This window comes from Carassius auratus, chromosome 50 (genome assembly GCF_003368295.1).
Source record: "Carassius auratus strain Wakin chromosome 50, ASM336829v1, whole genome shotgun sequence".
In the NCBI taxonomy this organism is placed as follows: Eukaryota; Metazoa; Chordata; class Actinopteri; order Cypriniformes; family Cyprinidae; genus Carassius; species Carassius auratus.
Window position 1 is genome coordinate 6,225,772 of NC_039292.1, and position 60,948 is coordinate 6,286,719.

General features: G+C 36.5%; 4 protein-coding genes and 1 long non-coding RNA gene across 8 annotated transcripts in view; 2 read left to right on the forward strand and 3 right to left on the reverse strand.

Moving 5' to 3' along the window:
• Positions 1-1,634, forward strand: part of LOC113066784 (uncharacterized) — a 3,755-nt gene extending 2,121 nt beyond the window's left edge. Inside the window, exon 4 of the long non-coding RNA XR_003279222.1 lies at positions 999-1,634. This is a non-coding gene — a long non-coding RNA (uncharacterized LOC113066784). The remainder of the gene's footprint in view (positions 1-998) is intronic.
• Positions 1,635-2,642: 1,008 nt separating this feature from the next.
• On the reverse strand, positions 2,643-3,764 carry LOC113066785 (C-C motif chemokine 2-like). The gene is made up of 3 exons (XM_026238806.1): positions 3,560-3,764; positions 3,325-3,439; positions 2,643-3,164 (listed from the first exon to the last, which is right to left on the reverse strand). Exons 1-3 carry the CDS (start codon positions 3,627-3,629, stop codon positions 3,053-3,055), a joined length of 297 nt encoding a protein of 98 aa, XP_026094591.1. The 5' UTR covers positions 3,630-3,764; the 3' UTR covers positions 2,643-3,052.
• A 4,859-nt stretch (positions 3,765-8,623) lies between these two features.
• Positions 8,624-46,317, reverse strand: LOC113066787 (sphingomyelin phosphodiesterase 3-like). 3 transcript variants are annotated; one of them, XM_026238808.1, is made up of 9 exons: positions 46,109-46,317; positions 32,060-32,164; positions 28,722-30,443; positions 23,492-23,567; positions 18,200-18,361; positions 17,371-17,460; positions 13,955-14,018; positions 13,701-13,863; positions 8,624-10,652 (listed from the first exon to the last, which is right to left on the reverse strand). In XM_026238808.1, the coding sequence occupies exons 3-9, from the start codon at positions 30,129-30,131 to the stop codon at positions 10,551-10,553; spliced, it is 2,067 nt and encodes a 688-aa protein (XP_026094593.1). In that variant the 5' UTR covers positions 30,132-30,443; positions 32,060-32,164; positions 46,109-46,317; the 3' UTR covers positions 8,624-10,550. The 3 variants fall into 3 exon arrangements, with proteins under 3 accessions (XP_026094593.1, XP_026094592.1, XP_026094594.1); XM_026238807.1 differs by lacking the exon at positions 32,060-32,164; XM_026238809.1 differs by lacking the exon at positions 46,109-46,317 and having other exon boundaries at positions 32,060-32,494.
• A 7,862-nt stretch (positions 46,318-54,179) lies between these two features.
• Positions 54,180-56,144, reverse strand: LOC113066788 (olfactomedin-4). Its single transcript, XM_026238810.1, has 5 exons — positions 56,036-56,144; positions 55,756-55,914; positions 55,456-55,668; positions 55,185-55,317; positions 54,180-55,043 (listed from the first exon to the last, which is right to left on the reverse strand). The coding sequence occupies exons 1-5, from the start codon at positions 56,066-56,068 to the stop codon at positions 54,232-54,234; spliced, it is 1,350 nt and encodes a 449-aa protein (XP_026094595.1). The 5' UTR covers positions 56,069-56,144; the 3' UTR covers positions 54,180-54,231.
• Positions 56,145-57,669: 1,525 nt separating this feature from the next.
• On the forward strand, positions 57,670-60,733 carry LOC113066789 (olfactomedin-4-like). Of its 2 annotated transcripts, none has more exons than XM_026238813.1 (5): positions 57,670-57,855; positions 57,972-58,106; positions 58,239-58,457; positions 59,509-59,662; positions 59,751-60,733. In XM_026238813.1, the coding sequence occupies exons 1-5, from the start codon at positions 57,802-57,804 to the stop codon at positions 60,575-60,577; spliced, it is 1,389 nt and encodes a 462-aa protein (XP_026094598.1). In that variant the 5' UTR covers positions 57,670-57,801; the 3' UTR covers positions 60,578-60,733. The 2 variants fall into 2 exon arrangements, with proteins under 2 accessions (XP_026094598.1, XP_026094599.1); XM_026238814.1 differs by having other exon boundaries at positions 57,720-57,855; positions 57,978-58,106; positions 59,751-60,577.
• The last annotated feature ends 215 nt before the right edge of the window (positions 60,734-60,948 follow it).

Here is a 60,948-nt window from a genome sequence, read left to right on the forward strand (position 1 = left end):
CAAATGCATCTTCACACTCGCACACTCACGTCCACATTTGCACACATGCATCCTCACACACACACACACACACACACACACACTCACTCTCTCAAATGCATCCTCACACTTACATACTCTCAGATACACACACTCTCAGAAACGTTTCCTCACTCATACACACACTCTCACACGCATCATCACACACACAGTTACACAGTTTCACATACTCTAACAAATGCATCCTTACACTCACACACTCTCACACACGCATCCTCACACACACTCTCACACACATTCTAATACAAACATCCACACACTCTAACATAGACAGTTACACATGCAACCTCACACACATTCTCTCTCTCACACACACACACTCTCACACGCATCTTCACACACAGTTATACACTTTCACATATTCTTACAAATGCATCCTTACACTCACACACTCTCACACACGCATCCTCTCACACACACTTCCTTATACAAACATCCAAACATTCTCACATAGACAGTCACACACACTCTCACACACACTAACATACTCTCACACGCATCCCCACACAACCTTCTAGGGCTGCATAATTAATCACATGCGTTTTTCAGGCGTGTCTCGTCATTAAAGTCGGTCCTGTGATTAGTAGTAAATATCCATCACCTGTTTTCAAATTAAGCAACATTTAATAAACAGAGCTGTAGTTCACTGACAAGCTATGCAGTATCCTGTTCATAATCTAATGCGATTCATCTGCAAATGCATCTGACAACTGCATGTGGTTAATTGTGCAGCCCTACATGCATCCTCACACTCTCATCCTCACACAACACACTCTCTTACATTGTCACAACCTTCTTAGTCTGCCTCACACACAACTACCTCTCACATACTTCTTCACAACATCCACCACAAGCATGCCCTTTACAAGTTCTTATTGTTCTGCTTTTATTTTAAATATATTCACAGCATATGGTACAGTCCATGTTTTATTACTAAATATGTTTTTTTTACTCAACAGATTCCTTTTTAAGATGAACCCCGAGAAGGGATCGAAAGTGGAGAAGACCACATCGAGAAAGAAATCAGCAGTCAGTCCAAAGGTTCTTTCACTGATTAACAAGATTGCGGACTTTGAAAGGATGGAGTAAAACTTGGAGTGTCAGATCTTCCTACATTGCCTAGCAGAAATTCTTGACAGTGTCAAAGACTTAAAATACTTGCTGATTATTTGCTTTCATGGTTGATTTTTTTTTTTTTTAATGCATCATCTGTTGTCAAGATGAATTAATCTGTTCACAGGTGGTTCAGTTTTAAGGACAAATTAATTCTTATTTTTTATTTGTTTACCAATTTGCTATATTGTTGCAGTTTTGAACAATTCTTTTGTGTGTTGTTGCAGTTATTAAATATATATATATATATATATATTATATACTGTTGCAGTTATGAAAAAAAACTGAATTGTATGTGGTTGCAGTTGTGATCTAATTTAAACTTTTGGGCTTATTTTTTTATTGGAATATTGTTGCAGTTTAGCTATAATCTCTATACTGGTATATTGTTGCAGTTTTGTACAAAGAATATTAGTAAATTGCAGTCCTGAACAAACTATTTGTATATTCTTGCAGATTGGTCAATAAATTATTAAAACACATTTTTGCACTTACGGCTGATTATTTGAATTAAAGCAGTGTTCAAACTTTATGATAATTTAATGGTTTTTTTCTTATTAACTTTCCACAATATTTATGTAAAACATCTTATCAAACATTAAAAGCTGAAGAAAATACAGAAAATATGTAAAATTACAGCAAAAAACTGTATTTTTGAATTACGGAAAATTACTGTTACTTAATGTGCACGTTATTTAACGGTAATTTTCCGGCACCCCAGCTGCCGGAATTTTACCGTTTTTTTACGGGATTTTTTTTTACAGTGTAAAGACTTTTTGGAGTTATGAAGGATGCAGTACTACTCTATAGGTAGCTACTCAAGATTAACAGGATATTGAGTGAAAACAAGCATTTCAACCCCCCTTTAAGAAAACTGATTCGGGCGTCTGTCTAATCATGATGTGGAGGAGACCATGTTTAGTGCACAGGATGCAAATAAGCCGAACAGAACGATGACAGAAAGATAGAGATGGCAGAAAAAAAACAAAAAAGGAAAACGTCTGCTGAACAAAAGACGGCTTAAGGCAATAAGTCAAGAAGTAGGACCCGTATACTGTAAATATCGGATCAGCTTTACAGCGAGAACTCAAGGAGCAGATGGCCTGCTATCGGACTTCGAGGTTGCTTTATTTCTTTGATAGGTGAGTAACACCTTGACTGCGCTGCAACAGCTAAAGTCTTTCTAGTACAGTGGACACGACAAAGTGACCATTGAAAATAAGTTGAAATTTGTGTCAATACGTCATGAATAAATGAAAAAATATCTTACACCACCTGTAGGATGCCAAAGCGGATATATGTGGCAACATTTCCACGGACAAAGGTTCAGCAGGTTGCATGTTAACAGGCTCTTGCATGCAAATACGAATGTTTTCAAATGTACAGAAATCTCGAAACTGTACGATCTCTGTAAGTGTGAACAGTGTGAATCATGGCAAAAGATAACACAGGATAACCTTTGTACAAATGAACAAGCATGAAAAGCCAAATAGAGACTCAGAAAGTCTTTATTGTGAGGAGGTATACATTAGCACAAACCTACATAAACAGATCTTGATCATAATATGTTGTCTCTAATGACACATTACAAAAATATTTCATGTTCTTCTTTAAAGTAGTTTATACTTTAGGCTATCTGCAATACTCTATTTTTCAGTACAAAACACTATCCTTAGAAATGCAATAGTAAGATAAATGACAGACGAGTTAAAAAACGAAACAATTCAAACATCATACATTCTGGATTTTTTTTAACCCCATAGCTTCAGTATGCTGATTAGTAAGTGACAATGCATTTGTCAGGTTTTTTCTTTCTTTTTCTTTTCAGTTTTGCGCAGATTCCACACTTGTCCAGTGCCTCAACAATGGTTCAGAAGTTGACGGACGCAGGTCGGTCTGATCACAAGGTCCCCTGTCTTCCAATGTTCCTGCTGTCAATGATCTTGATGTGCCCCTTTACCCATGAGTCAGTGGGTCTGGCACACACGTAATGACCCTTCACAGTCTTGAACCTGCATTCAGAGAAAATCAATACCATCAAACACAAAGTAACTTGCTCTTGTAGGTTTAAAAATACTTAAAAATATGCTCAGTTTAATAATGCGAATAATAATACTATTGTGCTTTTTATCCCACATACACAAAAACAGAGTATATTGTTGTTACACTTACAGAACGGCTTCGTTGGGGCACTGCTGGCTCGTCATGCTGTATTCAGCCACTCTTTTGACTGGCATGGGACGGTCCGAAAAGGAGAAACAACATCTTTGTGGTCCAATACGTAAACCTAGATTAAAGAATACACAACCAAGTTTTTGTTAAAATAGTATACAATTAGACTGTATGTTGCACAGATTATAATTTAATCTTTTTCAATATGTTAATTTATCTTTCTCCTCCATCTTACCTTCACTGAGGCTAACTGCGCACAGAAGCACGACCACTGCGGAGAAAACGATGAAGCGAGAGGCGGTCATTCTGGCCGTTCTGTTATATTAGACTGGCTGGATGTACAGAAGGTCTGTTTGAGGTGAAGCACTCAAGCTGGATTGCTGCTGTGTGGCTCATTGTCCAAACTATCAGCCTTTATAGAGACTCTTCTGTGAGGGGGCTATCCCTTTATGCGTGGAATTTGACGAGGGATTTTTTTTATTGTATTCACCCACACGAAAAGAAAGTCCGGCAGTATCTGCCGTCATCACACGTGCTTCTGACCTTCACAAGTCATCTTTTGCTTTCACTTCCTCTTTCACTAGAGTGGCTTAAAAAAAAACACGCACAGCCACACTGTGTGCATTATACAAGAAGGAAATTAGATGCATTTACGCCCATGCCGTTCCAAACACAAAAGGCATCATCGAGAACGTCATGAAGTTCGATGAATGCATTTGGTATTTCCGAGTGGACACACATTTGGCCAAATATTGTGGATTTTAAACAGAGAATAACACATGAGAAAGATAACATACTTTGGTCAAATATAATTTAGCTGAAGGGTCCGATTGTTCATTTTTGGGTGAACTGTTACGTGTTTGCCTTGTTTTCTGTTCTCTCTGTTGTGACCAAGTTTTCCTGATTTGCCTGATTATGTCATTCAGTTCGCCTGTTGTCTGTTAATCATCTCATTTGTTCACTTCGTTTGGTTCATTCCTATAAGGCCTCAGTTTTCCCTTAGTTTTTGTCCATTCTCCATCTATGTTGAGCTGGGTTTTGTGCATGTTCTCCTGGATTTATCTGATTAAAGGACTTTTCATTGATCTCCTTCATCTTCCTGCAGTTTACATCACCAACACGTGACAACTATACTGTCCCAGTCAATTTTTAAACTATGCACCATTACCGTTTTTTCTGTTATTTTGCAATAATAATAATAATAATAATAATAATCATATATTAATATATTTATAATATATATAATATATTATATATATGTTATTATATATATATATATATATATATATATATATATATATATATATATATATATATATATATATATATATATATATATATATATATATATATATATTAATAATAAAAATAATTATTATTAACTTTATTTTAATGTTATTCTATCTATCTACAGTATCTATCTATCTATCTATCTATCTATCTATCTATCAATCTATCTATCTATCTATCTATCTATCTATCTATCTATCTATCTATATCTATCTATCTGTCTGTCTGTCTCTCTGTCTGTCTGTCTATCAATGGCAGCTTACTACTACTAATAATAATAAATGACCATATATATTGTAAATGTATATTATTATATTTTGTTATTGACAGAATGTGTGTGTGTGTGTGTGTATAAATCAGTTTATCCTGTAGGGTAATCAGGAGATTACGTAGTCTATAACAACAACAACAATAATGATAATAATATATTTTGTTATTGGTAGAAAGAAAATTTGATTTAATGTATATAACTTAAGGTATAGGCTCAAGCCTAATTGTTAAAGATTATTCTTCAGTGTGAATTGTTAAAAGTTATTGTTAAATGTTTTGAACACATTTAACAGACATGCTGGCACCAACTTTAAAAGGTACAAATTCCCTTTCCAGTATCACATCCTCTTTTGAAAATGGTTGCAAATGCATGACAAAATGTCATCAGCTACTTTAATAGTTTGAACTTCTGACATTTCGTGTTTAGACACACAGTTTCACCAAAGATTTAAAACACCCCCTCATCAGCTAGAACAGACCAAGCAATCTTAAAAGGAATTTATAAAAAGATTTTTGCTGACAAATAAAATAAATTAATTAAACTGTAAAATCTAACTGAAAAAAAAAAATACAACAACCAAAGAGCTAATTATTTTGAATCCACCAAATTTCTCATACACCTGTTTTACATTACAGATGTTGATGAGTCATAATGTCTCTTCATTCTCTGACTCACTGTATTTTCATACAAATTTGCATTGTATCTTAATGAAACTGCAGACACAGTTTAGTAAACTTGTGTGTCATGAGGCTTGTTTTAAAGCGGCATATAGAGCAGGAAACTCATATGTATTTAAATATACCAGTGTTGGTTAAGTTAAATTTAACTTAACCAACACTGGTATATTTGAATATACTAAATAAGTATATTGCTAATGATTCACAGATCATTGTTTTCTTCAGCTAATGACCATTTGATTACATAGACTGCCTCACGAAATAGAAAGAACTTAACGAGTTTAGCATCTATTACTCATTTCATCCAAACAATTCCCAGTGGAGTTTTTTTAAGGTCACTGAATGTAACAAAGCTGTCCTGTAGTTTTATTTCAGGTTTCAAAGGAAGCCTGTTAATAGCCTATTGGTCATTTGTGTTGAAAAATGTGGGGAAATTATTTTAGGGGCTTTTTTAAAAAAAAAAAAAAAAAGCTTCTTTATCTGAGGCAGCGTTAAAATAGGCTAAATAATAAAAGATACAGAAACTGATCATTTGGGTGGAATGTTACAATAACTTTCCTAGTAAGATTATCTTATGTTGCAATGCATTATTGTGCAACATTATTTTTATATGACCTGTTGTATACAAAAATCAATATCAGCATATTAACACTTTAATTCACAGCTTTAATTTACAAGGGAAAAAACTGACTGAAGCATACAGTACACGTAAGATATTAGATAAAAATCACAGCTTTAACTGTTCTATATTGTGGACAAAGTCCTCTCTCAGTGGAAAGAACCTCTCAAGTCAGGAAGTTTCAGATCACAGAGCTGAACTGTATTACTGAAGAAGCCGGTGTGTAAATCTAAATGATAACACTCTCTGTTAGACCATGCTGCAGTCCATCTCCACTTCAACGGCAGTTACCCATGAATATTAGTCTTAGTTCCTTTAACCATTTGTATTCTTGGAATCCTATTTTTATTTTTTAATACAGTGTGTGCAGTTGAGACCAGAAACCGGAAAATATTACAACAGCGAAACAGGAAAACAGGCCAAAGAAGTTCACAAAGAGAGGAAATGTACTTCTCTGACTCCTCACGTGGCACTACACGCAGTGTTAAAAGGAACATTGTGTGGCTTAAGTGTAAAATCGGCTATATTTGTAGCCTTACTTGCTTGGGATGGAGGAGTTTATTAGATGTGACTTGTTCCAAGTTGCTGCATTATCTGTTGCTAAATATCTTGCTAGCGTTAAGGTTGATTCAAGTGAAACAATGTGCTCCTATCGCGTACTTTAGTAGTACTTTAGTATTGAAAGTTTTATCAGGTAAACAGTCCTGTCAGAGAAACTCATCCATTAAGATCCATTAGGTGCAAAGTAATTAGCTGTACATTAGTTGGCATTCAGATTCCCGTTCAGTAAGTGAGTCATGTTGATTCAACGGCTGTTCTGATGAGCCAGTTAGTTTATTTAGTGGATCATGGATGGAGCGTATAAGAAAGTAAATGTCACAGCTAGTATCATATCCCCTTCGGTCTACAGTTCAGGTTGGGCCAAATTTCATAACTCATAATAAAAGTTGTTACTCTGATCGAACAGCAATCATTTTTGCCAAAGTTCTACAAGCCATCTGTTCTGCTGCTGTATGTTTAAACACGAAAACCTGAGCTGGATACATGCAATTACTGAACACACACACGCACACGCACACACACACACACACACACACACACACTGTGTATGTGTGTAACTATATATATATATTCAAACTGCTTCCTGTGGAATTTTTGCAGATATTCAGTATGAGTACAGTGAAAGTTTTGGACAGCACACAATTGTGCGGGATCTTTAATGGAAAACTTTAATGGAAAAAAACTTAATTATTTATTTTCATGTAGGTGTAAAATTCAAGCTTTCTTGGTGTTATATCTATGTTTGATGTGCTTTTACTGGCACTTATAGTTATTTGATTGAATTTTTTTTTAATTTGTGTATGACAAAATTTCAATAGCAATAATATTTTAGATTACTTGTTTTTTTTTTTTTTAAGTGAGTGTTAAAGGATGTATACAGGTCTACAACCATTCCTCAGTAAGATATGTTTATATTAATACTTTTATTCAGAAAGGATGCATTAAACTTATAAAAACGTATAAAAGTGACAGTAAAATTATTTATAATGTTACAAAAGGTTTCTATTTCAGAGAAATTATATCTTTTAAACTTTCTATTCATCAAAGGAACACAGAATTTTTTTTTTTTACATATTTTTAATGAATAATCAAAACACACACACACACACACACACACTTTGAATCAAAGAGGAAATTTATTATTTTTTTTAAATAAAAAGCAGAACCAAAATGCAGTTATAAAGAGCTGACACTGAGAAAGCCTTTCCCTTTCCATTTCCCCCTTGAAAGCCCAACCAGCTGAAAGCTTGAAGCAAGCCGCATTCCTCAAAATAAAAAATAAAATAAAGGGAAACAACAACAAAAAAGTACAGTGTCAAAAACAATATATAGAGAACAGTAAGATCTTATTGGACAGCGAAGAGAGTGAGAAATTTTGAAGCTTCATTTTTTTTTTCACTGCATGCATTTCTACTACAGCTCTCCCTGTCCGACCCTTCAACACTGACCTTGAAAAATGACATAATTTTAGATACAATAGGAAGAGTTTAACTTCAGATTAAATTAACACAGGTTCTTCTAATAACAGATAATCTGAATCATACCCCATGCTCCCTTATAAGCATTAGTACTGGAGGATCTGGATACGGTTAATTATTATGGCACACTGACCTGATTGGAGAATGATACGCAAGATTAAAATTAATGTCAGGAAAGTGCATAATGATCAATGCTGCATTCCATCCTAAGTTTCATATTAGATGCTTCTTTCACTGGCTTCCAACCACAGCTCTGTTTTTATTAATTAAACAATTAAAATAATTTGTAGGTTTACAATAAAAATAATTGTTTAACAAAAAAAAAAGTCTTTACATATACTTTTTAATGACTTTCACAGTTGTTTTTTGTCTTTTTCTATTAAATAAAAATATTTTTTTTTGTAATCATTTAAAAATATTATTTCATACCATTTACAATTTATTATTCATTAACATTTATAAAATACTGACAAAACTCATGTAGCATGTATTTTTAACTCTACATTGCCATATAAATAATCATCATAACTATGCTTTTATAAATCCCACAGTTAGTTGCAATTATCTGCATGTGTTTGATTCAGCAAAAAATTATTTACTCAAAAATGGTTGTTCATTCAGGATTTCCCTGGTCGCACTGTCAAAAGAGTCAATCATCAGAAATCGGACTTCAGTACTTGCGCTGTATATTTTTGATTAATCTAAAACAGATTTGACTCAAAAGCATCACTCATATACATTGCTGATATACTAAAAAGAACCAACACTTTAGAGTTACTCTCCATGCTCAGACCCTTTCAACCCAATGATGAAGACATGCGTTCCTTTATTATTTTTGTATTTTAGTATGTATTTTCACAACTATGGAGAAGGCGCATAAAAAAAAGAACATTAACACAACCGAACACCTTTTAGTTCTTGTGTTTTAGTAGCATTCTCTTGCACAACTGAATGGAATACAGCATTTGATATGGTTATTCTAAAGTTGTTTATAGGGATACTAATTGGCCAATTAGTCTGTCAGTCAAAACATTACATTGTAAACCTCTAACACAGCAAAAAAGCAGATAAATGAATCATGGGGAATGTAGTCATTTGTAAAAAGCACATAATGTCAATTCTACGAACCATAGTATTCATAAGAATAATTATAATAATAACAATAACAACAACTTAACAAGAGAATTTTAGAGAGTATAAAAGTAATCGTGTTAACACATGAAGAGCGAGCTTCAGTGGGTCTACCTGGGGTAGGTCTTGGGGTACCGTTGCCTGATAAGTGTGTAAACATTTGCAAGGGATGACAATCTTGGCTCAAATATGTAAACGGTGAACACTGCGATGCCTTGTATGACACCATTCTCCTGTGATGGAGCCACAGCAATACTGAAAGAAGGAAAAGTGTTAGGGGATGGGGCTTGAGTGTGAAAAATAGTCTGTGTTAATTGAGTCTCGGGGTTCATGTCAAGCATGCAGGCCATGACAGACATGGCAGTGCACTGGCAAACATGCATTTAGCAACAGTTGGGGGTTAAATTCCCACCAATTGCTCAGTTTTTCCATGGTTTGCAGTGATGGCGCCACTGCCATACTTCAGGACTTGATTAATGCATCCCAGCAGACGAAGAAACATGTTGTTTATCTTAGTGTTACGCGAGGCCATACAATGCAACCTTGATCAGTATTGCATATCAGTCTATAAACTCCCTAAAAAGATGGCACGAGGCCATAGAAACCTTAGAAAGACGTTAGAAAAGAAAGACACTTGCTGAGGTCTTTTGAAGAACGCTGAGGGATAGATCTTGCGGTGGATTAACTTTAAACACACAGCTGTATATGTCCTTTTCCATACTGTGTGACAGGATGACCGGTACAGTCAATGTACGCATTCTTTCTTCTTACAATGTATAGCCTTCATTTAAATATCCGGGTCATGGCACCAGAAAATGGCCTCCGCCCCATGAAGTGCCCCAGAGAAGCTTCAGACGTGCAAAGGTGAGTAAATCTTTAATTTTGTTCTTCAGATCAGATGTAAACACTGAGAGTCAAGGGGTGGATGGAGAACCAACGTCCACAAAATCTTCAACCTTCAAGCTGCTTTCAGCTGATTGGTAGTTTCTCTATTCCTTTACCCCCCTCTCTTGTCTGTGTTCTCACTTCTCTGTCATCCATCGTTTTTTATGACTTACTCAATCACCCTGCCCTCATCTGTCGGGAAGCTTGACAAATGCATCCTCTTGCTGCTTTTCCTTTCACTCAGTTCTCCCACTCTCTCTTTGCCTCTCCCCTTCTCTCTCCTTGGCATTGATTTTTTTAAATTATGGACGGTCCTAAGTCTCCTCTTCTCCAGTTGACACAACCAATCTTGCAGCCACCGAGAGGTGGTCAGTCAATCCAGCAAGTTGAGTGATGAAGCTGAACTCCTCTATATCCTTTAAGGGGTGATAAATCAAGTCTTTAATGACTTTTAAAATGACAGCAAAAATATATTATATAGAAATGAATACCTCTGTGGCTATTTGAATTTGAACAGATGTGACATATAATCTTTTTCTTTAATCCTTATGCTATTCGAACACTGCTCCATGGGATGGCACCAAAGATTTAAGGGTAACACTTTATAATAACTGCATGCTATTAATCATTAGTTAAGCATTAGGAAACATTTAATTCATCATTTATAAAGCATTAATAGACATTTATAAGCAGTTTATAAATACAGATATAAATGATTTATACCTGATTTATATTTAAAAGCATATCTATAATGTATTTAATAATTGTTTTTTCATACTTTATTAATGATTAATTTATCATTTCTAAATTAAATATAGCATTATTTACACACCAGTTATTAAGGAGTTGTCAATGGTTCATAAGATTACTTAGAAATTGTAAGTAAATGATTAATAAACTATTTAACCCTTAGGGGACTAAGCCCTTTTTGGTCCGTTTTCTCTATTTTTACATTTCGGCTTATAAACCATATGTAATAAGGATGGACCACCATGTATTTGGTATCAATGGATTCAGAAGACCCTAAGCTACCATAAGCATGCATGCAATATGTCTATAAAGGAAGTATGACTGAAAAATTGTACAATAAACTAGAGAATTTCAAAGACGAAAATGAGATTTTTGTCAGTTATTACTGAAAATCCTACCTCACACAACAATAGTTAAAAGTTTTTGACCCAAAAATATATTTTTCAAACTCTTTGCTTGACATAAATGGGTTAATGTTCAATCAAATGTGTAAAGATCAATTAAATAATTAACTTTATTTACAAACAGTCCTAGGCGTTCTTTTTATTTTTGGGACTAAGCCCTTTTTGGTCTGTTTTCTCTATTTTTATATTTGGGCTTATAAATCATATGTAAAGGAGATGAAACACCCTGTGTTTGGTATCTATGGATTCAGAAGACCCTAAGCTACCATAAGCATGCATGCAATATGTTTATATAAAGGAAGTATGAGTGAAAAATTTTACAATAAACTAGAGAATTTCAAAAACGAAAATTAGATTTTTGTCATTTATTACTGAAAAACACACAATATAGAACAGTTTTTGAACAAAGAAAATATATTTTTTCAAACTTTTTGCTTGACAGAAATGTGTTATTGTTTAATCAAATGTGTAAAGAACAATTAAATAATTAACTTTTAAAAAAAACAGTCCTAGGCATGCCAGTGAGCAAAGAAACGCCTCTCCAGGCCTTTCCAGTAATTGTTCCAGAGCTTGTTCTGCCGTAAATCTTTTACTGCTTGCCATTTTGATAAAACAATTCTGTAATAATGCTGTATCTCTCTCGAATTTATCTCTTTGTGCTCGCCAACACTCCGATCACTTTCTGCTATCTCCACGTGATGCTGATTCTCTGATCGCTCGAATTTAGCTCTTTGTGCTCGCTAATACTCCGATCGCTTTCTGCTTTCTCCACCCTGATGCTGATTCTCTGAACGCTTATTGATTACATGTCTTTTACTTAAGTCCAGCCAGCTTTTACAAGGCTACAGCAGAGCTACAGAGTCCTCTGAATCGCTAGAAGACATAACCTTCCTCTGATTGGGTTAGAAAAAGACTCCTCCCAGCGGCAATTTTTCCATTGGCTGTTGCGTGTTGAATCTGCCTAGCACAATCGTTTTCATTGGCCTGTTTACGCAGTGGTATTGCGCAATAAGGGAAGTGTTTATATACAAACTGGACACCGCTGTTTTCAGCGGAATCTGAGGAAGACGGCAAAAAAACCCGCATCTCTCTAGCATTAATAGTTTTTGAGATAACTACACATTTGTAAAAGTATGCCATTTTGGGCGGTACCGCCTAATCCGTCCCCAGAGGGTTAAATGTGCATTCATACATCTTTTTATTCAGACATATAGTAATAGTTACTTATAGTGTTAATAAATGGTTTATATACATGTATTTCTACTGTAATTCAGGGTTAATTCAGGTAGTTATAAAACATGTAGTCGTTAGTTAACTATTTTTGTGAGCTCATCTAAAGTGAGGACTATTTATGCCTTGTAAAGCTTTTACAAATGAGATTTAAAGGCTGTTAATATTTCTATGTTCTGTATCACTGTGTGGTGTTTGTTTCCGTTTTTTTGTTTAGAAGATAACTGAGCCTTTAAATATCCTTTATAAATGCTTTAAAAGGCATAACTAGACTCACTTTAGATGAGCTCACTTAAATAGTTAACTGACCACTACTAAATGCTTTATAACTACCTGAATTTACTACATTTCTTGTGATCTTATGAATCACTGGCAACTCCTAAATAACTGGTTTGTAAATAATGCTATACTTCATTGAGAAATGATAAATTGATCATGAATAAAGTATGGAAATACAATTATTAAACACATTATAGATGCTTTTAAATCAAGAATAAAGCATTTATATCTGTATTTATAAACTGCTTATTACTGTCTATTAATGCTTTATAAATTATGAATAATCTGTTTACTAATGCTTAATTAATGATTAATAGTGTGCAGTTATTATAAAGTGTTACCGATTTAAGTAAGCATAAGTAAACATAATAGGTTACTATGACAAGAATACTGTATAGTTATGAACTGTATAATTTCCCTTCGGTGGAAATTGTTGACTGAAAGGGCACTTTAGCGTCAAGGCCCAACCTTATGTGCATGCCACTTGCACCAATGAAGTAACACTTACTATTTCTGCACAATATAGTGCATATACAGACCCAAATCATGGCTGTTATTATTTTTTTCACACTAGAAATGTAAATCAAACCAACCTGCACTGCATTTTGGGATATGCTACCCAGTGCAATATGTTCTGTTGTAAAGTCTATAAACTCAACAGGAGGTGATTTTGTTTATTGACCTCCCATGTGCAGCCCCATGTTTTTGCATTCACTTGTGAGTTTTAGTCACAGTTAGGATTTAGTCATTATTTGCATAATGAACTTGAAAAGGGAAGTATGTTTTTTAATCAGAACTCACCACTTTCCAGTCTTGCTGCAGGCAGTCCTCTTTATAAAGGATGTAATCGATTCTCCTGCCGTTACCTTTTAGGGGGATTTTGCGCCCCTTCTGGCTGGGACAATGGTTCTTGCTGGCAGGGAACACCAAGTACTCTTTTCTCCCCTCTTCATTCTCCATAACTCTGTCAGAAAAATAAAATATAACAGAGTGTTGTGAATGTTTTTGAATGCATAATCTATAGATATCTATATTTGTACTTGTGTTCAGCTTACTTTTGTAGGCTCTCTGGTGAGCTGACTTCCTCATCATACAGACCACTTGTGTCCAGATATGTACCTGTATAATATACACATGCAAACACACACATAGAGTTTATATATGAACTGGAGATATGGATTTTTAACTTGTTTATACCCTGAGAGTATGTTCACTTAAAAGATCATTAAATCATTCAAGGAGCAGATATTTGACATCTCAAAGCAATCAAGGTCTCTTGAGAGCAACTAGAGGGACAAAACCCACTGGGACCGCTGAGCGTAACACCAGCACTAAAATGAGCTCAAGGGAAATCTGTATGAGTCACGACTCTGCTTCTGATATATATAAATACATGTTTCTATTTGTCCATCTCCACCAATCCCTTTTCTGTATTCTGTTTTTGGCTCTTAATACTTTACTGATTCTAGCATAGCCAGAAAGTTACAGTACTTTCCATCAAGGTGCTCTTTGTGACAACTGTTCTTTATTTAAGGATTTCAGTGGGTCTCCTAAAATTTCTTTAAACGTTTTGAAAATTAATCATGGGAGTATACCAGATTCGTGAGGCCTATTGAAATGAAAAAATGGCCTACATTTCTAATAATTTTTTTTTTTAAAAATCGCAAAATGTCAAACATCTAAACAGCCAAATATGAATTAGTTCCTACCTACAAAAAATCAGAATGATAAATGTTTGTAAGACTATATCTACAGGTGTATTCAGACATAACAGAAGTTTTTCATGTTGAGAAACTCAGATAAATCCTTGTTTTGCAAATGTACTTTGTTCTTTTATTGTAATCTAACACATCCAGTTTTTTAAGCAGTAAAGTGATAGTATAAAAAAGGTAAAATAGATTTAGAAAAAACAAACAAACATATAAGCAAAGCATATAAGCATATTATATTAGCCTAATTCACACAAGCTGTCTCTCTCTCTCTCTCTCTCTGTGTGTGTGTCTCTGTCTCTTTTGCTCTCTTTCTAATAACTTCCTAAATAACTGCATTAGAATGCCATCAACGGCTCAAGCTTCCATTACCAGCTTCAAAATTACATTTTGGAACTAGCAAAGCAGGCACTTGATGATTTGCTGAAGCTATAATCCTACTCACAATAACGATTTAAGTACAAAAACCGGACGAATCCCTTTAACTATATCATCTGATTGATGTCTTGAAGTGTTTAATAGACAGTATACGTGTGTGTGTGTGTGTGTGTGTGTGTGTAAGGAATAATTGACAGTTGAATTCAACAGTTGAATTATTAAAAAAATAATGCACACACGTGGTGTAACGACTCACCACCTCAGGTGTGCATTATTTTTCTAATAATTCAATGGCCTGTCATCAGTTATTCCTTAGTACATACACTGTGGTAAACTGTGGTTTATCACACCCTTTGTTCAATTTCTCTAACCACACCCAGGCCTGATTACTGCCACAACTGTTCGTAATCAAGAAATCTCTTAAATAGGACCAGCCTGACAAAGTAAAGACCAAAAGATCCTCAAAAACTGGCCATCATGCCGAGATCTAAAGAAATTCAGAAACCAATGAGAAAGAAAGTAATTGAGATCTTTCAGTCTAGAAAAGGTTGTAAAGCCATTTCTAAAAATTTTGGGACTCTAGTGAACAACAGTGAGAGCTATTATTCACAAATGGCAAAGACATGGAACAGTGTAGAACCTTCCCAGGAGTGACCAGCCAACCAAAATTACCCAAAAAGCACAGCGAAGACTCATCCAAGAGGTCACAAAAGACCCCACAACAACATCCAAAGAACTGCAGGCCTCACTTGCCCCAGTTAAGGTCAGTGTTCAAGACTCCATAAGAAAGAAACGATTTGCATGGCAGGGTTCCAAGACGAAAACCGCTGCTGAGCAAAAAGAGCATAAAGGCTCGTCTCAGTTTTGCCAGAAAACAAGATGATGATCCAAAGACTTTTGGGAAAATATGCTGTAGATCGAAAATTTTGGAAGGTGTGTCCCCCATTATGTCTGGTGTAAAAGTAACACGGCATTTCAGAAAAAGAACATCATACCAACAGTAAAATATGGTGGTGGTAGTGTGATGGTCTGGGACTGTTTTGCTGCTTCAGGACCTGGAAGACTTGCTATGATAAATGGAACCATGAATTCTGCTGTTTAGCAAAAAAACCTGAAGGAACATGTCCAGCCATCTGTTTGTGATCTCAAACTGAAGCGAACTTGGGTTCTGCTGCAGGACAATGATCCAAACGCCCCAGCAAGTCCACCTATCCAGTTTTTGCTGCTAAGGGTGACCCAACCAGTTATTAGGGTTAGGGGGCAAACACTTCTTCACACAGGGCCATGTAGTTTTGGATTTAGTTTTCCCTTAATAATAAAAACCTTCATTTAAAACGGCATGTTGTTTTCTTTGACTATTTTTTTTTTATCTGAAACATTCAAGTGTGACAAACATGAAAAAACACGTTTTACACCACTGTGTGTGTATATATATATAAACGCATAAAATTTAAAGCAACAGATCTATGTTTCAAATAGTAAAATATAAAGTAAGATATTTATTTAATAATATTATTAATATTTTAACCAAAGTCATAAAAAGAACATTATGTTATAGTTGAAATCTGACTTGAGTAGTGTGGGATCCAAGAATTCTGGAATCAAAAAAGATGCGTCATGGACTAAATAAGGTTGAGTACTAGAGGTTATTAACTAAATATTTGTCATTCCTCTATACAGAGTTTCAATTGTCATACCCTCACGAGGCCATGAACCTCAGAAGAGAAGAAAAAACAGGGTGTGCTATGAAAGAGAAGTGAAACACACCCACATCTGGTGCCCACTGAAATCAGAAGTGTCATTAAAGGCCTTCACTCTGTTAGATCTATTTCAGATGTGGGGCTGGGCAAGAACTTCTCTCCTGTGGTCTCCTGCCAGCTCATCTAGTGCACCGTACACCATCTGTGTGTGGCCATGGAGAGCACTGCTGTGAGACATCTAATTTAGCTCTGACATGGAAGCAACTTTACAATTGCAGAGAAACTTTAAGAAAAAAAGGTTATAAGAGACTATTTTTGTATGTGTCTGGAAAAGGTTCAGATGAAATGAATATGCTTATAATTGCATTTATATACACAATTTTGTATTACACATACCTTCCATTAAACATTAAAACCTTGATGTTGATATTACATGCACATTAACCATTTGTGTCTCAACTACCCATCTATAAAATGGATGTTATACATTAAATGGATATGTATCTTTGCATTATTACATCTATTATCAGAACCCTCTGTAAGATTTGCACCTGCTTTCTAGATATTTGCATCAGTTCTTGAAAAACCCACATTGGTAAACCACAAGTACAGATCTCTATCCACTAACCCACAACACCCCAGCTTTAATGGCATTGTCTGTAGAACTTCTTTTACTAAACTCACCCAAAGCCCACGGTTTGTCTTCTCCAGGACCAAGACGACAGGGGTCTTTATAATGAGTGAAGAGGGCATGCTGCTGTTCCAGCTTGTCCTCTGAATAACAGAAACCATGTGAGAAAGAGTCGTTCAGAAAAGGTTACATTGCCTCCTTCTGGTCATACACAACAAGCTGATTAATATTAGCAGTATTATAGAATGATAGTTCAGGCTATAAAATATACATTAAATAATAATAATAATAATTGTGAAAGATTAAACTCTTGTTATTATTAAAAGTAATTAAAAATTGTAATCATTAAATGCAATTAATATTTATTATTATTATTATTATTATTATTATTATTATTATTATTATTATTATTTATTATTATTATTATTATTATTATTATTATTAATAATAATAATAATAATAATAATAATAATAATAATAATAATATATTAATTAAATATTAATACAATTAATTATAAATATTAATACAGTTTCTGGCACCCCCCCCCCACAACATTTTTATTTAAAATACTAACAATAATAATAGCAATAACAATAATAACAACAACAATATTTATAATAATTTTTTTTTTCATTAGTATCAATGATTTTGCCGTGATTTTATAAAAGAAATGGACCAAGTAAAATTGGAATTGTTGTTAGTCACATTTTAAGACAAGATAATTTTGTGGGGGAAATGTCATGGAATGGGTTTAAAGATGCTAACATATGTTTAACACAGCTGTTATATATGCTTATTATTAGTACATAAATGTATAATCAATTTAGATGTTTATTGTTTTAGAATACAATTTCCAGCTGTTTGTGAGATAATGTTTGCACCTGAAGAGCAGTTGTCAAAGTTAAGATCTCCTAGGACGACGTCGAAGGCCACCTGATCTTCCAGAACCTTCTCCCCGTCCATGGGTCCCGAGGTGGCCCTCTTGAACTCTGCACCCCACTCCAGCAGCATATCCAACTGCTCGCAGCGCACCGATGAATCACCTGAGAGAGGAATACAGATTTACACAAACAATACCTAAGATCTGAAATGTTAGAAAACCCTGGAATTTCATTTTATGGAGGGTTTTATTCAATAAAGTCCATATTGAGCGCATTGTGCAAAACAAATCTTTCGATTTCGGTGAAATGTTATGAAATAGCATCGCACTAAGGCGCCTCCAGTTTATTACATTTTTACGACTCGATCTGAGGTGGTTATGGCAGATGTAGCGATTTAATGAGGCCAGGGTGGGAAAACAGAGACAGGAAGGGTGCGAAAGAGCAGTGAAGAAAAGGAAACGAGGAGATCATCTGTAACATCTCCCCTCTGCTTTAGTGGAGCTGGCAGGGGCAGGTGTAGAAGAGAGAGAAAGAGAGAGAGAGAGAGAGAGAAGAGGAAAAGAACAGCATTTCAACTGTATCCCTCATACATTTAATTAAGTTAGAAGTCTGTATGTGTTGCTGGTGGTAAAAGAAAAAATCTCTTAAAGGTCTTGTATAATTTCTGCTTCACTAGTGTTACCAAATTGAACTGCAAAACAATTGCTGTTTACTTGATTAATTGTTTCTGATTGATCTTGGAATTCTGCAGTCATTTATTTGATATATTGCAAAATATATTGCAAAAGTCTTTTATGCTCCCCAAGACTGCATTTATTTGAAAAAATAAAACATAAAAAATACATTAATATTGTGAGATATTATTATTAAAGTTTTTTTGAGATTCTTTAATGAATACAAAGTTCATAAAAAGTATTTATTTGAAATAGAAATCTTTTGTAAAAATTTACTGTCAAAAAAAGACTTGCTTCACAGAGGATACATAATTGACATTACAATCCATAACCACTATTGCAAACAATACAGTCGAGATCCATGACAGAACACAGGCCTGCTGAATGACACTTTCATTTAAGCAGAATACCTCAAATGGAGATCGCTGAACTCCAGCTTCCTTGTACACCACTATATTTCGATGTTTTCAGATCATGGCGCCTACGCTGAGAGAGGTCGTGTGAATGTTTGCCAGATTGCATAAAGCCAAAAATCTGACAGAGTATGTATTCGTTTAACAGAAAAACTCTAATTGGGGGGATTTGAGGTCTTGATATCTGGCAAACATGAACACTCACATAATAGAGTCTTGTACAGCAGTCTGAAATTATGTGGCTCCAGTTTTTCAACAAAAATAAAACGATTTTGGTAAAGTTCTTTTAACTACATTTTAGTCTCGTCTTTTTTCATCAAAGATATTGTATGTTCATTTACTCTCAGTTAGTGTTTAATGACATTATTATTGTCTTGTCATCGTCTCGTTTTCGTCAGGGAAAAAAATTTTCATTAAATTGGAATTTTACTAATTGGAAGATGTATTTTCAAACTTTGAATCATTGATAAGAAATTTACATGTAGTGACAATATTGATGTACTGGGTTCCATTCTATTCCTTAAAATTTATTAAAAAATATCTTTAAAGATATTTATAAACAGTGTTGGGTATAGTTACTTTGGAAAGTAGTTAGTTAGGTTACAACGTTACCATCAATTAAAAGTAATCAGTTATGATACAGCGTTACCTATTCATAAAAGTAACGCGTTAGAGTACTCATGCGTTACCAAAAATTAAAAGCAGTTCGCAGCGGCTCACACATGACAGACACAGCCCCCGGCCCCTTTAAATGCACCTAGAAGTCGTGACTCCCGACAATGAATAACGTCAGTCATCCGACTAAATTAACACAGCAGGATAACAATAACAGGAAAGACAGTCAGCAATCGGCTATTCCACATGGCGTTTTATTTATTTATTATCACAGAACATATTATTAATCAAAATTCGCACCTAACGTTACCCAGCCCGGGTAGCCTAGGCTACTGTATATTATGAGCACCACAAGATAACTCCTGATTTTTCTTTAACTTTAAATAATGCAGTTATCAAAGTACAAGTATGCTTACTTGTAAACACAACCTTAAACAGGCTTGCAGATTTAAATCCATTTAGAAATGATGAACAACCAGCCAGCCAATGATCTAACAGAAATTAACAGCTGCCTGTCAGACAAAAATGATAACAAACCGAATTAAATCCTTCACTGCCACACAGGCAAATGACAAATCGCTTAATAGCCGAACTAATTATTATTAAAGTGTCACTCACAGTCAAAAGCCTAAATTCGCTTTAACACAGTCCTCTTACATTTACTCTTCAAAGTAGTGATTAAAACGTAGCGTTAAATTTGAGGTAGAATTTTTGGCGGTCGACAGAAGCTTTTTACCAAAGCAGAGTGTGCATTTTACCGTTATGTTCTTTTCTTTTTCGTTGACAAATTGGAAATAATGTGCGTACTTCCATAAACCAAACGCTGTCCTCTCTGCTATCTTGCCGGGAGTTCGAAAAAAAAAAAAAACCCCACACACACACAGGGTCAGGCGCAGGGCACAGACGTATCACAGCCATTGACTTTACGATTACAGAGCTTCGGCTCCGCTGATACATCCGCAGGTGGCACACCTAGGCCTACTGTCTGACAAAAAGCAGGCTGCAGTCGGGATTTTCCTTTCCTTAAAATAACGGATTACTTTTTTAAAAAAATAACGAAGTTACTGATTACTTACGCACGAAACTAACGCGTTAAGTTACACATTTCAGGAAAAAAGTAATTAGAGTACTCTAACGCGTTACTTTGTAACGCGTTACCCACAACACTGTTTATAAAGTCTTCAATTTGTCTTCATAAAACCAGCAGAAATCCTGCATTAGACTATATATCTATAACTGGAAAATTCCCTACCTTTTCTAGACCTGAAAATTAGAAATCTGAGAAAAGGCGATACTTAAAAGAATCAATTTAGAATTCTATTAGCCATAAAATAGCAAAAACTGAGCTGGTTTTTCCTTCTAGGTGAAATCTCTACACTGCATAAGAAACCACAAGTCCAAGGCAAATGAACGACCCCACAGGAAAATAACTTCAATCTGCCTCTGCACTGTCAAAGTCACACACACACACACACACACACACACACACACACACACACACACACACACACACACACACACACAATGTGACAGGGGGAAAAAGCAATTGACAATATCCAGAGACAAAGCTGCCTCCTCTATTAACTGAACCACACTTGTCCCTGAAAGTCCCTGTCCAGCATCATCTCCAACATAATCAGGTTTCTCTTGCCTTCTTTCTGTTTCTTGCCTTATTCCCTCGTTTCATTTATCCTCCTGAAATAGCCCCTGCTCTAAATTTAGAATGGGTGGCAGACACACAGGGGCGTAGGTGGATCCTGGAATAGCAGGAGTGTCTTCTTAAAAAATGAGCGCTAGAGGCCACAAGCTTTAAATAGGGCTGACGCCAGGATCGGCGAGAGCCCGTCGTCATGGGAACCGGGACCCTGTGGGCGAGTGGGACGCGTTGATTAATCAGAGCAGAAAACAAGGGTCAACATGCAGTGATGTCACAGGCCCCGCATGTAGAGTGGTGATTCGTGTGTGCGTGCATGACACAAGATACAAGACACAAGCACAGAAGAGTGGGTTTTCACAGGTTGCACACAAACACTCGCATCCACACAACTGTTTCCCCGCTCTGTGTGGAAATCTACTCAGATGTACGGAAAACGAGCAGTAGGATCGGGACAAACCTGTCAGGATCACTCAGCATCACCGCGCCAGTCAGACTACTGCAACACCACTGGGGGATAAAACCTGAAAAACCCACGCAACCTTGTGGTCCTGACTAGAAAAATAGCTTTATAATTACACTACTTTTTCATATAAAAAAATTACTACAGATAATAATTAAGGTTTGTTTATTGAAACATATATTTATAATATGACATTTATAAAAATAAAAAAAAAAATTATTATTAGATTAAGGTTTGTTTATAAGCTTAATTTAGTTTCATTTGTTAGTGTACAACAACAACCAGATCATCAACAAGAAGAAACAATAATAATAATAATGAATATTATTTATTCTACTACTATGAAAGATTTAATTATATAAAAGATTAATTATTTTGATAAATGATCTGATATGTTTCTTCTTCTTATGTAAAAATGGCAATAAATAGTATTCAAAGGTCTGCACAGTAACTTGCTGCTGTCTGCTAAATGTCTGCTAAATGCATAATTGCAATTCATGTGATAATTAACAATTACAATAAGACGGAAGGGGAATCCCTCAATAAATAAAAAAAATAAATGCTCAATAACGCAGCTGTAGTCCTGCTTCACAATTAAGAGTCTCATTTTTTTTTTTAGTAGAGATACCCATAAAACAACCTTCAAGGATCATGAAACACTAAACTACATTTTCTGAGATCTTAACAGAGGTGTCTCTGTAAGAGAAAACTGCAACCACTGCACCATTTTCGTCTCCCGTATTTAGTTGTGACTTGCAACTGAATAATTATTGATGAGACTGTGAGTCTGTCCTATGAGAAGATGCCTCGCTTAATTATTCACAACAGCACATGTTGATTTCCTATGACAGACGCTTCAGACTGCGAGATCGCGCACATTCAGAGACACGTTCAGAGACTGAGAGCGAGTGTTTGTTTTTGCTTTGTAAAATCTCTTCTGTAGACCTTGAGTCTCCAACACGAACTTGATTCTTCCAGACTGTGAATGTAACTGGTCTTTACAGCTCCTTGATGTAACTGATCAAACAGCTTATATAAACACAGTAAAATAAGCCTAGAAAGTTATTAAAAATTCAACAGTGCGGTCTTACATATTTCTCATGCAGAGTGTAAATTCAAACATCTGTGCATTAATTTAGAGCTCTCACAGGATGTGTGTATTCATGTAATATACAGTGAGCTTACAACACCATGTATAATATATATTAATTGTTTTGTGTGTAATAGTGTATTGCAGCTTGCATCTGAGGGAAGCTTTGATGATTTTATCACAGTAAGAGCAAAATATGCAAACACACACTGACCTCTAATTTATATGTAAAAAAAAAATAATAATAATTTCAAAATCAACACAGAACTTTTATTTTTGGACATTTAATCCTTTATGTCTCTTTGATATCCTGGTTTCAGGTATGACTAGATATGAGATATCCAACTGTCTGCTCTATTTGTATGTTTATATGTGATACCTACCTTCAATAGCGTGCAGATGAGTACAAGTGATGTATCCAACTACCCGCTGATCCTGAGCAGAGCTTCCCACCTGCACCTGAGAGAATAGAGCAGGAGGACAAAAGAGATTGAAGAGTGAGATCTTTGCCACATCAAATGTGTTCCAGAAATGCAAAATCAGGTTATGAAGTGCCGTCAACACCCCTGAGCGCTGTTGCACTTTTTCCTCTGTCAGCTTCTTCTGTCACAACACTCCAGATTCCTTTCATCTGTCTGTGGCTTGTCTGGGGACCGTGTTAAAAGGTAATAGTCGGAGCATGCACACTTCAAAACACCTGCTCATATGATCATTTTATCCAGCCACACCAAATTCCCCCATTTCTTGATGTTTTTCTTTTCTGGCTCATGCATTATATCGGCCCATAGTGAGCAGATGGACTGAATATTTCAAAAAGACAAACTGATTAGTAAGTGGAGAGCTAATTTATCATGCCTAAAATGCTGCAACATCAGCACTAGTGTTTTTTTTTTTTTTTTTTGCTTTCTCTCACACACACACACACACATTTGTTTTAGTGAAAAGTGGAGACATCATTTTTATACTGTACAAACTGTATATTCTATGGCCCTACACCAACCCTAAACCTAACCCTAACCCTCACAGGAAACTGTGCAATTTTTATTTCTCAAAAAAAATCTCATTCTGTATGATTTATAAGCGTTTTGAAAAATGGGGACATGGGTTATGTCCTCATAAGTAACCCTCTCCTTGTAATACCTGTCATACCCATGTCATTATACAGAGTTGTGTCCTGATATGTCAGAAAAACATGCCCACACATCATAAAATGATCAAAGAAAGTAAAGATTTGACTGAAAAATATGTTTTTGCTGCAGTCTTTGTGTATCATGTTAGTTCCAGCACTGGCATCTCTCTGTCCTCTTTTCATCCAGACGGCTCATTCAGTGTAAATCAAATGACTTACTTTGGCTCATTCCCAGCAAGGACATTCAAAGTGCTGAGAGCTACAGTACGGCTGGACATAGTTTCTCAACCTCCTTCAAAATACTGAAGTCTTCCACAAAATGCAAGTTCTACATTTCAGCAGCATGCGATAATACATTTTCATTGTTTTTCCAGAGGAGATTTGTAGATTGAATTACACTAATGAGAGTCTCTCCATGTGTTCTGTACCATGAGCTCAGTGCATTGGATCAAACAGGGCTACTCTTTCATTTCATCACTAGCTTTTTCCTCACTTGGCTTCATTGACTTTCTCTGTTTCACAGCTTTACAGCCTCTCTTTCTCTTTCTGTGTCCTTGTGTATGAATATTTCAAACATTTATCCATGCTTGGCTGAGTGTGTGTGTTTGTACTGTGTTTGTACTGACAAACTAGAGGAAGAAACTCAGATGGGTGGAAATGTTTATATATTTCTACAGTATCAGTAACGCCAAGTACCAACAATTAGATGACAGCTAACTGTTTTTCAGAGCTCATGGTTTAATCGTTTCTATAATAAAAAAAAATATATTTCAATAATTTATATAAAATAATATGTTAGATATCATATTAGTTTTGCTGTGGTATTGAAATGTGTATAGAAAAATATAAAGTTTCATTGATAGGTGTTGACTGCTGTATTAAGTGCAAGGGTTTTGTCTGACCTTGGACAGTGTTTTATCTGAGATAAAGTGCATGCGATGTATGATTATGTGTGCACACATGCAAATAAGTGTTAATGAGCAGTGTGCTAATTGGAATGTGCTGCTTGTGAGATCTCTTAAAAGGTTAAACAATTATTTGCCCAAAGGAGAAACAGTCAGCTGGCTCAGTCAGTCCATCACACACACACACAAACACACACACACAAACACACACACACACACACACACACACACACACACACACAGAGAGAGAGGCTTGGCTGTCTAATAAACTTACTCCGGTTCTTCTCATCCACTCCTACTGGCAGCTTGAATGCTGAGCTGATAACACACACAGCAAAGACATCACTTTAACTGAAGATGGCTAGTACTTTACACTAACAAAGCTTTGCAAATAGAGCTGACCACAGCAGGAGCAAAGTGTCTTTTACCGCTGAAAGACAACACTGATTACTATACAATCTCCAAGATTTAGAGGGACATTTTGCAATTTTGCAGTATTTTAATTTCCCTACTAAAGACTATGCGTAATTACAGTAACATTTTCTTGCATTAAAAATAGTAGTTTTATGCAACCGTTTTCCTCTTTCATGATCCACAAGCAGAACAAATTTATGAGTATGCCTCTCATAAATCCATTTGTATATAATTGTCCTATTGAATTGAATGTGACAACTTACATAAGAATGGATTTATGCAATATTAATGCAGATTCACATCTCGGTTTTTTTTCATGAATGGTCATCTGACCTTTAAACAAGCTGCATTTGCTACTGTACCTTTAACACTTTGACCTTTAAAAACCTCTGCTATGATTTATTTTATTACGAATGATCTGGGTGAATAAGTTAGTTCTGCATTTTGAATGCTGACACATGAACTATTCGTTTTTTTTGGGGAGCAATGAAAGTAATAAAAGCAATGTCTGACCAACAAGATAGGCTCTTTTTAGTTTTTGAAAGAAGATGCTCACCAAGGCAGAATTTATTTGATAAAAATTATCCCTCCTTATATGGAGAGTTCTTAAATAATAATAAGAGACCTGAACATACATGCTAAAAGGCCTTAATTAAAGGACCGCTCAGTCCTACGGGAAGCATTTTTAATTAATATTTCCTCTCCACACACATCCCTCCCTCCCTCACCTGTTCATTTTACACCTCTTCCTCCACCACAAATTATTTGATGAAGCTTTGAATGTTTATTTATCAGTAGCTGAACTTTTATTACCCATAATGGCCCAGGGATGAAAAGCAGTGTTGCAATATTACTAACCTTTGCTTTCAGTAGTGGGAGAGTAGTTCTGCTGTTTGCATTTTCCACTGTTTTTCGACTTTTCAGAATTATGCATTTTGTGTAAATGAATCAGTTTAATTTAATAGTTTAATTGAATTTCTTTGTTTTGTACAAGATAAACACTGCTCTGTTTGTAAAAACAATGATCATCTGATAACTATTTTTAAAAGATACTGACCCTGGTAATCTACTTTGTAGCTGGTAGTGAAGCTAACGGCATTGTAACTGCAATGTAACTACTTTGAAATTGTAATTTTTAAAGCCACAAACGACTTTTGTTTAAAGTAGCTTCTCCAGTACAGAAAGGTGTCCTTATGGTGATTGGTGAATAACATGACAGGTAGTGTGAGAAAAGAACAAGACAGAAAGGGAGACACTGACCTTCCACATCCCCATTCCATCTGAGTGTGTTAATTAAACTTTTTTTTTCTTTGCCAAAGAACTGAAGTGTGAAATTTCTACTAACTAATTATTTTAGGTTTTGCTCCACTTGTCAGGCTCTTGTGGGATTTTCCCAGCAGTTATTTTCCGTAATTATCTGTGCCTTTCAACTGTACGGTCTTAAACTAACAGTTCAAACTATTTCTAGTCCTACACTGTGTACTAGCTACATAATGTAGCAGCTTGGGTAGCCCCGCCCATTGTTGAATCTCATTGGCTAAAAAAAAATTCACTGAATGACATATTCTGTGGTTCAACAGATAAGCAAGAAGGAGGCCAAGACCTTGGAGGAGTATCCAAAGAGCATCAATAACTTCTAGAATCAGTTGGTTAAACTTATACCCCAGTAAAAGATTGAACGTCAGTTCAAGTAAGAATCTTTTTAGTAAGTACATGTACAGGGCAAAGGCACTGACCTTCTGTTTCTCTGTGTACATTACTCAATATTTTACAGGCTGGTCTCTCTCTAGCACACATACATTCAGAGTTAGTATTTGGCAGCTTTGTCTGACACACAATGGCGGCTGGCCTCTTGCCCTTTTGGAGGGAAAAAGAGATCAGGTCTGGAATGCGGCCAGAATTGGATACATTGCTGAGAGAGTAATGATATCTCAACCCTAAAAGCCTGTGCTCACTCTAAATGAGGGCTACACAAACAAAAACACAAGCTAATATCAAGCACAAATATAGACACTAGTTAACATGTGCTTAGCATGCAACATCATGTTACTAATGTGAGCAAATAGCAACATTATTGCAATTAACGTGTAACGTGTCAGAGGACTAAAATGTTTTAACAACAGTGCAAAGCACAACAACTTTCCTTTTTGTTCATACGCTGTCCATAGCTAGCATAAACAAAACGACTTATTGTAATTTAAACTGAAAACTAGCATGGCGCTACTAGCATTCAACTGGTCAATTCATTGTACATTCATGAAGAATTCAGAACAATCTCTTGATCACATTTGGCGAAACCCAATGCTTGTTATGTTCTATGCTCTTAAATTAGGTAAAGTTTCAAATGAAACCTATGTCACATAATGCAAAACATTTACCAGAAGAAAATGTACCAGAGCACATAAAGATCTATGGAAACACTTTCATAACTGTAATTAAATACCACCTTAGTTCATAATCCATCAGCTACTAGCACATTCACCACTTCTTATATGAATCTTATGTAGAACGCTAGCAACAGAAGCTGTAGGACTAATGAGCCTTTCTTTACAATATCCAGACTAAAATGAGAATACAATATTGTTTAAGAGAGAAACTATTTTTTTAACATTAATATCTACTCAGCATACGTGCACAGCCTCATTAAGACAATACATAATGCAATAGGTCTGTACGTCCAGCCATGCTTAAACAAAGAGCGGAAGCCTGTGTTTCTGAAGGCATGACAGATGAGTTTTTCAAAAAGGCCCTCTAGGCTACAAAGGGCTAGTTGTAAATTATTCAGACTGTTTGTGAAAACTCAAACAAGAAGTCCAACTTTAAGTCCAGACACGTGCAACAGAAAATTCAAGAACTGGAACATGCATCAAATGTTGTACAGCAGGTATAAACAATGATAATCAGAATGAACTTGTTGAATATAAATAATAACTCTTAAATATCCCTTTAGATTGGAGGTCTGGGTGTTCAGTTAATCATGCTAAAAGCTGCACTGGATCAAATGCAATTTACATCAAGGGTGTAGCATAAACTAGCAGAAGGTAAACATAAGGAATCCAATATCTTAGATTTAACAAATGTAAGGATTTCAATCAAGAAAAATTGCTTAAAATTTGACATGCTGAGTCTAAATAAAGCCATAAGAAAGGAGTATAACAAGCTCACCTTGGCGAAAAGAACTCCTTTAGCAGCCAGAGCATCCTCGCTGCGCCCATTAGGGAAGCACTCATAATGGGCATCCAGAATAGGGTAACGACTGGCCAACAGAAGCCCACTGTTCAAGAACTTGAACTGGGAGCAACAGCCTTTCCAGCCATAGCGTCCCACATCGCTCAGCACAAAGGGAAAGTAGCGGTGCAGCTGCCTTCTGAGCCTGTCTGCAGCTCGCCTTTCGAAGACTTCCTGTAGACAAAGGAAGTCCAGGTTGGCTGGAAAAAAGGCAGAGATCTCATGGTCAAAACCGTCATCCCCATGACGCCGTTTGCGCCCAATTGGCCTTTTAAAGACTGAGGTGCGGTGTTGTGAAAGGGTGTTGTTGGGGGAGATGCCTCCATCAGCTGCGTGGAAGCGAACTAGGGATTCCCGGGAGGCTGTACGGCTTTCTAGGCTACCCATATCCCCATCCCAGGTCTGATGGTTTCCTTTGTCAGCCTCAGTCGGCTCAGAATCAGGAGAGGTGATGCTAATTTGCACTCCAGCGGGATGGAGAGGACAGTCTTCTGAGTTCTGGATGATGTTGCTATGTACTGGACAATCAACAGAGGAGTGCGGGTCTGCAAACTGGTGGACGGCACAATCAGGAGCATGCTCTTCTCCATTGGGGTGGAGGGGACACTCTGAGGAATTCTGGGCCCCAGTGCTGTGGACAGGGCAATCCGAGCCTGTACCTCCTGAGGGGTGAACAGGACATTCAGTTAAGGCCTCAGTCTCAGTTTCAGTGGTGACCACAGGCTCAGGGCGATGGTCCAAAGATGAGGTGCGGCGGAAGCCCTGGGTGGCCACACTGCAGAAGGATGCCGCACTGATGGATGTATTAGTGGGCGAGTCAATGTATATCTTTATCTGGGGTCTGCTGGCACCATTACGGATTCGCTTGCCCACTTCACGAGCTCGGCGTTGAGTGTCAGCAAGGTTGTTGAAGCGCGCGAGTGAGTCCGGCAGCAAGCAAACATTGGCACTGCCAAAACAAAAGCTGCGACCTTGTGGACGCCACTCAGCAAGTGCTGCCCTGGTTCCAGCCGATGATCCTTGCTCAGCACCATGCTTGTCTGCTTTCTGATGAGAGTAGATATAGGGGTTCCTGATGGTCTGCAGTGGGGCCCACAAGAGGAAGCCAATAAAAGCAAAGGGTAAGGATGCCAGTAACAGCACCAAGTAGAGAGGTGTAGAGATCAGGACCCCAAGTGCCAAAAAAGAACAGGGATCTTGGGAGCGTATACGCTTCTCTAGTGATGTTGCTACACAGGAGGCCAACAACCGGTCCAACAGCCAGTAGCAAGGGAAAACAAAGGCCCAAGACAGACGGCTCAGAAAACTGAGGAAGGCACTAGGGTAGGGAGAGGTGTGCAAGACCATTTCTGGCTCACCTTGTAGACCAACTCCCAGCCAAAAAAAAAAAAAAAAAAAAACAGTTAAAAAAAAGAACTACAAAGTTAACCCTCCCCCCTGTGGCAGACAGAGGCACACTACATGGTTCATGGGTCCTTCGCTATGTCCGACTGCATTTGGGATATACAGGGCTCTGTGCCCAGCCTCTTCCCTCCTTGGTGATGGTCTGCAGTGCTAGAGTCTCCTGCAGAATCTGATCATGGTGATGACGACAAAAAAAACCTCCTGGGATCCAGAATATTTCAACCACGGAAAGGGGTGGCCTTGTCAGTGCAGAATCTGCAGACAAGCAAAGGGAGGGGGAAACAGAATACACAGGCAATCAGATGAAAGTAGAGGATAATGTGCAATTAACAAATTGGATCCCAGTAAAATTTCAAATGTTTTGAAAATCATGATGAACAATAAATAATAGCTTTTCACAGAACGCAGAGTGTTAGGTCACCAAATGTAGCCTGCTATGTAAGTATGCTACTAAAAGACACATTTGTGCCACAGATGTGTGTTTCTGAATTGGGTTTGGTAAAATATGTCATTTAAAATAGCATGTTGTTAGTAAATAAAATAAAAACTTGTATGGAATACAAGTGACCTCATAAATGTTGTTATTCAAATCTGTGCAACCAAAGTGGGATTTTTTAGACAGAGGGTCTACCAGATGTGGCTTATTATCCCAAATGACCTTCTGACTTTAACAAAGGATAAATTAGGATAATTATCATTTAAAAAGCTACCACTGCACAGGTGATACTGTAAAATATGACAGAGTGGTGATGATTTTGTAGTTGTTCAGAGAGAAACAGGCTGTTACAAACAAATGGAGCAGATGATGAGGAAGATTAGACTACAACCACACAGAAAGACAATTACACTGATTAGTTAAAAAGATGATAGAGAAAAATATTATCTGTCTTTGTCACAAGAACCAATTAAACTTGCCTTGTTCTTAAACAAAGAACTCAGATACATAGGTGTTATGGTTCCTTTGTTTTAGACCCTTTATTCAATGTGATTTAAAATAGGAATATTTTAAATAGCAAAATTATAAAAATATAAGTAATATAAATATTATTAAATACAGACTAAATTGAGCTTAACATAAAAAAAAACATACAAAAAAAGTTTAAATGTTTTTTGTTGTTGCTGTTGTTATTTTACCGCTTCAGTAAGGGGGTTTTGTACCCCTAAAACTTTCCCTCCACTTATCGGATATTTAAACACCTTCAACAAACCTGACAATTAAAAACAAGACTTTTTTCTCATAACAATGTCATTATTTTTGAGATTCTAAAAAATCTAAAGAGCTATAAAACTTAGTTTTAAAAGCAGCCATTGACTTAGCTCTCCTTTTATGTTGAGATACTGGTTAACTTTTTTAGCATTCGAAACCCTGACCTAAATCATCAATAGATTTACCACAGATCAATGAGGACAGGTCAGTCTTTGACACAACCAGGAAATCTATTTATTACTGTTGTGGTTTATAACTGGCTTGACAGTTGACACTGATGTCAAGAGACTAATTAACAAAAACCAGAAAGACAATTTCACAGGTTGTGATTTAACATCATATTCAAATTATCACAATCCAATTAATCCCCAGTATATAAACTCAAGTCCCATCCCACATATTTCTCACTGAATATACTGTTTCACTCAGAAATACACCACATTACAGAATTATAATAGGTTGTCAATACCATTTCATGTAGATCATTAAGGACAACTATTGCACATTTACACATACCAATGACCTTTCTCATACAATGTCCTCTAAAATTCTACTAAAGCGCAGATATACGACTGTATTTTACCAGATAAGAGTAAAACAGTTTCCCTAGATATTCATAACACAAAGCTTCACGTACAAATAATCCCTTTGCATCCACACTCACCTCATCTGCACACACACTCAATCTGTGGAATAATCATTTCCAGGGTTTTATCCATCACCACCTCCTAATCTGTGCTGGACTGCTGTGTCGACTGCATATAGTGGCCTAGAAGTGAAGAAAAAAGAATCTTTTTTTCTGAGAGGGCTGATTTTGACAGCATGCTGTGAGCACGGTTCTGCTGGGGAAAATTTGAGCCGTCCAACTCATAGAGTGACAGACGTCAGTGCACGAGAACAGGAAGAGGAAGAGTGTAGCAAATGAATGTGTGGTAGTTTGCAGCTGTGCATGCTGTATACATGCGCATTACCACACATGTGCGAGGGGGGTTAAGGAACCGTGTCTTTAGGTTAAGCTTGCCTACTGTTGAGCAGCTTTCAGGTCACACACAAGCAAACACACACACACACACACACACAAAGCTTGTGCATCTGGTGCAACAACAATGTCCTCCACTTTGTCCTGCTGTCGTTTTGCCTCTGAACTGAGCTGCTATATAGTTTTGTAAAACACACATATACTTAACCACAAATTCACACTTACATCTATACTGAAACTGACAGATAAATAGATGGATATCAGTCCCCAGAATTTTTTTTTGCCCAAAGATGCTATTTAATAGCTCCGGAGAAATTAGTTCACTTTTATTTCATTTATTTCTTTTTGTTTCATTTAAAAGTGCAGTAAGTAATATTAGCCTCTCTGGGACTGTTAGAAATTTGAATAAGAATTATTTTATTTCAATTTTATTTTAATTCCTAAAAATGATTTTTAAAGTTTTAGTTAACATCAAAACAACCACAACATTACAGAGATCTCATTTTTCCTCCCTATGGCCGATATCATCCATTTTCTCTGGTTGAAACAGTTCTCATTGTGTTCAGGAGACTTCTAACTGCGGTTTTCAACAACTGGGCCCCTGTTCTCTGTGTCTACTTTAAGTGTATGCACTTAAATGTTACATGTACCTTTAATAACCTTCCTATGTGAGTCCATATTGCTCTAGTAGAGACCAGAAGCCTGATAATCAAGGCAATAAACTAAATGAATGCGGAGACCAACAGGAAGTCTGTTAGCTAACACTTGGTTTAGAAAGCCTCAGCTATAGATCTGTTTAAACACGAATCCTTCACTTTAAAATCAATACTGATCACAACTTTCCCCGTGAGGAAAGAGAGAGACACTGACAAAAGTCACGTCAACGACTGTGACTGTTTACCAGCCAGTTTAAACCTATAAACAGAATTTGTTTTGTAGAAGCTAATAATGGTTTTTGATTATGTATTTGATTGAAGTGACTTACAAAAGCTGTCAAGAACATGTCTATGTCAAATGATTACTATGTATATATATATAAACTATATTAGACTAAAACTATGGAATTACAATTGGAGATTAGTTTAGAGATATGTAAATGACCTCCTTAAGGTTGATTAAAGTAGAACAACTAAGACAATTAAAGTGATACGGTTACACTGTCTCTTCAAAAGAATGTTTTGTTTAAGAAAATGATTAAGAGAATGTTTCTTTTTAAAAGATGTATGTCTTTAAGAATGCATACGAATACTGTTGCACATATGTGCATATATGCATGTTTTAGTGTTGGCCTTTGTCAGCTCACTAATTAATTTGCTTGTGTGTGGACATTCTTGGTGGGGCTGTGGGGGGTGCAGGTTTTGGTGTTTCTTTGTGTGTGTGTGTGCATGCGTATGAGATAAAGCTGATAAGTGTGCATGAGGTGCTGGTTTTGTATCCGGTAGCTTCAGAGATCAATGCAAACTCATCAGCGGGGCTGTGCTACTTTTCTATTGGTTCATTATTAATGGACCACAGGAAGAGAGAGATAGCCATAAAGGAAGAAAGAAAAAGCGTCAACTTCAGCCACAGGAAGAGAGAGATAGCCGTAAAGGACGAAAGAAACAGATTCAACTTTAAAGGCCAGAAACATGATTGGTATAGATGTTTTACTTAATTTTTTCATAGAATCAACAAGGAAAGCTCAATAAAACATACTGTGACATACGCACAAGCTCTGAGGTGCTTTTCTTTTGCACTTTTATGTCAGGTTCATTTATCTCATCTTTTAATTTCCTTTAGAACTCAGGCTTTGCTTATTCTTTACTAATGTGTATATGTGTGTACGTGCATGTTTGTGTGTGTGTGTGTGTGTGTGTGTGTGTGTGCGCGCACCAGAGTGAGCGGGTGACACTGAACTGAGCACACTCAAGGGAGTTTGTTGCCATGGCAACACTGCACTCACTCATGAACAGCATTGCAGTTGTCTATCAGTCTGGTCAATGCCCATTTAGTAAGATGCAAAACACACACACACACAAAGACATTATTATATAAATAACAAAAATTATTACATACCTATTTCCATGGTTCAAGTCCAAAATACATTTTAGTATTGCCATGCTATGCATGCATAAAATAAAATAAAAGTTGCCATATCCGATTGCATTGAAACAAGGTTTCTCAAGTAAAAATGCACATTAACATCTCATAAGAAACATATAAAGTTCTATTTTAATTGCCAGGTCTGTATGTAAACATAAAAAAGTTTAAAATAATAATAATAATAATAATTAAATGAGACGAGGAAATTCCAGGCGAAGCATTGGCTCTCTTGAGTATTCTCTGACTGCTATCAAATATAGCTTAATTGCAGAGGTAAAATGTTTGTGATATAATTTAATCCATCAACAGATCAAATGGCATTTCCTCTGTATGGTAGCTAAAGCTCATTTCAGATGCTAATCAATGTGCCACATTTGTAGAGGGATTATGACCTCAGTATCCTCAATACTCTGCCATTGATCATTGCAGGTGTGACCCTTATCTGGCAACCGTGGGATCTTTCAAAAACAAACCTCCTACTGTTTTATGGTTTAATTGTGATAAATTATATAATAGTAAAGAACATTTTGAGATGTGCTTGACTGTGCAAAAGTCACCATCGTAGGTGTCTTGTATGTATGTGTGTGTGTGTGTGTGTGTTTTAGAATGTTACTATGGATATATTCTTTATTTTTACAGTCAAAACTGAATAAAAGTAATTGTTTATATATTATTAAAGTTATAATTATAGCATTGATATTACTATAAAAATAAAATAATATAACTTTAATATGTTACATTATGTTATGTTACCCTTCTACCTTCAGAGCAACTTTTGTTAAGGCAAGGCAGGGTCTGTCCCTCCTTTGAAGAGTTCTACCCTAAACTACTCCTGAATTTAAAGCTGGTTAACTTCCATTAGAGGAATGATCATCGCGATTATCTGTTTTCCAAAGAGCAGCAGTTACTCAAGTCTGATTGGGCCAACACTTTCATTCAGCAGGGATCGACCATTACTCACCCAGACTCCATGACACCTGGTTACACAAGGTGATGAGTGCTTTTACTGTGTGGGCGTTTGTGAGATTGAGTGGCATCCAGGGGCACGAAAGACAGTGAGTCTTTGAGTGAAGAAGTGCGTGGGATAACAGAGGAGAGGCAAGGTACTATAAGATATGGCTGTGCTAGATTTTTCTCACTGTTCATTTCTTGTGATTTGGGTATGCACTTACTGTACAGTTGGGTCCAACACTCTGACAGCACAATGAAATGTATTTTTCTATTTCAAAACTCTGACAAAAAAAATATTCATGATCTAAAATGAACAAGAAATATTTAAGACCATACCCTATTTCTAGGTCACAAATCAAAATGTAAGCAGATTTGTGACTTTGACTTATGTTAAGTCCTTCTTACAAAAGGTCAGAACAACAGCAGATTCCTTAATTTTTAGTCACGCTGGATAACATGGATCACCAAGTTTGGAAATACTAATTAAAATGACTAGATATTTTATTTAAATCTTTAATATAAACATTTTAAATAAAATATTTCAAAAGTATTTCAAATTAAATATTTACAAAATATTTTGTAAATGTAACTTTCACTTAAATTGTTGATTAAAAAATTATATATTTATAAATTAATTAAATTTAAGAAAATGCAGAAAAATCTCATGCAGACCCCATTGTGTGTTTGTATTTGAAGGAATAAAGCTGATATGAAAAGATCCTTCGGTTTGAGGAATGATGGCAGAGGATTATGATGATGATTCAGTATTACCCATCATGCTCTTGGGCAGTGGCCCATCTCTACAGGGTGTTTGCTCTAAATATACTCTCAAATCTAGATCATGCTGGATCAATACTCTGCTACACACTTTACACTACTATACATATCAAACTGTGTCTACTAGAGGAATAATCCCTCCATGACATTTTCTCTGTGGTCATTTAACCTGCATCTCCTCCTCCTTCTGCTCACATCTCTCTACATCTCGACTGCTTTTTCCATCTGTATGCGTGACCCTAAGTGACCCAACACAAATACAAATTGCTTTCAGACTTCTGTGGCTGAACACAGACAACTTGCAAATCAATAAACCCTGACCTGCCTTTGAAAGCAGACGTGAGAGAAAATTAAATTAAAATACATGTTTGCATGCACACACACACACACACACACACACACACATAAATACAACAAAAACACATCACAAGTTCAAAACTATATAGTGTCTAAAGGAAAAAGGCTTTAGATCTATGATGTGGATTGATTTGCTCTATATTTCTCAGGATGACAACACTGATGTTTTTCTACAGTTTTTCCAGTAGATTTAATGTGGCCAAAGGTATTTTGAAGACAGATTGAATACAGTGTACAGTCAACACAGTATCATCCAAACATGAACAGAAAGGGAAAACAAGCCACAATCAAACATCTCATCCAAATGTTGCTTAGCTCTGATGCAAATGAGTCATTTGCTTACTTTATTCTTCCTGTATTTTCCCACAAAATGCAGAGCACAGACATGGCATTCTGACTGATACCAGTAGCAATTCTTTTGTACGATTAATAACCAGTTTGATAACAAAATTTGAAATATGTATTGTTTGGTCGGTTAAAAACAGTTAAATCTCAAATCTAGAATTTCATATGCTTAAATAATACTTCAAAACAAACCACAAAGACTGAAAAAGTGCACTTTAAAGCTGATACCAACCAACTACAAAAAGAAAGAAACAAAATTGCCGGACGTCCATGGTACATGCTTATACGAAGCAAAACAAAAAACAAAACAAAACAATATCAACAACAAAAATAATATCTAAAAAGCAGAAATAATTCTGTATCTATATCTGTTTATAAACAATAAATAAGACATATGCAAAATATTAGAATTTTCTGAAGAACTATCTATATTGATGAGGCTGTTGGTAAATTTTGGAACAGGCACCAGGCTGTTAATCAGACAAGACAATAATCTCAAAATAGCATGACTCTAATCTGCCTGGTTTCAAATACTGGTTTATAATTTAGGGTGACCAGATTTCTCATGATATATATATTTAACCTGTCCTAAGAGGAAAAAAACACACCGTGAACAGACACCTGGAGCAGTGGGCAGCCATTTGTGCTGCGGGGCCTGGGGAGCAGTTGGTGTTTGGTGCCTTGCTCGAGGGCACCTCAGTCGTGGTATTGGAAGCGTTGTACATTCACTTCCCCTACTTACAATCCCTGCCGACACAAGACTTGAACACTCAACCTTTGGATTACGAGTCCGATAATCGATACTCGATGACAAATCTATGTGTAGCCTATTTGACAATTCAGGTGCAAGGAAAACTAGAGGAGAACCAGGACCGCACTTACGGATGTGTGTCATTAAGCGTGATCCGGAAAACTGCAAGTTAATTGAGTAATTTTCTTCTACGACGAGCTTGGTTACCTTTGATTAGTTTGTTCTTGCTTGACAACACTAGGCCTACTACTACTCGCTCTGATCACCCAGTCCAGTGTCTTCGGTTCTTCTGTAGAATTGGTCTACTGTACTTTGACATCATTGCCGCGAGTTGTTTTTCATGTCCCCAGGTTGAAGCAACCCCAACAACGTGATATTTAGCCCTTTGAGTGCCAATTGTACCCCGCCATAAAACGTATTTTATCCACCAAACGCAACTTTTTTACTGGGGGACCCCCCTAAAAACACGTTTGGGACATTGATCTATAACAGATAATATATAGATCAGTGGATTGGGCTAGTTTTGGGCTATCTTTGAGTGGCAATTGGGCGAGTTTTCTTTTTTTTTTTAAGACCTGGCAACCCTGACCCATTCGTAGAGAATTTTTGAAATACAACACAAAACAGGATTTATTCAAAATAATTCGGGACAAGCTGAAATACAGGACGTCTGGTCACTCTACTATAACTACTTTGTGTTTCCTCAATATCTCATCATGTCCATGTTCATCATGTTCATCATGCGGTTTCAGACAGTCAAAGTTCATGTGTCTTGTTGAGAGCACTTGATCCTTCATGTCTTATTACATCACAGATACAGCAGATGAACAGAACGAGACAGGCGCAGCCCAGAGTGCCAGCAGAGGACAGGAGGGGAGGAAAGGGGGCGGCTATGTCAGAGCGAACTCAAGCATACAAGAACAGAGTTGCCAGGGAAACCACCCTAAAACCCAAACGGCAAAGTAAACAGAGGTGAGCGGTAGGTCATATGACTGTGTGGCAGGAAAAGAGAGAGAGGCTGCCCAGAAGGACAGAGAAGGTGCACATGTCCTTTTGGTTTTCCTGTTGGTCATAACAAGTTCTGTAACAGCATATCAGCACCTATGACACCCTCTCCTGCTGCCTGGCACCCCAGCAGCCCACATTAATATCCATATGTCTTGAATGTGTAGAGTTACTACTGGTTTTTAATAGCAGGAAACCATAAAGCTTAATTACACACACACACACGTGCTTGCCTTTAACTTGCCTTTACCATACACACAGTGGCATGAAAGTATTTAAAGTAAAAAGTCACCCTTAGTATAAAAACACATAAATCATCACATTATACAATTATAATTATACATTTATAATTATACATTATTCAATGTCACAACAATGTGGCCCAATATGTATCCAATATCTAAATTAGTAAAAAAAATATAATTTGCCTCACTGTTCAACAATGATAAATTCTCATAAAATTAGAATTAAATAATGAAAAAAAAAAAAAAAACACGAAATAAGCACAAAAGTTACAGCACAAATCTGACACTTGAGCCCCTTTCACACTGCACGACGGACCCGGCAAATTGCCGGGACATTGCCGGGTCGCCTTCTGTGTGAAAGCAAACACGCCCCGGGACGAGCGCTGTGTGAACAAAATCCAGATCTAATGCAGTGTCTTAGTGATGACGCACGTTATCGCGCGACTCTTTTACCGGCTGTTTTGAAGGAAGATCAACGTTCGCGACAATGATGAAGCAGAGATCAGTTTGTTCCTCACTTTTCGCACTGACACTGAGATCGTTTACTAGCTTGAGTGAAAGTATAACGTGCCTAACGTTTTCGACTCGTACATTACACAACACGCCCTGATGTCACGTGTCGTTACGGGATCTTTACGGGTTGTGTGTGAAAGCACGCACATATCCCGGGTCATCACTGGCAGTGTGAAAGTGCAAAATCTAGCGCCCCGGGAACAATTGCCAGATCACTTTACCCGTGTATTTGCTGGAATCGCAGTGTGAAATTTTTCTCAATTTGCGCCAAAATGCAAATGTACCAGCACCAGCCACTAGGGGCATCGCCCACACCAAAATTGGACCCCCAGAAAGTCATTTAATAATTTGCACACTAGCACAATTTCTAACCCCGACCTGCACACATGCACACCCCTTCACCAGAAAAGCCTCTCATCTGTTTTGAGGCCAGCTCATATCCTGCAGGTAATGACAGACCTCATCCCAGAGCCGAGCGGCCCCTGACAGAAAAAGCAGGGTGCATTAGGGTGGTTCTGAACTGAAGTGCCCTCTGTAATCTACCAGCCATGGCCTTGAGTGCATACACCCACAACCAGGCTGGGCTGAGAGTCTTAACTGGAGGTTCTCTCATAACCACAGCCCTAAAATAGGGATGGAGACAGAGTTAAATAGAACAAACACTGAGCACGGGTCCTAATCACATACTCCAGCTACCAATCATGTCAAACACAGTTACCTCTATCTATCTATACAAGTGTTTCCCACAATTATTATGATTATCATTGTCACACAGCTAAAGCCATCCTATATCAAAATAACATATCACTTCAGCAAATGCCTGTCAATCCACTAATGGATGGATAACTAGGTAGTGTTAAAACCAGAGATGAGCACAGAGCCGATGTTTTATAAATGACCTACAAGGACACACACACACAATTGTATCGCGCTGTTCAGGCAGATTAACTGAACAAAAACCAAATCCCTCTCTGTCGTTGCATTCATATTTCCCTGTGTACCATTGCAGGACAACTAATCTCTCCATGTTAATGCAGACTGTTCACAGAGCACTGCCTACTTCAGCCAGCACACATACACACACAGGAGAGAGGTCTGGCTCAGAAACAGTAAGGTAAATATTGCTCTTCAGGCAGATTTAAAGGGATAGTTCATCTAAAAGTTAAAGGCTGCCTTTATTTACTCTCCCAGATGTCTTTCCAATTTTGGCAAAACACAGAGATTTTTCCAGTACACAAAGGGAGTTTTTTTCACACACTTGTACATGCGATAATGATGAACGGACACTGAAGATTCAAAAAGGTTGCAGGAACACCATATTCAGCACCAATATCTCCTCCAGTGACATACAAATTCATGAAACAGAAGACGTATCACAGCACTGTGCATATGCATATTTTTGGATCCAACTGAAAAAGTTGCCTGATTTAAAGGTTTACACAATTCAGATCCTCCTGTTAAACTTATTTAAAGAGATAGTCCAACAAAGAGTTTTGGGGCCCACTGATTTCCTAAATATTTTTTTGTCCATACTATGGAAGTCAATAAGAGCCAAAACCATTTGCTTATCAGCTAAGGTTTGGAAAAACATGAGGGTGAGTAAAAATACTTTTCATTTTTGTTGGTGGACTATGGCTTTAAGATCTATATCAACCCTTTCAATCTGTATGAAATTTTATTTGAATCAAGCTCAGTCGGATTGATTAATGAAGGCTTTTCAATGCGACTGAGCTATAAATCTGATTATTAATAGATTTATTAATGTCAACATGCAGGAGCTGAACGAGAGAACCAAATCAGTGAATGAATCAATCTGATTTGTTTTGTGAATCAAACCAGCTCATTTATGAATGATAATGACATTGCTGTTTGATTCATAAGTGAATAATGTTATTTTATTTTTGTGTTTTCAAAAATGCATGAATAGGTACTAGATGCATCATCCCCCATAACTCACTTGAAAATTCCCATTTGAAAATTCAAATAAAAATCAATCATACTGATTTTTTAAAATCCAATCAGCTGATTCAAATGAGCGATTCACTGAATTGCGAATTGTGAATTTTGGTCCTTGTCAAGCACAGTCAGAATGGCTCAGAATGTTCCACCCAAATCATGTGGACCATGTTCATGATAATTTTATGATGCCTGTGAAATAGTAATACATGAATAGGTACCAGAATCAGCCATTAGGAGTATCATCCTTTAAAATCTCATTTGATTATTTGTGAATGAATCATTTGGACTGGTTTTGTGAATCAAATCAGCCGACTCAAATGAGTGAATCATTGCATCAGACATTAATGCTTTATTATCAGCTTGAATTTTGTTGAGTTCTACCCAAAGCGCTATTATACGGCTTCGGAATGACCTGTAACATAGTGCACAAGTCAAACAAATCATAATAAAATATCATAAACATGGTCTGTGTTTATGATATTTTTATGATTTGTAAAACTTAAAAGCCTCAGTGCCCTTTTTTGTAATTGTACAGGAAAGAGCAACCAGCACAGTCTTCAGAATAACTCCTTGTTTGAGGAAAAAACATTCATACAGGTAGTGATGTACAGGAGTAGCACAGTTAGAACAGGAGTAGTGAGTAAACAATGGCAAAATTGTATCTTCCAGATGATCGTTCCCTCAAAACTAATATTTCAAACATGTATTTTTGAATATATTTGTCTACAAAATTTACATGTGCAAACATTGCTTTTTCCCCTCACAGCATGAGAAAACATGAGGAAACCTCACACAGAATGGATTCACTGTTCACGCCATGTCATTCAGCATTCAAAAGCATCCTAGAAATTCAGCGCAGTGAATGAGCCTGAACAAGCTGTGCCCAAAACTCAAACACATTCCCACACACACATCCACAAACACGCATGTACTCTTGTGCTATACCTGCCCTATTTCTTTTTCCCAGCACTCGCCTAGTGTAACATCTGCTGACCTTTAGGAAAACTAAACCTGTCCTAAAAATAGACTGCCACATCACAATCACAATCCAGCCGGTTGTTACACAGGATTTTTGTTGACGGATTCCATATTCCCATGTACGGTCAAGATTGAGGAAAATATCAAAATAAAATGTGCAATATTCTGCACTCAAATTTTCACTGCCCTACACCTTATTTTTTTTTCTTGGGTAAGAAATAGTGTGGTGTGGGCAGGAATGATTGTAAGGGTACATTATGGGCATATGTTCGTGCAAGGTTATGAAGGTTATTATTTTCTTAATAATTCCCAAAACAGGAAGATATACATAAACACACAAAAAAATTACTTATAAAACCTTTTTTGCCAAAAAAAAAGAAAAGAAAAATTACATATATATATATATATATATATATATATATATATATATATATATATATATATATATATATATATATATATATATATATATATATAATGCTATATACAGTACATACTATATATGTGCATATGATTGACGTAACAACAGCCAATTACAGTTTGCTGTACAACATGCAATAGTAAAAAATAATCTTCCATCTTGTTTAGTTTATGCAATTGGCCTCACACAAAAAAATATTTTATAGCATGATCCGTGCAAACATTTGCAAATTCAGCAACTTGTTGTTGTGGAATACAAGCCATCTGACACAAGATCTGAGCGAATCCAGTCCATGTTGTTGAATTATAACCACTCCAGAGATGCCAGCATGTAGTCACACTTAACATTCATGATCAAGCTAAAACACAGTAAAAGAGAGTAATATCAAAAAGATGCAGATCATATATATATGGATGATTCTTCAATTAGAGGAACTATCCCCTATGGTTTCAGAAGAAAACAATAATTTTAGTTTTAATGGATAGGTTGTAATAGAGTGCAGCAGTTGTTGTTTTTTTCCAGAAGTAAAAATCCCATTCATTTTCTCCATAGTGGAATTGATTTTTTAAGATAACTTCTAAACCATTAAAGACAGACCTATTGTGAGCTACTGTACACTGCTGTTAATCGATAAAATGTTCTTTTGCTAAAGCCATCTGCCTGCATTATTTCAACTTATTTTTTTAATACTCATATTTATCAGCAGAATTCCAGGTGAAAAGCTACATTATACATTTCATTATTTGCATTATTTTCATTATACATTATATATATTAATTTATAGTCAATAATTCAAAATGATTTTTGGGGTATATTCTTTGCAAAGTACACAGTATTGTAGATTGATTTTTTTTGGATGATTTTCAAGTATTTGTGAAAAAGTTTGTAATTTTGGGATTCTATAATAAATATAAGTATAGGGCCTAGGCTATTTTAATTAATGAATAATTAATTTGTTAATGAAAAAAACAATCAATTTTTCTAGTTTAATAATAAAGTTCAAAATTAACTGACAGATAACTAACTTCAAAGTCAAAGACAACATCAAAACTATGTATCAATCCATGTATCTAACTTTCTCCAAAAAGTGGTTTATAGGATGAAAATGAATAAAATGATGCAAACAGAAGAAACAAGAGAACCGAAGAGTGGAAGTGAACTTTAAGAATTACATTATATCATTCAAAAGAGTATCTATTTATTTTGTGGCTTCCACTGAAGCACATCCTGCTCAGGAAGATTAAATGTATCATGCTTTTCAGCTCTTAAGAAGCATATTAGGATGATACAAGCTCCTCTCAGCTGTTCCTCTAATGGTTTCAGCATAACTACTGGGGGTATGGCCATCTGCCCAAGAAACCCACGTGAGCACTTCCTGATAAATGTTTTGGCACAATGACCATAGTACTTGACATGAACCGGTGTTGTTTGATGTTCTCAGCTTGTCTCACATTCAGATAATGTGCACTGATGAAGAAACTTCAGCAAATCCAGTGAGAAAATGACCAGCTGTGTCGGATTTGCACTACATCATCACTGATTTCAATACAGTGACCACATTTCCCTCGCCCACTGTCGTGACTTGGCCTAATGCCTATAATGATAGGCTCTCTAAAGACGGGAGGAAAAAATTGGACCATTATAAATCTGGAAATAACATAGGAGGTTTAATGGCTAAGCTAAAGCTACAGTATCTACCAATAATGCTTAACATCACGCAGGTTGGAAACGATAATAGTATATTAGTGAGAAGTGCACCTTAAAGGGACAGTTCTGCCGAAAAGAAAATTCTTTGTTTATTCACCCCAAGGTTGCTCCAAACCTGTACCAATTTTTATCTCACAAAATGTTTTGACTTTGAAGGCTTTAAAGTCAATAGAGCACAAGTCATATGAACTATTTTTCTTATGCTTTTGGTGTTTTTATAACATTTCTGTTGCATTTATGTGGAAAAAATAACTGATACATTCTTTGATAATTCTCCTTTTGTGCTCCATAGAAAAAAAACAAAAAAACAACGGGTTTGGAACCACATGAGCTGAGTAAATAATTCCAGAATCTATTTGAATTGCATATCAAATATACCCACCCATTTGGATTATACAGTTTTAACTTCAACAAGCTAATAAACTTAACGTGATGCATATTTGTCATAAATAAATGAAACTGGTAAGAAACAGGTAAGATTCTGCACTCAAAAAAAAAAAACAAGAAAAGAAATAGTTTATTATTACTATTATTACTATTATTTGCATCTATCTGATTTTCCTAATTCTATAAATATATTTTTAATAATCATTTTCAAAATGAATTTATTCAAATTGCTTGAGTTAGCATGAAAACGATTACATTTATTCAGTTAAAAAATATAAACACTCAGCATTCTGTTGGATATACATCTAAGTTTAAATGCATTATTTATTATACTGGCAGAGAAAAATCTGTTTCATTTATGTATGACTGACAAAAAAGTTTTTCAATGATAAAACTGTGTGATCCAAATACAATTCAAGTATATAAATCTTTAGGTCTTAATATATTTTTGAGTGTATCATGCATTTGTATGGCATCATTGTGGGAATAGATGGGGAGCTTGGTCAGAATCTCACACCAACAAGACTTTTAGAGAGTATGTTGTTCAAGACTGCAACTATCAGTCCCTTGTCACTGTGAATAATGTACCTCTTTTTAGCTGGTAACATTTTAAAGACTAGACAAATAGGGTTAAAGGAACACAGATGCTGTAGCTGCCACACCTTGATCTGTGGTTTAAATTGAAACACTAAATCACGCCATTGCACAACATTACTCAATTCTATGGAGTCTTATTTGACAATATCCATATGAAAACATGGACTTAAGCAAAAAATACTTAGCCTATTTCTATGTTGTAATTCAGAATTCAACTTTCATTTTTTATTTAAAAAAAACAGTAAACACTGACATATACCTTCTGGAAAGCATAACTGACTCTAAATGCATGCCTTGCCTCAAACTGATGGCTGTTGATGGCAACTGCATTTGTCAGAAGGAAAAGCAGGGCTCTGTGGATAAATGATCAACCATACGAGTCTAACACAGACAGCCTCATGCACATGCAAATATTATTCAAATCGCTTCCCTCCAATAGTACCACGAAATTAAATCTTTAAAGCCAGAGGCAGATCATTTCTGTGAAACAAATAATCAGTAAACAGCTTAACAGTTAAACAGAACAAACCCCTTCCAGGCGCACAAAGAAGCGTGGTAGGTGATGCTGAAACACTCACAGGCAAAGCCTCCTTTCCGTTTCAGCTCGCTCCTTAACTTTTCCTTTTAAACAGGTCGAATGGGGGGTTTTCAGTACTCACAATTCAGTAGTCTAACAGGTGAGCGTCTCCTTCTGCGCTATTTCCGTGCCAGTTTCCAGTTATATGATTTCTTCCGCCGTGGTCCGCCTCTCCGCCCCGCGTTGCAACTGCTGACGACGCCGAGTTTCTTTCCAGCACCAGCGCGCTTTGAACAGCTCCACTGACGTCACTCCCCGCGAAGCTAACCGACGCCACGCCCATCAGGCTCAAATCCGCGAGCCGGAGACCCCACCCAACACACACCAGCGGTGGAGATTCCGATTCATCTACACGATTCGAATCTTTTGAATCAACTCACTAAAAGATTAGTGCAGTGACTTAACATGGACTAGGCAAAGTGCCGACTAAATTTACTTACTGTTTTATTCATTTATATATGCTAGCAGAACTGTAGTAAACCCGTTCATAAGTTTACTTACTTGTTTGTGACAATGTCTTAATAGTTGGCCACTCTATGGGGTAAGTAAAAAAAACTGTAAACAAAACAGTAAAACATCACAGTAAAAAAAAGGCCCCAATCTTCCGTATATATAAATTATCAATATACATAAATACATTTACTGAGATATATTTTTTTGTTTTGTTTTGCCAATTAAAATACATTGGAGAAAACGATAAACACATCACGTTTAGTTTAAAAGAATTGATTTATTTATCGATTTATTATCCTGAAAAATTTTATATATATATATATATATATATATAAAGTATTAATTACAAAAAAAAGCAAGTACACTGAATTAAACATGAAATTTTGATGTAGAAAAAAAAGTCTACAATTGTTTTTTTCTTATTAAATATACTATATAATATATTCAATATAATATTGAAATAAAAATAGTGTTTCATTTAATAACTTTTCAGTTAATGAATTATAATTGTAAAATATAATATTACAGATATTTAATGAAATATAATTGTAAATATAAATATACATTTTCATTAGAATGTATGATCATCACTCTCACTGGATTTATTTTTCACTTGATTGTTACAATAGATTCTGGGATTGTCATCTCCAGCAAGGATATATAAGTTCTGGAAAGGTCTTTGCTTCAGAAATGTGCCTTAAAATGCTTCCTCCTTTGGCAGCTGACTTGGTTTTGGAACAGCATAACTATCTCAAATTGCCTCATGAATGCCTATACATTTACACCCACCCACACACTAATTCATTTCAATCCCACTTAGCCTCTTTTATTATCTTGCTTGCTTTCCCTTCATTGATGTTTATTGATTATTGAGTGCTGTATTCCACTTCCTTTCTGCATTTTAACTGCCTCCTTGTTGTTGAAATATTATCTGAGCTTTTATTGCTCTTACTCCACAAAATATGAAATTATAGAGCTAGCACGATCGGGAATGTAGTTCACGTTTCAGCCTCCCATCGTGTTGTCCAGGAACTCCCAGTATTAATTGAATGGATTTTTTCCCAGCCAGAGCTTTGCAAACATTGGTGTGGGGGGTGGGCATCACGATGCAGACAGTCGTCTTGCACTGGTTTGCAACAGATCTATGAGGGTTCTTGAGTCTGCTGCTCTTTTCTAAATGACCTGAAGCAGATGTTCTGGATTGTGTGTATGTGTGTGTGTGTGTGTGTTTGCTTTGATGACATATACATCTTGATCTTGCAGATAAAGAATGAGGATGTTCTGCGGGCTGTGGTGGGTCTGTTTGACAAATCCTTGTCTGATATTGGCAACAGAGGTGTGCACCAAACAGTAGGATGCATACTATTATTTTATCATGAAACCATGCAGGTATGTTATTCACCTTGGTTGCGCAAAAGAGCATAAATTATGCTACTGACAGAAATAACCTACATGGTTCCAAATATAGAATGAGTGTTGGCCTGAGGCTATTTTATGTTGATTTCTCTTTGCAGATGTTTTAGAGGACTAGAGGGAGAGCATCCCAAACAAAAAGCTGATTCCACACACAAGCTGCTGGCTGAGCTATGTTCAGTCTGAAGAAATTCCAGAGGAAACTTCAGAGGAGATAACAGCAACAGAGACAAGTAGAAGGTTAAGTTTATTTTATTTTTTTTACCAATTCAAATAGTGTGGTCACATTTGCCACATCGGCAAAATCCATTTGGAATCCAGGTAATGTCACATAAGGGCAAAAGATTTCCCCATGAAGATTTCACAACAGGTTCAAGTTCAAGTCTACTCTCCCAGGTTCAGGAAACAGTCCCCATAAAGACTGCACACATCTGAGTTTTGGGGTTGAACTGTTCTGGAACAGTGTTGTAAATACAACTGAACCATTGATTTCTAGTTGTGTCCTCTTTTGGAAGACCAAACAAAGTATTTTCGCTTTCGCAATGAAACCCACAGCATCTTCACAACATGGCGGCGGCAGTGGCAGCAACAATAAAGTTACGGCCTCTTTCTTTGCGTAAACAGTTGGACTGCATTAAGCAAATCTTCCCACATCGTGACATAGACATGTGGGGGCCGTGTTTAAAGGAGGTGTTTTAAGAAGGCGTGGACGAGTCTTAACTTTTATAAAGAATATCTCTTTGGGTTCAAGACTTTAGTCTTTGCAACTTTAGGGTTCTTATCTATTCACCACAGCATGTAACACTCCAAGTCCAAAGAGAAAGGAAAACTTGAAATCGCATCATATTACCCCTTTAAAAATAAAGTTTCCCAAAATAAGTTTTTGCAGCGAAGCATTAGAAGAAACTTTTTTTTTTTCAAAGATCCTTCCAGTAAACAGTTCTTTAAAGCACCATTATTTTATTCTTGTGAAGAGCATTTGAATGATTAGAAGAAGCTTTTTCCCAATAAAGAACTATTTATGAAATGGAAAGGTTCCATGGATTTCAAAGGTTCTTCAAAAAGCTAATAAAGACCCTTTAATTTTAAGAGTATACAACAAAATTGGATGGTGGTTTATAATGTTAAGCTCCAAAACAGACTGAAAAACACGTATCATAAAATATAAGTATCATAAAATTACTATATTCAATGTCTTCTGAAGTCATATGATAACTTTGTGTCAGAAACTGACTGAAAATTAACCAATTCATTGAGTCATGATTGAGAATGAATATGAGTGAATATGACATGACTCGGCACAAATCGTTTATTGATTCTGTTAAAGATAATGGGATAAAAAGGGCTTGTTCCCAGATTCGCTCTGGCAAACAGTTTGCCGAGTGTTCCTTATCAGCTTTATCTCTCATCCTATAGGCATAGATCTGCAAAGAAGTGAATTCTTATATATTTATTCATGACATTATGGAAGGACATTGAACAGAGATCATCATGACCTAATTTTTGTCAATTACAATGACAAATGTATGTTTCTTTCTATGACAACAACTGTGTTATACAGGTTTAGTGACAATTGTATCCTATTATGATCACTTACTGAGATGATATTAGTGCATAGTGTGACAGAATAATGTTGCAAATTATTAAAATTAGATTTTGTACAACATTTATACCCAGATTCACAAAATAAAAAAATAAAAAATTATTTGGATTATAGCAAATGTATAGACATCTGAATAATATCCAAATAATTATTTTAACTTTTGAATGCAGTCATAATGTTTTCAGAGCCTTACCATACATTGAGCTTTGGTGCTCATGCAGGAAATGGAGGTTCAGACCTGCCCTAATACCGTTTCCTCTGTCTCTTCTTATAGTTTAAATGTTCTAGTTACAAAAAAATCAAGTTTTTTTTTTTAAAATAAAGTTTGTTCTCTGTTCTCCATAGTTGGTCTTGGGAGCAATTCTGTGAAGGCCTACAGGAATCTGTCGATGGAGTGAGGGATAGGAAAGAAAGAAAAGCGGTACAAGAAGAAGATGGAAAGATCCAACCATCCTCTGTAGGAGCTGAATCCCTGGAAGCAAGCAGCATCCAGCTGAATCGTGGATGCTGCTTGCTATTAACTCAAGATAATGTAAGCAAAGTACAAGCACTGTGCCTGATTCAATCAAACAGCTGTGAAAGAGCCATATAATACTATTGTGTGAAATAAAACACTAATTCTTTAAAGCAAGATACTTTTCTTCTATTAGCATCCCATAACATCATCTGACAATGCAGTAGGCCTAAATCTTTGTCAATTGCATTTTATAGTCATTTTTGCAATAAAGAGGAAGCTACATGGACAAAATATGGATATTACACAAAATGTAATGTATGTTCAGATAAACTTATTGTTTATTGCATTCTACAGTCATTATATACAATATATATATATATATATATATATATATATATATATATATATATATATATATATATATATATATATATATATATATATATATATATATATGAAGAGTTCAGATGCAAAAACCTCTAAATGCCATCTGAAATTTTCATCTAAAATTAGGATTTTTATCAAGGTCCTATGCTTAGGTTGAGTCATTTTACTTTAATTGTGATGTGCAGGTCCTTTTCCAGGCCATTAAAGTGAAATAACTGAATATAAATATAGGAGCCTGATAAAAATCCTAATTTTAGATGAAAATTTCAGATGGCACTTAGAGGCTTTTGCATCTGAACTCTTCATATATATACACTGAACAAAATTATGAACGCAACACTTTTCTTTTTGCCCTCATTTTTCATGAGCTGAACTAAAACATCTAAGACTTTTTTCTATGTAAAGGCCTATTTCTCTCAAATATTGTTCACAAATCTGTCTAAATCTGTGTTAGTGAGCACTTCTCCTTTGCCAAGATAATCTATCCACCTCACATGTGTGGCATATCAAGATGCTGATGATTAGACAGTATGATTATTGCACAGGTGTGCCTTAGGCTGGCCATAATAAAAGATCACTCTAAAATGTGCAGTTTTACTGTAGTTGGGGGGACAGGTTCTGGGGGGTCCAAAACCCAGTCAGTATCTGGTGTGAACACCATTTACATCAGGCATCGCAACACACATAATTTTGCATTCTTAAAATTTATAATGACAACCCCTCAAAACATGACAGATTTATAGAATAATTTAGAATGCCTCACAGAATACTTTCTGTGCAGAATCATCTTCTGCCTACCATCCACATCCAAATCAAACTCTGTCCAGCTGTAAGAACAAGCGCCTGGTTGTCCCTCCCGTAGCTTCAGTCAGCATTTCAGCTCTTTATGAGTGGATTCCATCCAGGATTCCTAAAAAAGACTTTACTTATATAATCAAACTGAAACAAGCCTTGTCATTATGAGGTCCCACTGAACGATGTTGCTCCACCCTGAGTCTATTTCCAGTCCAAAGGGGCTGAAGAGTGGAGAAACCTGCCCTGCCCTGCTGGCTGTGGGGTGTTATTATGAGTCAATGAGAGACTATGGCTTCCTTTCTCTCTTCTTTCCATGTCCTGCACTCTGTATTTTTGCCAATGGCTTCCACATGGCCTGTGGTTTAGTCTAACCTCAAGTGTCTGTAATACACACATCCTTACTAGAACGTTGCGTTGTCACAATCAAAATGGCTGTTTCTCAGAAAAGTAATGTTAATTAAATCAAGATATAGGCTGATTTAATAAGAACAATGATATGGAGTCTTTTGTGTCTGTCTGTGAAATTGCAGATCTATGGTTCTTCAGCTGTTTTTTTTTTTTTTTTTTTTGGCTGTTAGGAAACGCGATACCAGCACCATGGGATTAGCAGCTACATCATGGAGGTAAACACATCCACAAATTGTTTCTGTTTAGCCCTTCTCAATCATCTTGTACTTGTTCTACTTTGTAAATGACAATGTAGCTACTGTATATCATTGCTGTTGTGTCTTTACAAATTACGTAATGAACAATGCATACTGTAGAAGCTTGGATATTGCATAGATACTGCCCTCTGTTGTTTGCAATTACTTTTTCTTTTTCATATTTTTGGTTTCAGCTTTTGAAGACTGTAGTAGGGAAATATGACACACTTGTTGCCTACGCTGATACTGATGCAATAGATTTCTTCAAATGCCACAGACTCACCGATGACCGACTGCTCAGTGAACAGTTAAAAGGTAGTTAAACACATTGAACAGATGGTTAATCTGAGTGGCTCGTTCTTGGCAAGAAAACTGACTACAAACTAGACTTTATGCTGACCATTAAACATCTGGTTCAGTCTTTGAGACCAACATGACAGCGGAAATTAGGCAAAGGAGGGTTTTCTCATTTTTTTTATTGTTTTAACAAACAGTGCCATCTATAGGCCAGGTGGAATATGACTGTGGTAGCACATTTTAAAACGTTTGGTCCCTTAAATCAAGAATAAGTGTTATTTTTCTTCTTCATTTAAGATCTGTAACCAACAAAAATGAATAGTTATACACTCTGATCTCAGTCGAAGAACAGTTGCTCTGAAATGTGCTCAAATAATGGTTACCCACAAGATCCCTGCCTGTCATATTGACTCAGCAACCATGCTATTCTTTTGAGCACCTGACCAATAACAAGATCAGTTTGACTTTTGCTCACACCTCCAATTATAAGAGCCACTTGTCTTCTAGCCTGTGACTCATAGAGCAGTGTGCCGAGATTTAATGACTCAGAAAGCACTACTGGCTCCACAGTGAGGGACAAAGAAAAACCCATGCGATTGATCCTGTCTCGGCGAAGAGAGGCACAATAATGAGTGTCCTAAATTGACTGTGCAAAGAGATCCACATGGCCAGTCTTCTCCAGTCAAACTAAGAAGACATTTATTGAAGTAATGAGCAAATTTAGGTACAACATGAAGTGGAGTAAATGAAGCAACAGATGATGTGTGGTCACAAGAGTGTGAACATTAGCTATTGTTCTACAGATCCAAATATGGCTCATCCAATAATATGCTTTGTAATTGCCTCAGAAAAGCTAACTTTGAGTTTTAAGTACTGACATTAAGCATAGAATTTTTAGAAAATGTTGGATTGTCTTTGCATTTTCCAGATGATCAGGAACAGACTAAACAGGAGCATTCAAAACCAGAAAGGCAAGACCAAGAAACAGCACAGTCTGAAGAGCCTTCCATCCAAACACCAGAGGGTGCTGGAGATTGAAGTTTTGTACCTTTTATCGCAGATTTGAATGTGGCAAATATTATTGTTTGATGTCCATTCTCACATTTTTTTTTTTGTTTGTATATTTATTTGCAGCTCTGTCTCATAGTTTCTGAATGTCATGTTTTTCAGAGGCATCCCTTATAGGGTTAGTTCAGCCAAAAATGAATATTAGCTCATAAATTACTCACCCCGAAGTCATCATAGGTTTATATGACTTTTTTCTTTCATATGAATTCAGTTGTAATTATTTAAAAAAAAATGGTCTTTGATCTTTCAAGCTGTTAGATGCAACTCAATGGGTGTTGCACTCCATCGGTACTTGAAAAGTTTAATAAAAGCTCATCCATTAAAAAAGAGTGTCTCCAACAGCTCCGTTGCTGAACAAAAGCCTTCCGTAGTAAAACAATGTGTTTTTGTTTGAAAAATAGTCATATTCAGACTGTAATGATCATTTTAATCTAACTTGTGCTCACAGTTGCAAACAAAGCATTTCCAGGTGAATATGAGGTCAGCTTTGTGCCGCGGAAATATCAAAACAAAAAAATGGTCACTAATTAGAAGTACAAAACGAGAATTCGTAAAGAAGAATGTTGGAGGATTTTGATATAAGCCAAGAGGAGACTGGTTTTCCTTTGCTAGAGAACTTGCTCAAAACTGACCTCATACGTCATTCCCCCCGAACTGCTTACGTTTTACAACTGTGAGTGCAAGCTAGATTAAAGTGATTATTACATTTTTAATATGAATATTTTTCTTACAAAATCGCATCGATTCACTACAGAAGACCTTTGTTCACCCCCGGGAGCCATGTGAAACACTTTATTTTAATGGATGCGCTTTCTATTAAACTTCTCATGGACCGATGCAGTGCAACACCCGCTGAGTGGCATCAAACAACTTACTCTGACTGAATTTGTATGAAAGAAGAAAGTCGTATATACCTAGACCTAGGATGTAATTTATGGGTTAATTTTCATTTTTGGATGAACTAACCTTTAATTGCACGTAGTAAGACATGTCTGGACCATCTACATAAAGGTTGTGGGGAAATAAAACAGACTCGTTTTGAATATGAAACAACACACTTTTTATTGGGTACTGCATTTGAAACGCCCTTAGAAGAAGGTATCATATGATAAAAGATAGGCATCATTATACAGGTAAAGTTTCCCATCAACAGGATTGTAGTTCAGATTAGCTATTCCAGAAGAAACCTTCTCAAAGTGCAAAGAGAGAGAGTTTATCTCTTGACCAGTGATTGTATCAAAAGCATAAAACACCTCTTCTCGGTAAGTATTAACAAAGCGTGTAGCATACAGGACCCCGCACACCATAAACGTGCTGGTGACGGACCTCTTGAAGAGACGCGTCTTCCAGGTATGAGTGATATTGAGCTCCAGCGGGTCTAAACGGCTCAAAACAATGTTTCCGTGGTTCTCCTCGGTGGCGTATATCACCCACACGGCGTCCTGATCAGCCTCCAGGTCGATGTCTGTCCAATCACGGCAGCTGAAGTAGCAGAAGGGGAACTTGTTGTCGATTCCGGCACCATCCAGTTTCATACGCTTGGTTGCTTTTGTGGTAATGTTGAAGCTGCAGATCTCAGCGGTGCCGTAGCATTGGTAAAATACAGTGTTGTCGTACAATATAGTCCCAGAGCCCTGAACAGCATTTTTGTCGCTGTAGGATGATGCTATCGGTTCGTCCTTGTAGTTCTTGTTAGCCATGAAGTCTTCACGCGAGTTGTAGATCCTGATTGTGTTGCCATGCTTGTTTCCACTCACCAGACAGTGTTCCCAGTAGCGTTCCTTACCGCTTAGCAGGGCATCACGGCCCCAAGCTCCGGAAATATAGGACTTGCTGATGGAATTGAGCTTGGTCATGCTTGGAGAACTTATTCTGGTCATGATGCGCTGATGGCAGGTGCCTGCAAGTAATTTAGTAAAACAGTTTTTGATTCTGTTAAATTCTTTTTGGACCATTTATAATTCAGAAAATGGCATTTGAGAGCACAAAAAGTTTCTATGTTCTACCTTCATACAGAAAAAGAACTTAAAAATGAACGTACTTCTGAAATCATCTGGCATGGTCTTGCAACTCTGTGCACGGTTGTTGAGGTCACGTAACCTCTTCTTCATGGTCTCTAGGTTGAAGAAATCATCTTTGTACATTCTCTGGACATCATTCTTCGCCTTATTTAACTGAGAATAGCAGATGGTCTCATTAAATTGAACACCTTTACTTTTATATTGTTGAGATGGTTGTTATTTCTAATTCAAGGTCGATTTGAAAGAAAGGAGTTTAGAGAAATATTTGTGATCATGTGTTGCAATGTCTACCTCACTGAGTAGGTCATGCGTCTCTTTGTTGGGGTTCTGCATGTGCGTTTTATTGACAGATTGGTGGATTTCCTCAATTTCCCGGTTCAGCTGTTGCAGATGAAGTGCGCTGTACAGTCCACTTGTATGAAGGTAACCAAATGCTTTCAGACGGGCTGAGATGTTCTGCAGAGTGGCTTCCATCATCGGCAGTTCAGCATTTGTGTTCCTCAACTGCAAGTCAGTACAGAAATGTAACTGATATTCTTCTCAGTTGTATTAAACATCATTTGAAAATCAGTGCCTTAATCGATACCTTACCTTTTCCTCAAACTCATTCAGGTTGTCCTCACATATCTGGACCTGTCTTGTGACTTCCATAAACTGTACAGCAGGGAAAGTCCAGATAGAGCTATTTATTTTACACAAACATGAATCAGTCTTCTGTTGACCTGGAACTCGCTGAGACTCGACAGTCGCCTAATGTACAAACACAGTCAGATTATTGTATCATAGATAAATTCTCTCATACGTTCTCTCAGAATCAGTATTTGTCGGAATGCTAGATACATAAGACCTTATTCATGGAAGAAACACTTACAGTGACTGTGAGGAGCAGCAGGTAGACGAACATGATCACCAAATGGACTGAAAGACTAGAGATCTGCTTTAAATCACCACACAAGCGCTATGTTGCAATTGTTAAATTAGCAGTTTTGGGGGGGCTGGTGAAAAGGATGTGAAAATTGCACATGTGTCTCATTTATGAAATAGAGGAAGAAATTTAGTTGAGAAATGTAGGAAAATTCAACCACAAGTTCTCTTAGAAAAAAAAAAAAATTACCACCCCAGGTCATCCTAAATTTTATGCAGATATCTGCACTTTTATGATGCAGATAGTAGACATAACGGAAACACAATCTTTTAGTTACAGTATGTTTCCTTTTTTTCTTATTAACAAATAATAGGCCTATGTATGCATATTGCCTGTTTAACTGCTTTAAATTACTTTTTCCACATCAATCTACACTCCATACACCATAATAGTAAAGCAAAAAAAGGGTTTTTAACATCTTTGCAAATTTATTACAAATAAAAAACTTAAATGATTCCATTCCATCTGGGACAGTTGAAATTTAGCTCAGGAGTATTAATATTGCTTGTATAAGTTACTACACTTCAAGTATAATTAACATGTGGCAAATTCAATTGAATGGGTATGATTTGGAAAGGCACACATCTTAATAATAGGTCTAACAGCTAATTATGCATATCAGAGCAAAAACCAAGCCCTGGGGTCAACACAACTCCTCGTAGAGTTCAGAAACAGGTTTGCATCAAGTCACACATCTGGAGAAGAGTTTAGAAAAGCAGTCTGCTTCACTGAAGGTTCACAGAAGCATGTAGTCTCTGTAGAAGTTTGAAATAACCAGGACTCTTTATAGAGCTGGCCTCCTGATCAAAATGAGCAATTGATGGAGAAGAGCTTTGGATTGAGTTGTGAACAAGAACCTGAAGGGCAAACATCGCTGTAACACTCCACCGATCTGGGCTTTATGGCAGTGTGGCAAGACTTAATCTTCTCTTCAGTGAAGACACATTAAAACACATTTAGAACTTGCAAAAAAAAAAAAGAACTTAAAAGCCCCCACACTGTGAGAAACAAGATTCTCTGATCCAATGAACCTCAATTCCAAGCATCATGTTTTAAGGAAACCAGGCACTGCTCATCCCCTGCACAGTAGCATCCCAAAAGAAAAGTGTGTTGGTAGCAGCCTCATGCCGTGGGGCTGTTTTTCAGCAGCAGGGACTGAGGGACTCATCAGAGTAAAAGAAAAGCTCAGTGCACTAAAATATTGAGATAGCCTAAATGAAAACCAAGTCCAGAGCATTCAGAAGGTTTACCTTCCAGTAGGACAATGACCCTAAGTACACAGCAATAGTGGCTTATAGACAACTCTGTTGATGTCCTCGAGTGGCCCATCCACAGCCTGGTCTTGAATCCAATTAAATATATCTGGAGAAACCTGAAAATGTGTGAAAAGGTCATTTAAAGCAGTTTAACACAAGGCAATATGTGTGTGTGTGTGTGTGTGTGTGTGTGTTTGTGTGAAAATAAATGTATTTTACTTTTGACAATCATAAAGAAAAAAGCCAATTCATGAAGAGGAAATTTTGAACTTTTTATTGTCATGTCAGCAAAACTGATATGCTCCTCTGCTTACAAATGGCAAATGGTCATTTCGTAATTTCTCTTGTCAGCAGAAATTGCAATCCTGGGTTTTTGGCTTTAAATCTGTCCCTCTGACATGCAAAACTCTTCTTTATTCTCAAGACTACAGGATACCGACCTGTCCTATCTCAAACATGAGTCAGTCGAACATATTCACTTTGATGGTCTTCATTCTAATTTTCTCACAGGTAAAATTTTATTTTCCATTATTTCTATTTAACATTGTTTCTGACACCATTTTTCAATCATTTTATTTATATATTACAATTTTAAGGCATGATATTTCTTGTATGTTATTTCATAGTCACAGTCACAGTCAGCGAGAGGGAAGGATTGTGTTTGTGAGTTACAAAGTTCTGATCCTGCTTTCCCTGTGAATAGACTCAATAACATTGAGTTCACTGCTACACAATGCACTGAGAACATCACTTCAGAAAAGGTAGAAACATACCAATACTTTAATGTTTAGGGTTGCAAATCTGGCATGCATGACGAAAAAAATGTTTATTATTTTTTTGCAAACCTATTACTCATGGACAATTTCTTATTTAACTGTTATCTTTCCAACAAGATGACAGAGATTGACCGGCTGGTGTTGGGTCTACAACACCGTATCCGGCAGCTTCTGGACAATGTGTCCATGCTGGAAAGAGAAGACAACGGAAATCTGTATGCAGCTGTGTCTCTACGCATTATTGAATTAGAGTTAGCTGAGATTCAAGACCTTCTGGACAAACTCAACAGAACCACCAACAATTACCAGCAGCTCAGTGTACAAGCTGCTGCAGAGGTGAGTTTATGTACAATTTCCATTTGTATAATAAGTACAGGAAACAAGTGTGTGTGTGTGTGTGTGTGTGTGTGTGTGTGTGCTCTTGTTTTTATGACATATCAGGACACAATTTTGTATAATGACATGGGAATGACACAGGTATTACAAGGAGAGGGTGACTTATGAGGACATAACCCATGTCCCCATTTTTCAAAACACTTATAAACCATACAGAATGAGTTTTGTTTTGTTTTGTTTTTTTGAGAAAGTAAAAATGCACAGAGTTTCCTGTGAGGGTTAGGGTTGGTGAAGGGCGATAGAGTATACAGTTTCTACAGTATAAAAACCATTACACCTATGTGATGTCCCCACTTTCCACAAAAACAAACGTGTGTGTGTGTGTGTGTATGTGTGTTCGTGTGTATATATATATTCATATTTTATTAAATGTAATCAGAATATTTATTTCTTTTAATTAATGTATTTCTTTTCTGCGATTTGTGAAACATTCATGTTTTAAATGTATTACATTAAAGAAAATATAAATAAAATATGGATATTTAATTAAATGTAATACAATACTAATTAAATTGAAATATATTTTTATTTTTCACGCTTAAGTAAATATATGTCATGTCAAGAAAAGTGTATATTAATATTAATCATAATTAATGAAATACTTCTTAAACAGGGATTTTTACATGAATTATGTGCACTTTGCAAATACTTATTTAAAGGGGTCATACTGTATTATGCTTTTTAAAAGATCATTCTTTGGTGTATTTGGTGAAACAGAATATGATGACATACTTTAATGTTCAAAAACACATTATTGTTTCAAATATTGTACATTATTATAGGTCCTCTATGCCCTGCCTCTAAGAAATGTGTCGTTTTCTACAAAGTCCCTCCTTCCTTGAGCCAGTGCAGTACACAAGACATGGACAGTTAAGAGAGCTGACTCCACTGTGATGTCTCTCTCTCTCTCTCTCTCTCTCTCTCTAACATCCGGAGAGAAAGGAAAACTTGACATCGTATCACATGACCCCTTTAATCCCTCATTCTACAGCTTCAGCAGATGGAGAACACGATGACGGAGCTGGAGAAGTTTGACCACACGCAGGTGATGGTGAGACAGCGCGAGAACCAGCATATTAAGAGGGACCTGGAACATTGCAGAGCAGACCTTAATAGTACATCTCCAGCCCCTACACTTTCCGCAGGTACGTTTGAACTAGTTTATCACGATCACACAACCACAGCTAAAGCATTAAAAAAATTAGACTAACATTTTTGCTTCTATCTTTTTAGGTTACTGTGATTCGGGCCTCATGGCCAATGTATCGGGACCTAAAACATATTCCCTCACAGTGTACGGAACGTCCTACTCTTTTGGCGCTTGGGGTCGAGATGCAAATCCAGCTCCAGGAGACGAGAACAAATACTGGTTGGTGGTGTTGTCTAGTAGTAATGTATTCGGCAACTTTATCCGCCAGTATAGTAGTTTGAGTACTATTATATTAGGTATAGGACCAACAGATACATACATATCCAGCTCCAATCCCACAACAAACACAATTCAGGGGCCAAACATGGTCATGTACGCCAATGCGCTCTACTATAACTGTTACAACATATACTCTGTCTGTCAGTTCAACTTGACGACTCGTGCTGTCAGTACTGTGGCTTTACCAAGTGATACAGGTTACAACAACAAGTTTTCATTCGGACACCTCGGCACAACATACGGCTATACTGATATGGATTTTGCCACAGATGAATCTGGTGTTTATGTTATATATGCAACTACAAGCAACTACGGAAACGTGGTTATCAGTAAAGTCGAGACCAGTAATCCACCAGTTGTGGGCCAAACATGGATCACTTCTCTTCACAAAAAGACTGTGACAAACACCTTCATGGTGTGCGGCGTGCTTTATGCTACTCGTTACGTGGATAAAGAAATAGAAGAGATCTTTTACTACTATGACACCAAAACAAAAGAAGAGCGCTATGATTTGAGAATCCACATCAAGAAGTTGCAGACTAATATTAAGTATATGAACTATGACCCCAGAGATCATTTGCTGTATGTCTTCAGTGACGCCTATATTGTGACACATGAAATCATGTTTTAGCAAGTTCAGTGAACCTGATTAATGATATCTTGTCTTTTATTTGCCACCAAGTGTTATGATTTTACATATCTGAAATTCAAAAAAAATATTGTTTTGAAAATGGAAAATCATCCTGTATCACATTTTGGTACTTGAAATAAAGTTTGAGTGAAAATGTTAGTGCTGATTTATTACATTATACCAACATAAACACTATGCACATAGATACATTTGCAGAACATAATGCTTCTATTATGCTTGATTTAAATATTCATAGCTGGACACATATACTATGAGTAATGTCACATTTTTTTATTTCATACATTAAATATAAAAAAACGCCACCTAAACAAAAACAAAAAGGGTATTGCTAGCTGAGATGATGTTTCAGT

Bases quoted from the DNA above. Each gene is read 5' to 3' on its own strand.
- LOC113066785 (XM_026238806.1), bottom strand. From the start codon at position 3,629: ATGACCGCCTCTCGCTTCATCGTTTTCTCCGCAGTGGTCGTGCTTCTG. The intron at 3,440-3,559 runs GTAAGATGGAGG...TCTTTAATCTAG, and splicing joins CGCAGTTAGCCTCAGTGAAG to GTTTACGTATTGGACCACAA. The intron at 3,165-3,324 runs GTAAGTGTAACA...CTCTGAATGCAG, and splicing joins TGCCCCAACGAAGCCGTTCT to GTTCAAGACTGTGAAGGGTC.
- LOC113066789 (XM_026238813.1), top strand. From the start codon at position 57,802: ATGAGTCAGTCGAACATATTCACTTTGATGGTCTTCATTCTAATTTTC. The intron at 58,107-58,238 runs GTAGAAACATAC...CTTTCCAACAAG, and splicing joins AGAACATCACTTCAGAAAAG to ATGACAGAGATTGACCGGCT. The intron at 58,458-59,508 runs GTGAGTTTATGT...CTCATTCTACAG, and splicing joins GTGTACAAGCTGCTGCAGAG to CTTCAGCAGATGGAGAACAC.
- LOC113066788 (XM_026238810.1), bottom strand. From the start codon at position 56,068: ATGTTCGTCTACCTGCTGCTCCTCACAGTCACT. The intron at 55,669-55,755 runs GTAAGGTATCGA...ACTGACTTGCAG, and splicing joins TGAATGAGTTTGAGGAAAAG to TTGAGGAACACAAATGCTGA. The intron at 55,318-55,455 runs GTAGACATTGCA...TGCTATTCTCAG, and splicing joins CGCATGACCTACTCAGTGAG to TTAAATAAGGCGAAGAATGA.
- LOC113066787 (XM_026238807.1), bottom strand. From the start codon at position 30,131: ATGGTCTTGCACACCTCTCCCTACCCTAGTGCCTTCCTCAGTTTTCTG. The intron at 13,864-13,954 runs GTAAGCTGAACA...TTTTTCTGACAG, and splicing joins TCACCAGAGAGCCTACAAAA to AGTTATGGAGAATGAAGAGG. The intron at 10,653-13,700 runs GTGAGTTCTGAT...CACCCCTTAAAG, and splicing joins TGCAGCAAGACTGGAAAGTG to GATATAGAGGAGTTCAGCTT.